This window comes from Lepidochelys kempii, chromosome 19 (assembly GCF_965140285.1).
Source record: "Lepidochelys kempii isolate rLepKem1 chromosome 19, rLepKem1.hap1, whole genome shotgun sequence".
NCBI lineage: Eukaryota > Metazoa > Chordata > Testudines > Cheloniidae > Lepidochelys > Lepidochelys kempii.
The window spans coordinates 19326547-19389138 of record NC_136398.1 but is presented as its reverse complement, the minus strand read 5'-3'; the positions used below and the strand labels follow the sequence as shown (position 1 = coordinate 19389138).

General features: G+C 46.2%; 2 protein-coding genes across 2 annotated transcripts; both read right to left on the bottom strand.

Annotated features, from left to right (window-relative positions):
• Window positions 1–2556: 2556 nt before the first annotated feature.
• HTR1D (5-hydroxytryptamine receptor 1D) lies at window positions 2557–4619 on the bottom strand. The gene has a single exon (XM_073317648.1). The coding sequence runs from the start codon at window positions 4432–4434 to the stop codon at window positions 3301–3303; it is 1134 nt and encodes a 377-aa protein (XP_073173749.1). The 5' UTR covers window positions 4435–4619; the 3' UTR covers window positions 2557–3300.
• A 10280-nt stretch (window positions 4620–14899) lies between these two features.
• On the bottom strand, window positions 14900–36837 carry LOC144929562 (uncharacterized). Its single transcript, XM_078849459.1, has 3 exons — window positions 36749–36837; window positions 36273–36643; window positions 14900–15929 (listed from the first exon to the last, which is right to left on the bottom strand). The coding sequence occupies exons 1-3, from the start codon at window positions 36835–36837 to the stop codon at window positions 15820–15822; spliced, it is 570 nt and encodes a 189-aa protein (XP_078705585.1). The 3' UTR covers window positions 14900–15819.
• Between the last annotated feature and the right edge of the window lie 25755 nt (window positions 36838–62592).

The following is a 62592-nucleotide window of genomic DNA, read 5'->3' as shown; positions in this document are numbered from 1 at the left end:
TCCAACAGCGCAACTTCCTCCCACAGCTCCTGACATCCACACCCACCTGACTGACTGGAAGGCTTTTAACTAGTTTCAGCCAGCCCCTGATTGGCTTCAGGTGTCCCAATCAACCTAGCCTTCTCCCTGCCTTCTGGAAAGTTCTTAATTGGCCCCAGGTGTCTTAATTGACCTGGAGCAGCTGCCATTTCACTTATCCTGGTACCAGGGATTTGTTTAGCCTGGAGCTAATATAGCTATCTCCCACTGCTTTTCTATAGCCGTCTGGCCTTGTTCCTCACACAATATATCAACTTGTTTTATTTTAACTGTTTGTTCAGCAGCCCAGGTGTTTAGGCAGAGGAGCACTTAAAAATAATGCAGCCATCAGGATGATCTTGTATGAATTTCATTTGTGTGCTTGTTACTGTGACTCACAGATCAATAATGAAAGGTCAGCACTGACCCCCATCCCTGTGCTACTCCACAGACTCGGCTCTTGACCCAAATGGCAATGGAACATCATTTATCTTTGTTTATGATCATTCAGCCAGTGCTTTTGTAACACTGACAGACACTGGTCATTGCTGAGCAGGATCAAACCTGGGGTCTCTAGAGCTTAGCGCATGAGCCTCTACCGCATGAGCTAAAAGCCACATGGCTCTTAGCGAAGGCTGTAGAGTAGACTCATTAATCTCTCTCTCTAAGTGGTCTCGGTGCCACTAGAGGGGACAGAACACCACACCCAGGAGGTGTGTGGGTTACACTTTCCTTTGACAGTTTCATATCTAAATTAATTTTCAAATAAGATTTCCTGAAACATTGCATCAAATGATTTACTAAAATTCAGTACGATTGTAAACCATAATCAGATGCAATATTAAACCATTTCATAGAATCATAGAATCTCAGGGTTGGAAGGGACCCCTGAAGGTCATCTAGTCCAACCCCCTGCTCGAAGCAGGACCAATTCCCAGTTAAATCATCCCAGCCAGGGCTTTGTCAAGCCTGACCTTAAAAACCTCTAAGAAAGGAGATTCTACCACCTCCCTAGGTAACGCATTCCAGTGTTTCACCACCCTCTTAGTGAAAAAGTTTTTCCTAATATCCAATCTAAACCTCCCCCACTGCAACTTGAGACCATTACTCCTCGTTCTGTCATCTGCTACCATTGAGAACAGTCTAGAGCCATCCTCTTTGGAACCCCCTTTCAGGTAGTTGAAAGCAGCTATCAAATCCCCCCTCATTCTTCTCTTCTGCAGACTAAACAATCCCAGTTCCCTCAGCCTCTCCTCATAAGTCATGTGTTCTAGACCCCTAATCATTTTTGTTGCCCTTCGCTGGACTCTCTCCAATTTATCCACATCCTTCTTGTAGTGTGGGGCCCAAAACTGGACACAGTACTCCAGATGAGGCCTCACCAATGTCGAATAGAGGGGAACGATCACGTCCCTCGATCTGCTCGCTACGCCCCTACTTATACATCCCAAAATGCCATTGGCCTTCTTGGCAACAAGGGCACACTGCTGACTCATATCCAGCTTCTCGTCCACTGTCACCCCTAGGTCCTTTTCCGCAGAACTGCTGCCTAGCCATTCGGTCCCTAGTCTGTAGCTGTGCATTGGATTCTTCCATCCTAAGTGCATCCTAGGTCCTTCTGTATCCTATCCCTCCCCTCCAGCGTATCTACCACTCCTCCCAGTTTAGTATCATCCGCAAATTTGCTGAGAGTGCAATCCACACCATCCTCCAGATCATTTATGAAGATATTGAACAAAACTGGCCCCAGGACCGACCCTTGGGGCACTCCACTTGACACCGGCTGCCAACTAGACATGGAGCCATTGATCACTACCCGTTGAGCCCGACAATCTAGCCAGCTTTCTACCCACCTTATAGTGCATTTGTTTCCCTTCTCTCACTAACCTGTAACTTAATCAAGGAATGGGTCTGGTTTGTTTGCTATTGAACTAACTAGTGCATCACAATAGTAAAGAATCACTTTTCTAGGTGAGCATAAAGAACAGCAGCTGGTTGTTAGACTGGCATAATCATCTTCCCCTGTTTTGGTACTTAGGCATTGTATTGAGCTGGCAAAAGGCCTTCTTGGGGTGGCAGGGATTGTTGTTAGCTTCCCAGGGCAGAAGCCACACATTGAAACACACCTAAAAACCTATCAGGCCTATGATTTCCACCAGTGTGAGATGAAATCAAACCCAAAGGCTATCCAAGTTCTTAAATGACCCTATTATCCTGAGTGCCCATCAAAAATATTTACGAGTGTATCCTCACAGCACCCTGTGAGATAGGGAGGCATTGTTAGCCCCACTTTATAAATGGGAAACTAAGGCACAGACTCTAGTAACTTGTCTAAAGTTACATAGGAATTCTGTGGCAGACCTGGGAATTAAACCCAGGGACTCAACCACACCATACCTCACCTCTATATTTTCTTCTTCAACGTGTTTCTTTTTCTGACTTCAGTATGAAGATGAAAAAATAAAGCATATAAATAAGAACGATGTCATTTAAAATACTTTCACATGCTGTTTATTTTTGTAGGATTTCTGCACCTTTGATTCCATCAATGATAAAATGTATAAAAATAATTTTAAATGATGCTTTCTTTTTTTTATATTCATACAATGTGCAGCTCTCAAAGACAGAGATGATGAGAAATGAACACAGGCATCACATAACTCTCATGCTCCTTTTGCCCTTTTCCTGATTCTGATTGTCAGGTTCAGGATCACAACAATATGAACAATATCCAGAAAACAGTTACTGGTTCTATAGATTTCCAATGTGTAGGATACGTAAAGGAGGAAATTTAATTTGGGGATAAAGCCTCTAAAGTTAATGTACCTTCCCCTCAGCAGCAGCCCTCTCTGATTCATTCACAATACAGAATTTCTGCTAATAATATTCACAAGAAATACTGAGTTCCTACCTACACATTTCTGCTCCCACTATGTCACACTGCCGATGCTGAACTGAGCAACCTATGTCACACCATAGCAGGAGAAATGGCTTTTCTATTCATTCCATCTCCCTTGTTACAAATCTTCCTCCATCTGCTGATTTTGTAAGTGCACATGCTCACTGCAGAGACCAGAAACAAGTTCTACTAAAAGATTTATAATCACAGACAGAAAATAAATACAAAATGATTGGCAAGGAGTTCTCAGTTACATGCACAATATCAGACTAGCAACAGAGACAGTAACTATCATTACAAACTACAGGACTAAGAGTACATAAGCCACTAGGTGGGCTGTGGGAATGCACTAGGACAAATGACAAAACAAGAAAGTAGAAGAACTAAGAACATTTTTTGAACTGGATTAGTTTCTGGAAGGCCTGTTTAAACTCTTCATTAAAAGCGGTGTATATGACTGGATTGATAAGCGAATTTAAGTAACCTAGCCATGTGAAAAAGTCCAGTAGGATTGGATGAAACCAGCAGGCATCCTGACAGATTGGCAGAACCAGGGTCACAACAAAGAATGGCAGCCAGCAGAAAATAAAAGCTCCCAGGATAATGCCCAGAGTTTTTGTGGCTTTCCTTTCTCTTGCAGCAGAAATTCTTTTCCTTTCCAGGACACTATCTGCAAGTTTGATTTTCACATGATTGATAAATACCGGGGAGCCCCCTGAATGAGCATTCCCCTCATGAAGGTTAGAGTTAATGGAGCAGAGAGAAGACCCAGTGGAGCCGGTAATCAGGTGGGCTGTGGTAAATCGTTTTCCATATAGTGAAGGTGGCTTAAGAATCCTGGATCGAGCGGCTACATAAATTCTCCCATACAGTATAACAAGGAGCACAGCCGGGATATAAAAAGCTCCGCAGGTTGAATAGATTGTGTAGGAAATCTGATCAGTGTTCACAGTACAGGCTGCCATTTCTTCATGAGCTTTTGCCTGTCTCCAAAAAAGTGGTGGCATAGAAATACAAATAGAGATCACCCAGACAACAGCAATCATGAGGGCTGCTCTGCGAGCCGTCCGATGTTTTGTGTATTCCAAAGCATCTGTGATGGCCCAGTATCTGTCCAGTGCAATAACGCAGAGGTGCAGGATTGAGGCTGTGCAGCCGGTGATGTCTGACAATAACCAGATATCGCACATAACTTGACCAAAGGTCCACGTGTGGCTGACAGTATAAGCAATACTGATTGGCATGACTAAGATAGATACTAAGAGATCAGTCACCGCTAAGGAGCCAATGAGATAATTTGCAGGTGTATGAAGCTTTCTAGTGAGAAAAATGGTGATCATTACAAAGGAATTGGAAAGAATAGTTGCCAGAGTTATCACAGACAGGACGACGGCCACTAAGACCTTCAGCCCCAGCAGTGTGGTCTCATCCCACGCCACTGGCATTTCAGTGGCGTTCAGTGACTCATTTGATGTGCTCTGGAGAGAAAGCTCCTTGGAACGGTTGCACTGGGCCATTCTCTGATTTTCCTTTGCTATTTAGTCCGCCATAAAAAGGTGAGAATGTTGCTGTTTCTGCCGAAATGGAAGGTCTGTGGCCAGAACGCCCAGGCTGGAGGGAACCAACTTCTAGTGAGCAGGAGCCTGGCCAGGAGTTGAAGCATTTTTCTAAACTAGATTCCTGCTGCTTATTTCCACCTCTCTTTTGTGACGCACTTTAATAAGCAGCAGGTTCTAACGCAATTATCAAGACATTATTTCTGCCATATATTAACACGGACTATAGGATAAAGGGTGGAGTGTTTTAATTTCTGTTTGCTCCACGTCTTCTTTTTGAGCTAAGTCTCCAGCAGGCAGCAAGAATCAGCACTGGAGAGTGAAAGGTAGAGAGAGAAACATTCTACATGGCCATGCTGGCCCCATCTTTGGGACAAAACTTTCCTAGAAAAAGTTTGCCCTCAGTTAATAGCTGACCATGATGACTCTTATAACGGGGAACGCGCTCTTCCCAGAGTACATATCGACATAATACAACACTGTTTGACTTGTTTCTGTGGACATAACTTCTGCCAGACACACTTATTAGGCCCTCTTTAGTGATTTGTGCAGGGTTCTATCGGTGTGTGCATCTCCAGACCATCCTTTCTTTCTCTCAAATGCACGTTCAACCCTCAAACATTGGTCTCGATTTCTGAATGATTAACAGAGTTCAATGCTGTGGACCTGGAATTCACAGGATGTTTTAGTTACTGCGTTGTCCATGACTGAGTAGATGGTGAATGATTATAATGAGCTGTGGAGTCATGATTCCCCCAACAGAAGGAGGACGTCATCATCTGACAAGGCTGGTTATCGCTGAATGGATCTAAAGGGAGAAAGTGAGTGTGTTAGCCCAGAACTGTGGAATCATGTGACATGGGAGTTCACAGCCCTCAGTTTCAGACTGGGCCTTGTGGGCATTAATGAAGCCACAGGTCTCTTTTTATGTATTTCTTTAGATGTAGTAGGTGACTATCTGTATAACTAGAGCCTTACTATCTGTCAGCGAGCTCCACACACACAGATAATAAATCCCTACCACCGGTCAAAGTGGAGTCTGAAGATACTGGACTCCTCAGACAGAAAGTTTCAGTTGTTACTCCTCACAGATTTATTTTGAATGGGAGCTTTCTGTTTAGAGAGCGGTGTTGCCTCAGCAATTGGAACTGGTATTGTTTCAGATCTCTCACTAGACTATTTCTGGGTTGGAAATATAGCAAAAAAACAACCCCACAAAAGAACAGCTTTCTGTACATCTGCTAAAAGTCCCATTTTAAAGAACTGAGCTAAGATTCAACCTAAAAGAGCTTTGAACTTACTGATGACTCAGAAATTGCCATTTTCAGAGTTTGGGAAACATACTGAAGCATATTTACCTGGGTGCTGGGATGCTCTTATAGGCCAACTCACAAATAAAACCTACAACAACAAAACAGATTAGAAACATTACTTAAAGACAATAATACTCTACAGTCAGGTTCCAGAGCATTGCAAGACATTTCTCACACTTGAGTTTTCTCTATTTTAGTTTGTTGGCAACAGAAAGGCCAGTAGAGCCCTTTCCCGTTTGTTATAAGGAAGAGCCATTCTTCCAATCTGATTCTAAATCTTTATTGCAGCAATGAATAATAAAATACAGAGCAGAGCTGTCAACCAAGTGCATATCAACAAAGTATTGTCATATTGCTCCCCAGAGCTCTATGCCTTAAATGGGAATCAAAATCCTGATGTGATGCACAAAATTCTTATCCAAACTAACTGTCCCCAAATGAAAACCGCAAATGTCCCAGAGCCAGTGAAAGAATATTACCCAGAAAGAAACTCCTGGTGCAATCCAGAAGTTCCATTCAGGCAAAGCAGCAGGGCCTGACGGATATAGGATTAATTTATATACACAGCTGAGTTTCTTGGTGTAGGCAGTCCATATTGCACTGATTGCCTACACCAAATCAAACTATAAGTGACTTAGGTGCTTAAGTCCCATTTTCAAAAGTGACGTAAGCTCCTAGGGCAGCAGTTCTCAACCTGCAGCCTGTGGGCCGCATGTGGCCCAATTAGCACACAGCTGCAGCCCAGCTGTATGCTAAAAAAAGTTCAAAATTTATCTCTTTGGTCTGGCAGGGGGTGGGGCTGGCTGAAGGGGAGACAGTCTTGCAGCCTGCACCAGCGCTCCTGCCAGCAGGGGGCTGGTGAGTGCCACAGGGGGTGGGAGAGTGGGTCGGGGGGGGGGCACTCTGGGCAATGAGGGGGTGGGGGGCACTGGGAACTAGGGATTTGCCAGGGTGCTACAGCATCCCCAGTTTTTAGATGGGGCTCTGTTCCTGGCCCCCCTTCTCGGGTCCTGGCTGCTGGCCTGTGCTGGGCGCTCCATTTCTAGCCTGGTGCTGAGGGTCCTGGCTGCCCGTCCGTGCACCGCAGCACTTGGGTCCTGGCTGCATGTCCCCATGTGGGGTGTATGTATGTTTGGCTGCTGCCCGGCCCTGCCTGGTGGGGTCCCAGGGTCCAGCCCCCCGCAGCGGTGTCTGGGGTCTGGCAGCCCGGCCCACTCCCAGGGCTCTGCTCTGGGCGAGCGCACTGAGCATAGGGGACTGTGAGCGGGTTGCGGGGGGGGCGCTGTAGTTCTCAACCTGCGGCTCACAATGATAAACAGATTAAGAACCACTGTCCTAGGGGTGATGTTTTCCAAAGTGTCTAAGGGCCGATTTTCAAAGATATTCAGACACCTAGAGGTGGAGACAGGTGCTTAGTGGGTCTTTCAAAATTGCCTAGGTGCCCAACTCCGCTTCTGAAAACCCCACTTGGGGCTGGATTCACAAATGGACTTACGCATCTAACTGCTGGTGTAGGCACCTAAGTCCCAGAATCAGGCCCCACTGGGCTTCACAAAGCCCCCACTCAGCTGCCCCTGAACCTGGTAAGTTCCTAAACTCACTCAGCCCCTAAATGTTTGCAGTGAAGTTTCCCTAGGTGTCTATGTTTCTGCCTCAGCATGCACCCTGCGGCTGCACACCATGCCCCTCTATGCCTAAACCCCTGCGTAATGCATGAACGGAGGGATAATAGGCCTCCCTCCACCTAACCTGCTGGTGGGGGGCCCTACCTGGTCAGTGTGCTCAAAGCTCACCTGCTGCATTGAGCTTCATCTGTGAACTAGCACAAAAGAGGGAAGGGTGGGGGAAGCTCTCCTGCATAACTTTTAGCTCAGGGGTTAGCATACTCACCTGGCATGTGGGAAGCCCCCCCAGTTCAAGTTCCCCTCCACCTGAGGGGAAGAAGGGCTTTGAAAAGGCTCTGCCACCTCTCAGCTGAAGGCTCTAGCCATTGGGCTAGGGGATATTCTGATGGGAGGGCTGGGGCTCCCTCAGTCTCTCCTTTCGAAGTTGTCCCACTGTGAATAAATAATTGAAAAACTCACTGGGCCACAGAGAGAAAAAGTGAGAGAGAAACCATGAGAACAACTCACTAGTCTGGTGGCTAGAACACTCACCCACCCTGTTCCAATGACTTTTTAAATTCTTTACCCACAGTTCAATAGCTTCAACAGGAGAGTCTGAGGCTCTGACCACGGGAGCGTATCATAACCCAGTGGTCAGAGCCCTCACCTGAGAGACAGTACAGCTCTGTTCAAACCCCTTCTCCACCCCAGGCAGATGGGTGCTTGAACTGGGGGTCTCCCCCGGCCCAGGTAAGTACCCTAATTACTTGGCTAAATATTAGGAGGGAGGCCCACCTCCTCCTCACAAAAACAGAGTAGATGCCTAATGCCAAGAGTGGGTTTGCAGCTAAGAACCCCAAGCAGAGGGAGGCACCTCCTTCGGCCTGGGTTTAGGTGCCAAAGTCCCTGAGAGTGGCAAGGCTTAGGAAATACCGGTTGCCTTGGCGTCTCTCATTGGCCAGCTTGGGCGGCTCCCCACCTAGTTGCTGTTTTTCATGAATCCCATTCTGGGACATGTACCTCTCCTCATTCATTGTATACAGAGTGCTCAGGCTTCATGATTCCCCTGATTCCAGTCCCCAACAGCATTGCCACACCTAAGGGTATGTCTATACTGCAATTCAACACACTTTGATAAATTAAACAGTAATATGTCACCAGGACTACATGGTATCACCCAAGAGTTCTGAAGGAACTCAAATATGAAACTGCAGAACTACGAACTGGTATCTGAAGAAGTGGGGGGGTTTACCCACAAAACCTTATGCCCAAATAAATCTGTTAGTCTTTAAGGTGCTACCAGACTCCTTGTTGTTTAACTGGTATGTAGCTGATCATTTAAATCAACTTCTGTACCAGATGACTGGAGGATAGCTGATGTAACACCAATTTTTAAAAAAGGCTCCAGAGGTGATCCTGGCAATTCCAGGTCGTAACCTAACTTCAGTACCAGGCAAATCGTTGAAACTATAGAAAAGAACGGAATGATCAGACACATTGATGAACATGATTTAAAGACCCTGTCTTTTAAATCAGCTACTGTACCCAATGACTGGAAGACAGCTAATGTAACGCCAATATTTAAAAAGAGCTCTAGAGGTGATCCTGACAATTAAAGATCGGTAAGTCTAACATCAGTACCGGGCAAATTAGTTGAAACAATAGTAAAGAATAAAATTGTCAGACACATAGATGAACATAAATTGTTGTGCAAAAGTCAACATGGTTTCTGTAAAGGGAGACCATGTCTTACTAATCTATTAGAGTTCTTTGAGGAGGTCAACAAACACGTGGACAAGGGGGATCCAGTGGACATAGTGTACTTAGATTTCCAGAAAGCCTTTGACAAGGTCCCTCACCAAAGGCTCTTACGTATATTAAGTTGTCATGGGATAGGAAGGAAGATCCTTTCATGGATTGAGAACTGGTTAAAAGACAGGGAACAAAGGGTATAATTGGTATATTTTCAGAATGGAGAGGGATAACTAGTAGTGTTCCCCAAGGGTCAGTCCTAGGACCAATCCTATTCAACTTATTCATAAATGATCTGGAGAAAGGGGTAAACAGTGAGGTGCCAAAGTTTGCAGATAATACTAAACTGCTCAAGATAGTTAAGACCAAAGTAGATTGTGAAGAGCTTCAAAAAGATCTCACAAAACTAAGTGATTGGGCAACAAAATGGAAAATGACATTTAATGTGGACAAATGTAAAGTAATGCACATTGGAAAAAATAACCCCAACTATACATACAATATGATGGGGGCTCATTTAGCTACAACTAATCAGGAGAAAGGTCTTGGAGTCATCATGGATGGTTCTCTGAAGACGTCCACGCAGTTTGCAGCGGCAGTCAAAAAAGCAAACGGGATGTTAGGAATCATTAAAAAGGGATAGAGAATAAGACGGAGAATATCTTATTGTCCTTATATAAATCCATGGTATGCCCACATCTTGAACACTGCGTACAGATGTGGTCCCCTCATCTCAAAAAAGATATAGTGGCATTAGAAAAGGTTCAGAAAAGGGCAACCAAAATGATTAGGGGTTTGGAACTGGACTCATATGAGGAGAGATTAAAGAGGCTAGGACTTTTCAGCTTGGAAAAGAGGAGACTAAGGTAGGATATGATGGAGGTATATAAAATCATGCGTGGTGTGGAGAAAGTGAATAAGGGAAAGTTATTTACTTGTTCCCATAAGAACAAGAGGCCACCAAATGAAATTAATGGGCAGCAGGTTTAAAACAAATAAAAGGAAGTTCTTCTTCACTCAGTGCACAGTCAACCTGTGGAACTCCTTGCCTGAGGAGGTTGTGAAGGCTAGGACTATAACAGGGTTTAAAAGAGAACTGGATAAATTCATGGAGGTTAAGTCCATTAATGGCTATTAGCCAGGATGGGTAAGGAATGGTGTCCCTAGCCTCTGTTTGTCAGAGGGTGGAGACGGATGACAGGAGAGAGATCACTTGATCATTACCTGTTAGTTTCACTCCCTCTGGGGCACCTGGCATTGGCCACTGTCAGCAGACAGGATACTGGGCTGGATGGACCTTTGGTCTGACCCAGTATGGCCATTCTTATGTTCTTATTTGTTGGAGAAGAGTCAACATGACTTTTGTAAAGGGAAATCATGCTTCACCAATCTATTATAATTCCTTGAGGGGATCAACAAGCACGTGGACAAAGGTGAGCCAGTGGATATTGTGTGCTTAGACTTTCGGGAAGCCTTTAACAAGGTCCCTCACCAAAGGCTCTTAAGTAAAATAAGTAGGTCTGGGATAAGAGGGAAGGTCCTCTCATGAATCAGTAACAGGTTTAAAAGGCAGGAAACAAAGGGTAGGAATAAATGGTCAGTTTTTACAATAGAGAGGCAAATAGTGGCAAAGTTCCCGAAGGATCTGTAGTGAAATCTATGCTGTTCAACATATTCATAAACAATCTGGAAAAATGGGTGAACAGTGAGGTGGCAAAGTTTGCTGACGATGCAAAATTGCTCAAGATAGTTAAGTCCAAAGAGGATTGTGAAGAGTTATAAAGGGATCTCACAAAACTGCATGATTGGGAAACAAAATGGCAGATGAAATTCGAGGTTGATAAATGCAAAGTTATGCACATTGCAAAACATAATCCCTACTATACATTCAGAATGATGGGGGTCTAACCTAGCTGTTAGCACTCAAAAGAGATCTTGGAGTCACTGTGGATAGTTCTCTGGAAACATCATTGAATGTGAAGCCGCAGTCAAAAAAGCAAACAGAATGTTAGGAACCATTAGGAAAGGGATAGATAATAAGACAGAAAATATCATAATGCCAATATACAAATCCATGGTATGCCTACATTTTGAATACTGTGTGCAGATCTGGTTGCCCCACCTCAAGAAAGATATATTAGTATTGGAAAAGGTACAGAGAAGGGTAACAAAAATGATGAGGGGTATGGAACAGCTTTCGTATGAGGAGAGATTAATAAGACTGGGACTTTTCAGCTCGGAAAAGAGATGGCTAAGGGGGGATATGATAGAGGTCTATAAAATTTTGACTGTTGTGGAGAAAATGGATAAGGAAATGTTATTTACTCCTTCACATAACACAAGACCCAGGACTCAGCCAATGAAATTAATAGGCACCAGGTTTCAAACAAACAAAAGGAAGTATTTCTTCACACAACACACAGTCAATCTGTGGAACTCATCATCAGGGGATGTTGTGAAGACCAAAGCTACAACATGGTTCAGAAAAAGACTAGATAAGTTCATGGAGGATAGGTCCATCAGTGGCTATTAGCCAGAATGGGCAGGGATGGTGTCCCTAGCCTCTGTTTGCCAGAAGCTGGGGGATGACTTGATGATTACCTGTTCTGTTCATTCCCTCTGAAGCACCTGGTGTTGGCCACTGTCGGAAGACAGGATACAGGGCTGGATGGATCATTGGTCTGACCCACTATGGCTGTTCTTATGTTCTTAATACCCGTGGCCGACCCATGTCAGCTGAGTAGAGCTCATTGGGCTTGGGCTATGGGGCTGTTTAATTGTGGTGTCAACATTCGAGCTTGGGCTGAAGCCTGGACTCTAGGACCATCCCTCCCATGTGGGGTCCCAAAGCCCGGTTCCAGCCTGAGCCTGAATGTCTACACCACAGTTAAACAGCCTGTAGTGAGTTAATGGGGGTCCCTCCGCCTCACTACGTCACTGGGCATCACCCACAGTCAGGGAATTAGCAGAGCACTACACAGACTGCATGGCTCTGGCCTGCAGTCCAGGCAGATCTGCAAATGAGTCTCTGGGCCCTGGACCCTCAAGCAGGGCGGGACAACAAACAGTCTATGTGACTGGCCTGCAATCAGGGCACAGCGACAACCAGTTGGAGTCTCTAGTCTGCAATCAGGGCAAAGTAGCAAACAGTTATTAGCCCAGGTCCTCCGTCAGGATAGGGCAGCAAGGAGTCTATGACTCTGGCCTGTACTCAGGGAAGAACAGTAAGAGGGTAGGGTGTCCTAGCTCTGGCGGATGACCAACAAACGCAGGTCTCTTGGCCTAATGAAGGGAGTCTGCTTCCCCAGCGTGGGGCGGCAGAGGGTTTGGGGCCCGGGCCCACCTGACTCTACCATGCCCCGACCCAGTGGCGGAGTATTCTGCCACTGGGTCAGCGGGGAATCCACCCAGAACATGCTGACCGGATTTCTGGCAGCTGTGCAACCAGATTGGGGTCAGCTGCCCAGGGCCACTTCCCACCCTCCCCTTGGGGTGTACCTGGATCCACGGAGGGTCCTCCGGTTCAAAGGCCAGTGACAGTCCCAGCAACTCCTCAGTGCCTTGGTGAGCTGGCCGCTCCAGTAGCTCTGCAGAGGTCTGCTGCAGTCTCCCAGTTTAGGAGTGGGTAGTAGGCATCTGTCTCCTTCAGCTGCTGCCCGCCAACTGAGCTCCAGGACCCACCCTTTATACTTCCTTTTCTGCCACTGACTTCCGGTGGGAGGGGCAAGCACAGCCTGGCTCTGCCCACCTGGATTCAGAAAGTGGTCCCTCCCACTCTGGCTCAGTGAGGGGCCACTCCGCCTCACTACACAGCCCCTTAATCCAAGCCCCGTGAACCCGAGACAGCTGGCATGGGCCAGTCATGGGTGTTTAATTGCAGTGTAGATGTACCCTCTGTTTCTTTGTGAATCTAGCCCTACGCACCTATCTGCTTCTATAGGTATCAAAATACCTTTACAAATCTGGCCCTATGTGCCTGCATCCCATTGTTTTTCAAAGGGAGTTAGGCTCCTCACTCACTAAAGCATTTTTGAAAATTTTACTCATCGTCCAAGTGTTACCCAAATTTTATCTACATTTTCCCTACGGAAATAAAGCTGGGAACCCTGGGCTGCTTAATGGGCATCACTTTGGAATGTGGGCAGACTCCTTCTGGGTACGTAACGTTTTAGCCAAGATCCATGCAAACAGGCTAGCAACCCTAACCCGTCCCCTGCCAGCCGCGTCTGCCAGGGAGCTGCCAGTTGTCACGCAAGGACGTTTATGTAACTCATTACTTCAGAGGCGCCTAATTCTTAGGCTCGAGTCCCAGGCGATCTGTTTTTATTCCCTACTTCAGAAGACTTCACATCCGGCCACCATTGGACGGTGTGGATAAACCTGTGCTGCTCACCATCCAGGGCTTAATGATCGCTAACAGTTTATAATACCCCAGCTGATTGAAGTGGAACAATGAAGCATGGATAACCCATTTTTTATAAGCTGAAAAAGGAGGCCATATCCCTTCTTTCACAACTATATGTGTCAAAAATCCAGACTGAAATTCACTCTAGCTCCTTCACAAAGTATTGGGCTCAAAGCAGGAATTACTGGATGAAGGGGGGTTGGACTAGATGACCTCCTGAGGTCCCTTCCAACCCTGATATTCTATGATTCTATGAAGGTTGCTGGGAGACTAGATGGTCATAGCCCTTTCTGCCTTGAAATGTATGGCCCCAGTTCTGCAGAGATTTATGCACGTGTTCAATGTTCTGCATTTTGAATAATCCCATTGATCTGTAGTATTACAGCCTTTGAATCTGTAAAAACATTTCACTGTTTGCTAATGGTTTAGCGGAGCCTTTCCCCTAGCATCCCTATTTTAAAGGACATGCCATTCAATCTATACAAATCAGTAGTCACTCCCACGGATATTTTGCAGAAAAATAACCAGCAGAATCCCACTTTAAAATAGGTACATCAGGTTCTAAGGGCCTTTAATATTCATGTAGTTAAAATCAATATTCTTCTGTGAATTTTTCATCTCTAACAAGTTTTACCATATTTTTAGCCCAGTTAGGAAAAAACCCTAGACAAAGCCAAATCAATATGGGAGGGGGGGGGAATAAAAAATCAGTTTTCTTAAACTACAGTTATCAAAGAAAATAAAACATGCAGTTTGAAAAAAAACAAATACAAGGTCATACATGCATGCATACAATACTAGGAAAAAAGAATGCAGGACATATTTACAGGATGGGGGGATGTATCCTGGAAAGGAGTGACTGAAAAGGATTTAGGGGTCTTTGTACATAACCAAATGCACATGAGCTCCCAATGCAATGGTGTAGCTAAAGGGCTAATGAGATCTTTGGGAATATAAATAGGTGGATGTTGAATCAGAGTAAGGAAGTGTGTGTGAGCATTATTTGAGTACTGTGTCCTGCTCTTGTGTCCACACTTGTAAAGGATGTTGAAACATTGGAGAAGGCTGAGAGGAGTTGCAACAATGATCCAAGAGTGTGAAAACCTGCTTTTCAGGGGGATTCTTAAGGAGATCAATCTTGTTAGCTTATTAAAAGGAGAAGACTTGATGGGGAGGTTTCTAATAGGACGGTAGAGGATCCTTCATTTAGCAGACTAAGGTAGAACACAATGCAATGGCTGGAAGATGAAGTTAGACAAATCAAAACTGGAAACAAGAGACACATTTTTAATAGTGAGGGTAATTAACCAATGGAACAGCTGTCCGAGAGACACAGCAAATTCATGAGCACAACGGAGTCTTTACACTGAGATGATGCATCTCTTTCGAAAAGATGCTCTAGTTCAAACACCAGTTATTGGGCTCTGTAGTGTCACTTACCTAGTGGGGAAGAATAATGCCCTATGCTGCAGAAATCCCTGTGCGAGGCTCGCTGGTGTGTTTACAGTGGAAGTCAGACTCGATTATCAGAGAGGTTGTGGAACAGTGCCATCTTGTGGATTCTATAGGTATTTAACAGAAAGCAGGCTGGAGCGAGAGACATGGAGACATTTTAGGGGTTCTCTGAGTAAGATGCTGAATCTGGTTTCTTCCATTATTTGTTGATGTAACTGTAAAATAACACATTCAATCCTTACACCTTGAATACAACTACATTTTATGCAGAACAAGATGAAAGTTTACAGAGCACACTCACTACACAGCTGACAATTCAAACAGAATATGCATAAAACATGTATTTTACCAAGATAAATGATAATAGCATCTGCTACTGAAGTAGACACACTCACATAAACCGGGCGGGAGTAGTGAATGCTAAATGTGAGTGCACCCCGATCCTAGAGTTAGAAGAAAGGCAGAAAAACTGAAAAAACTGGGTGCAAATTCTGACCAAAGCAGCTCGAAAAGGGAAGCTGGATAGATAGCATGACAATAACCCTGAGTCACAGTTAGAGGGGTTTGTTTACTTCATGAACTCAGAATTGAGGGGCTGTGTTTGTTAATGAACAAAAGCTGGAAATGGTCATTGATCCCAAGGGGGAAAGAAAACTATTAATGTTGCCTTTTTGAATGAATAAATAACCAGAGTTAATATCCAGTAAGAGAGAGTATTTTGCTCAGACAGCACCAGCCCACTGAACTGTAGTTATGGTTGCGGTGTTTTGCGGAGCGACTCAAAGCAAGATTTTTACAAGTGTTTAGGAATATGTTTTCAAAAGTTCCAAGTTTGCTCTGAGCTGCAGAAAATGGGTCTCTCCTCAGCCTTCCTGGGATCGCTGCATGCCTCGTTGCCCACAATCAGATCTGGCAGAACAGTCATGTCTGCAGAAAAGAAAAGAAGAAACAAGAAAGGCCTTGATCCACAGCTGTGCCAGGAATTGTGCAAATGCTTGGGTTGGGGATACGATACACGGTGTCTCACAATGAACAATGGGTAAGGAATCCCACCATAGCAGCGCTCTCAGCACAAACAGACAAACACATGGGAAGTGTGTGAGACTTGCCAGAGCTGAGCTCTCCTCACAGGCAGATACAATGTGGGTCAGGTACTTAGGGAAAAATTCAAGAACTCTATACATCAGGAACCATTTCTGCCTTCAAGAGCTAGAGCTGGCCAACTGTCCTGAGAAATACATTGCCAATATTGGTCTGAAATAAAAACGGAATTGACTTTCCCCTCTGAGCATTGGGGTGTTCATTTCCCATGAATAGCCAGTGCATAGAGTAAATTTAAAGCAAAGATAGAAAATATTGGTGGAAACCCCATTTTAAACTGAGAAATGTGAGTGATCACCATGGAAACCTAGTTTTCAGAGCTATGTCCATTGGCTCAGGGAACAGAACAAACCATTTGATCTACAAGGCCAGTAAAACTAACCAACATGGTTTGAATTCTGAATATGCACAATGACGTGCTCATGAACAAGCTCCAGTACAAGAATCAGTCACTGAATGATTCAACATTTTGGAATAATGAATACATGCAGGAAAGCTAGGACAATTCACCTCTGGGCAGAGAGGTTATCACTGAGCTCTACAAGGCTCTTACACAACCAGCTTCTACATCTGTGTAATGGAGCAGGGGCTACTTGCTCACTGACATCTCTGCATTTCAGTGTTTCCAGTGCTGAGGCGGAGAAGCAGTCTGGCTGTGCTGGGCACTTGCTCACTCCTCTCAGACTTCTCCTCACCTTTCTTGAGAGGGATGTTCCCACCTGCTCTGTCTCCCCGCTGTCACTTGTCTCCATCTCTTTGGCTCCTATGTAGACCAGTGCTCTGCAGACAGTTCTCTCTCTCTCTTGTAGCCCTCGGTGATGAGATAAGATTTGGTGACGCATATTCTGTCTGTTACATCGTGTGTGTGTGTGTGTGTGTGTGTGTGTGTGTGTGTGTGTGTGTGTGTGAATTATTCTTGTTATTGAGCTCTGGATGTTGCCCTCAAGCATGTCTTCCTTTAGGAGTGGCTTGGACAGAAAATGGAAGCCCCTTTCTGCCATGTGAAGTGGTGCTTGGTTTCTCTCAGAGGGCTCCAGGGCCCACCTCCTGTGATTCCTCTGCTCAACAGAAATTATTTAGGTCCTTCTCATGAAGGAAATCACTATCTTTATAAAGAGAGAACAGACATGCTGTGTATAAACCTCCCTGCTTCTCCCACATCTCCATACCCTGCTTCCTGTTCACCAATCACTCACTAACTCTGCTGCCCCTACACACCCCATTGCTCAGTCACTGCATCACCCCACACTCTTCCCACCCCTTCACTGAGACACTGCCTCCCTCCCGCACTCACTGGAATGGTGCAGATTGCGGCTTACATCTCATTGGGTGAGGGTTGAATATTTTTATTGTAAGGAAATACTGGGACATCCTGAACAGGGGAATTGTTACATGTTGCAGTATAGAATTGTTACATCAGAAGAGAATAGTCTCCACAGCATATTACGGTAATCATGCCTCAGAAGGAGAAGAAATAGGGTTTAACTCTAGCCTTGAGCTTCCCCTCTCAGACTTACACCCTCTCAAAGCCAATTGGTTCCACTCCAGGTCTCCAGTAAATCCATTCTTCCCCATATTTCATCTCCTATTTCTATAGAAAACGACTGTCGATTTTGAATGCCTCAAATACAATCAAACAAAAATTATTGGGCTCAGTACAGGGGTAACTGAGTGACGTACAGGAGGTCACACGAGATGGTCTAATGGTCCCTTAAGAACAGAAGAGCGGCCAGACTGGGTCAGACCAATGGTCCATCTCACCCGGTATCCTGTCTCTGACAATGGCCAGTGCCAGACGCTTCAGAGGGAATGCCCCGAACAGGGCAATTCTGAGCGATCCATCCCCTGTCATCCAGTCCCAGCATCTGGCAGTTGGAGGGTTAGTGATACCCAGAGCATGGGATTGTGTCTCTGACCATTGATGGACCTATTCTCCATGAACTTACCTATTTTTTTAACCCAGTTATATATTTGGCCTTCACAACATCCCATTCAATGAGTTCCCACAGCTTAACTGTGCTTTGTGTGAAGAAGTACTTCCTTTAGTTTGTTTTAAACCTGCTGCCTGTTCATTTCATTGGGTGACCCCTAGTTCTTGTGTTATGTCAAGAGGTAAATAAATAACACTTCCAGATTCACTTTCTTCATGATCTCATAGATTTCTACCATATCCTGCTGTAGTCATCTGCTTCCTAAGTTAAACAGTCCCCATCTTTTTAATCTCTCCTCATATGGAAGCTGCTCCAGATCCCTATAATTTTTGTTGCCCTTTTCTGAACCTTTTCAAAGATAGAGTGAATAGAACAGCATGCAGTACATAAAGTGTGGGTGTACCAGGGATGTATACAGTGGCATTATGATATTTTCTGTCTTATTATCTATCCCTTTTCTAATGGTGCCTGACATTGTTAGCTTTTTTTACTGCTGCTGCACAGACGTTTTCAGAGAACTATCTACAATGACTCCAAGATCTCTTTCTTGAGTGGTAACATCTAATTTAGACCCCTTCATTTTGTATGTATAATTGGGATTATGTTTTGCAACGTGAATTACTTTGCATTTATCAACCTTGAATTTCATCTGCCATTTTGTTGCCCAGTTACCCAGTTTTCTGAGATCTCTTTGCAGTCTGCTTTGGACTTAACTACCTTGAGCAATTTTGTATCGTCAGCAAACTTTGGCACCTCACTGTTCACCTGCTTTTCCAGATTGTTTATGAATACCTTGAGAATCATAGATCTCACTACAGATCTTTGTGGAACCCTGCTGCTATTTGCCTCTCTCTAGTGTAAAAACTGACCATTTATTCCTACCCTTTGTTTCTTGTCTTTTAAACCTGTTATTGATTCATGAGAGGACCTTCCCTCTTATCCCATGTCTGCTTACTTTGCTTAAGAGCCTTTGGTGAGGGATCTTGTCAAAGGCTTTCTGAAAGTCCAAGCAGACTGTATTGACTGGAATACCCTTGTCCACATCCTGGTTGACCCCCTCAAAGAATGCTAATAGGTTGGTGAGGCAGGATTTCCCTTTACAAAAGCCACGTTACCTCTCCCCAGCATATTGTGTTCATCTAGATGTTTGTTAACTCTGTTCTTTACTATAGTTTCAAAAACATTTGCTTGGTAGTGAAGTTAGGTTTAGTGGGGCTAGAATTGCCAGGATCGTCTCTGGAGCCTTTTTTTTTAATGGCATTACTTTAGCCATCCTCCCGTCATCTGGCACAGAGGCTGATTTAAGCGATAGATTACGTACCACAGTTAGTAGTTTTGCAATTTCATATGTTTGTTCCTGCGGGTCCTGGTAACTTCTTATTTTTAATTGATCATTTGTTCCAAAAGCTCCTCTACAGACACCCCAGTCTGCGACAGTTCCTCAGATTTGTCACCTAAAAAGAATGGCTCAGGTCTGGGGATCTCCCCCATGTCCTCTGCAGTGAAGACCGATGCAAAGAATTCATTTAGCTTCTCTGCAACAACCTTCTGTTCCTTGAGTGCTCCTTTAGCACCTCGATCATTCAGTGACCCCACTGACTGTTTGGCAGGCTTCCTGCTTTTGGTGTACTTAAAACCCTCTGGCATTCTGGCCACTGACTCTCTGACTTTTTGAGACCAGAGTCTGATTTTCAGAGGTGCTGGTCATCTGTAACTCCAACCTAAGTCAGTGGGATATATGGGTGCTCAGCACTTCTGAAACCAGGTCTGTAGGGGTCTCAAGCTGGGCACCTAGAATTAGGGGGTCACTTTTGAAATATTTGGTCCAGGATTCTACCCTAGCCAGGAGCACTATGCTTGTCTCTCCTGCTGTAATGCCCAGGTGTCAGGCAGGTTGAAATGCAGTCCAGATCAGTGGTCAGAGTTCATGCAAGAGGTTCAATAGCCAGGAGGTCCAATCCAAGGGGAAGATACAGCAAGGCAATTGGTGGGGTTGGGCAAGGCAGCAAAACAGGATGCGTGTGGGCAGCAAGGTCAAGCAAGGACAAACAGCAACTGGAGGGCAATGACTTGTTGCTCAGACAAGGCTAGAAAGGAAGCAGGAAGTTTATATATGGTCACCAGGCAATCAGAGTAATGGGTAGTGATTTTGCACAGTGATTTTATTTAAGGCATGGTAGTCCACATAGAGGATGGGCGCCCAGCTGGGGAAACGGACTGTTGAATAAAATCCTTTTTCAGTTTCTCATGGATATAGTTCTTAAGACCTACCATTTCAGGCTCAGACATGGAGTATATTTGCTTAAATAGTATCTTGGCATTGGGATGCAAATCAATTAGGCAGTTCAACAAAGTTGGATTTCCCAAATGTTTCAGTGCATCACCCAGTCATGGATTGCTTCTACCTTGTGGGACTGCATGTGGACCTCTTTGAGAGACAGTGTGCACCCAAAAAATTCTATGGTAGGTTGTCTGAAGATATATTTTTCCAAGTTTGCATAGATGTGGTGGAGCATTCCCAATACATTGCACACATGCTGGTCTTGCATGGGTTTATACTTGGAATCAATTAAAATGTTCTCTAGATAGGCAATCACATGGTGGTCCAAAATGTCCCACTAGACATCACTGATGAGGTGCTGTAAAGTGGCAGTTGCTTTGGTAAGGCCAAAAGGCATAACCTGGTATTAAAAGTGGCCATATTGTGTTCAAAACACTGTCTTCCATTTGTTCCCTAACCAGATCCTAACTAGATTATAGGCCCCTGAGATCCTGCTTGGTTAATATTTGGGCAATTCTTACCCAGTCTAGGAGCTCCGGACTCACAGGTAGTGGATATCAATTTCACATGATGATTGTATGCCACACACAGCCTCAAAAGATCCACCTTTTTTTTTTTTTTTTACTAACAAGATGGGAACCCAGCTAGGGAGACAGACTATTGGATAAAATCCTTTTTCAGATTCTCATGGATATAGGCTTTAAGAGCTACCATTTCAGGCTCAGACATAGAGTATATTTGCCCAAATAATATCTTGGCATTGGGATGCAAATCTATTGGGCAGTCACAGTGGTGGGGCAAGGTATCTGTGTTCCATTTTTTGAACACGTCTATGAATTCTTGGTATCTCATGGGGAGAGAAATGGCTGACCCTACAAGTAAGGAGGCTTATTCAGCTGCTCAAGCCCGTGTACCCCTCAACATACCTGAAACCCAAATGAGTCTGGCTGGGGATTATGGAACCCTGGGGCCAAAAGGCAGTTGGTTTAGCGGTACTATGAGTTAAACGTCGCAATGTGCTGCCACCAGGAGATACATGGAATCCCCTGGCTGCCAAGTATCACAGGAAAGTGTGGTGACTGCATTAGGCTGAACTGAAGGAGTTCAAGGTGTTTGTGACGGCTTTTCCCCCTTCAAGATGCCACCTGATGTGCTGAGATACTACTGAACTCGCCTGTTCTGCCAGCCTGGACACCCTTTTTACCTTTCTTGCTGAGCCAGGCTATTAAGCCCCCTCCAACACACACACAGGCAGGGCCACACCCAACTTCAGAACGACACAGACACTGAGACCAGCTCTGGGAAGACTCATTTTAAGGGACTTGCCCCAGCGCTCAGGTGTCCACCTCCCTTGGAGTGCAGTTCCAAAGGTATTTTATGAAACCCGCCTCCTCCCTCAATGTGGAGGCACAAATGGGATTATATTATAAACAAGAAATAAAGTTTATTAACTACAAAAGGTGAATCTTAAGTGGTTAAAGAGATAGCTAATAGAACAAATCAGATTACTAAGCAAATAAAGCAAAACACGCCAACTAAGCTTGTTTCATTAAAGAAATTGGTTACAAATAGTAATTTCTCACTCTAGATATTGTTGCAGGCAGATTACAGAAAGTCTGGAAAGGCAGCTGCACTGGTCTTCAGCTTGAGACCTCAGGTATTACTACTCACAAGCTAGATGCCCTTCCAGCTTGGGCTCAACCCTTCTTCCCCAAGTTCAGTTCTTGCTTCCAGGTGTTTTTCAGTGTCTCTTTGGGTGGGGAGGCAGAGAAGAATCACAATGATGTCACTCCCCTGTCTTATATCACTCTTGTATAAGGCAGGAACCTTTTGTCTTCCAGTAGAAAAACACTGGCAATCCAAAAGGTGAGGAGGGGTATACAGTACCAGGTGATTTGGACCTATGTCTCTGCATGGCTGTAGCAGCCATTGCTCGTAGGCTGTCTTGAGCAGCCACAGGAAGACTACGCTCTTTTAGAGTCCATTGTCTTTGCTAATGGGCCATTAGCACTGTCTGGCTTTCTCATTGTTGTACATGAAGGGCTAGTTGGGGGTGACACCCAAAGTAACCCATTTGAAATACAGATACATAGGCAAATATTCCTAACTTCAGGTAGAGAAATGATACAAGCATATAACATGGATACTCACATTCAGTAAATCATAACCTTTCCAATGATATCTTACATGAGCCCTCTTGCATAAAGAACATCTCAATTCTGTCAGACCCATATCATAAGCATATTTTCATAAAGAATATGGAGTCTAATGTCACAGTAAGAAAAGGAGTACTTGTGGCACCTTAGAGACTAACCAATTTATTAGAGCATAAGCTTTCGTGAGCTACAGCTCACTTCCTCAGATGCATATCGTGGAAACTGCAGCAGGCTTTATATATACACAGAGAATATGAAACAATACCTCCTCCCACCCCACTGTCCTGCTGGTAATAGCTTATCTAAAGTGATCATCAGGTGGGCCATTTCCAGCACAAATCCAGGTTTTCTCACCCTCCACCCCCCCACACAAACTCACTCTCCTGCTGGTAATAGCTCATCCAAACTGACCACTCTTCAAGTTTAAATCCAAGTTAAACCAGAACATCTGGGGGCGGGGTAGGAAAAACAAGAGGAAACAGGCTACCTTGCATAATGACTTAGCCACTCCCAGTCTCTATTTAAGCCTAAATTAATAGTATCCAATTTGCAAATGAATTCCAATTCAGCAGTTTCTCGCTGGAGTCTGGATTTGAAGTTTTTTTGTTTTAAGATAGCGACCTTCATGTCTGTGATTGCGTGACCAGAGAGATTGAAGTGTTCTCCGACTGGTTTATGAATGTTATAATTCTTGACATCTGATTTGGACACTAAACTTTCTAAACTACTACATGCTACAAGGGGCCACAGCAATGGTTCCCTCAACCCACCTAGCAATATTGTTAACCTATCCAACTATACTCTCAGCCCAGCAGAAGCAGCTGTTCTATCTCGGGGCCTCTCCTTCTGCCCCTCCACCCCCACGAACATGATACAGTTCTGTGGTGACCTAGAATCCTATTTTCGACGTCTCTGACTCAAGGAATATTTCCAAAATACCTCTGAACAGCATACTAATCCACAGAGTTCTCCCTACCAACACTACAGAAAGAGGGATTCTAGGTGGACTCCTCCTGAAGGTCGAAACAGCAGACTGGACTTCTACATAGAGTGCTTCCGCCGACGTGCACGGGCTGAAATTGTGGAAAAGCAGCATCACTTGCCCCATAACCTCAGCCATGCGGAACGCAATGCCATCCACAGCCTCAGAAACAACTCTGACATCATAATCAAAAAGGCTGATAAAGGAGGTGCTGTTGTCATCATTAATAGGTCGGAATATGAACAAGAGGCTGCTCGGCAGCTCTCCAACACGAGTTTCTACAAGCCATTACTCTATGATCCCACTGAGAGTTACCAAAAGCAACTACAGCATTTGCTCAAGAAACTTCCTGAAAAAGCACAAGATCAAATCCGCACAGACACACCCCTGGAACCCCGACCTGGGATATTCTATCTACTACCCAAGATCCATAAACCTGGAAATCCTGGGCGCCCCATCATCTCAGGCATTGGCACCCTGACAGCAGGATTGTCTGGCTATGTAGACTCCCTCCTCAGGCCCTACGCTACCAGCACTCCCAGCTACCTTCGAGACACCACTGACTTCCTGAGGAAACTTCAATCCATCAGTGATCTTCCTGATAACACCATCCTGGCCACTATGGATGTAGAAGCCCTCTACACCAACATTCCACACAAAGATGGACTACAAGCCGTCAAGAACACTATCCCCGATAATGTCACGGCTAACCTGGTAGCTGAACTTTGTGACTTTGTCCTTACCCATAACTACTTCACATTTGGGGACAATGTATACCTTCAAATCAGCGGCACTGCTATGGGTACCCGCATGGCCCCACAGTATGCCAACATTTTTATGGCTGATTTAGAACAACGCTTCCTCAGCTCTCGTCCCCTAAAGCCCCTACTCTACTTGTGCTATATTGATGACATCTTCATCATCTGGACCCATGGAAAAGAAGCCCTTGAGGAATTCCACCATGATTTCAACAATTTCCATCCCACCACCAACCTCAGCCTGGTCCAGTCCACACAAGAGATCCACTTCCTGGACACTACAGTGCTAATAAACAATGGTCACATAAACAGCACCCTATACCGGAAACCTACTGACCGCTATTCCTACCTGCATGCCTCCAGCTTTCACCCTGACCACACCACACGATCCATCGTCTACAGCCAAGCTCTGCGATACAACCGCATTTGCTCCAACCCCTCAGACACCTACAAGATCTCTGTCAAGCTTTCTTACAACTACAATACCCACCTGCAGAAGTAAAGAAACAGATTGATAGAGCCAGAAGAGTTCCCAGAAGTTACCTACTACAGGACAGGCCTAACAAAGAAAATAACAGAACGCCACTAGCCGTCACCTTCAGCCCCCAACTAAAACCCCTCCAACGCATTATTAAGGATCTACAACCTATCCTAAAGGATGACCCAACACTCTCACAAATCTTGGGAGACAGGCCAGTCCTTGCCTACAGACAGCCCCGCAACCTGAAGCAAATACTCACCAACAACCACATACCACACAACAGAACCACTAACCCAGGAACTTATCCTTGCAACAAAGCCCGCTGCCAATTGTGCCCACATATCTATTCAGGGGACACCATCACAGGGCCTAATAACATCAGCCACACTATCAGAGGCTCGTTCACCTGCACATCCACCAATGTGATATATGCCATCATGTGCCAGCAATGCCCCTCTGCCATATACATTGGTCAAACTGGACAGTCTCTACGTAAAAGAATAAATGGACTCAAATCAGATGTCAAGAATTATAACATTCATAAACCAGTCGGAGAACACTTCAATCTCTCTGGTCACGCAATCACAGACATGAAGGTCGCTATCTTAAAACAAAAAAACTTCAAATCCAGACTCCAGCGAGAAACTGCTGAATTGGAATTCATTTGCAAATTGGATACTATTAATTTAGGCTTAAATAGAGACTGGGAGTGGCTAAGTCATTATGCAAGGTAGCCTGTTTCCTCTTGTTTTTTCCTACCCCCCCTCCCCCAGATGTTCTGGTTTAACTTGGATTTAAACTTGAAGAGTGGTCAGTTTGGATGAGCTATTACCAGCAAGAGAGTGAGTTTGTGTGTGTATGGGGGTGGGGGGGATGTGAGAAAACCTGGATTTGTGCAGGAAATAGCCCAACTTGATTGTCATGCACATTGTGTAAAGAGTTGTCACTTTGGATGGGCTATCACCAGCAGGAGAGTGAATTTGTGTGGGGGGGTGGAGGGTGAGAAAACCTGGATTTGTGCTGGAAATGGCCCACCTGATGATCACTTTAGATAAGCTATTACCAGCAGGACAGTGGGGTGGGAGGAGGTATTGTTTCATATTCTCTGTGTATATATAAAGCCTGCTGCAGTTTCCACGATATGCATCTGAGGAAGTGAGCTGTAGCTCACGAAAGCTTATGCTCTAATAAATTGGTTAGTCTCTAAGGTGCCACAAGTACTCCTTTTCTTTTTGCGAATACAGACTAACACGGCTGTTACTCTGAAATAATGTCACAGTGTTCCCCATGTACAGTTTCCAGAACAATGGCTTCCTGACTGACAGGATCAGAGGCAATCAGTGAGTCATCAGCTCTCTCAGCCAGCTCAGGGGTGGTCTTGGACTGTACAAGGAGACCAAGTGCTTGGGCTACAGTGGCATCCATGAAATGAGCCCTTGCCCAGGTCAGTCAAAGCCCACTGGAGGGGAAAAGCTTGTCTGGAGCCCTGAAATTGGAATTGTGGGAGCTGTAAATGAGGGGATGATTTTGAGGAGGCGGGGCAGATGTCTGGAAGGGCTTGGTGAGTGGGGTCTCCTATATTACCTAGGCTCCACCCTCTGACCAAGGGTAGGCAGGGGCATTTTTCTGAAGCCATGTGATTTGGGGCTTTGGCTGAACAGACAAATGCCACATGGCCCATGGTGCCACAGTAAAGGGCAACTAAAACGATTAGGGGTTTGGAACGGTCCCATATGAGGAGAGATTAAAGAGGCTAGGACTTTTCAGCTTGGAAAAGAGGAGACTAAGGTAGGATATGATAGAGGTATATGAAATCATGAGTGGTGTGGAGAAAGTGAATAAGGAAAAGTTATTTACTTGTTCACATAATATAAGAACAAGGGGCCACCAAATGAAATTAATGGGCAGCAGGTTTAAAACAAATAAAAGGAAGTTCTTCTTCACTCAGTGCACAGTCAACCTGTGGAACTCCTTGCCTGAGGAGGTTGTGAAGGCTGGGGCTATAACAGGGTTTAAAAGAGAACTGGGTAAATTCATGGAGGGTAAGTCCATTAATGGCTATTAGCTAGGATGAACAAGGAATGGTGTCCCTAGCCTCTGTTTGTCAGAAGGTGGAGATGGATAGCAGGAGAGAGATCAGTAGTCATTATCTATTCGGTTCACTCCCTCTGGGGCACCTGGCATTAGCCACTGTCGGTAGACAGGATACTGGGCTGGATGGACCTTTTGGTCTGACCCAGTATGGCCATTCTTATGTTCTCAATTTTATTTTATTCTGGCATTGGATAACCTATAAGTAGAGCTCTTACACACAGAGGCTGAGTGATGGACACTCTCAGGACAATAGTATCAGTAAATATGAATATTGCTTGTTTGGATGGGAGTGTTACGAGTCTGAGAGGGGTAGAGGGGTGTGTGTGTGTGTGTAGCTAGCCTCTGCTGTTCACTAGTTTATTTCTATTGCTCCATATGTTCAGACAGGGTAAAATGTTCAAAAACCCCTAAGTGAGTCATTTGCAAAAGTGACGTGGGCTTGTCTACATGGGAAGGTTTTGCAGCATCTTTGTTTTGTTTATTAACTAATCTGAAGTAGTTGCATCTACACAGCTGGCTTCATACTACTTATCTGTGAGTCGGTGCATCCAAGCAGCATGGAGTTTTTTTCAAGTAAGCACTCAGCATTCTAGATCGGTATCCCTTGGGGCACTGTCCCACTACTGGGCTCTGTGCACTGTGGGATTTTTCTTGTGATGTACTGTGGGATGCCTGTCGGAAGCCACCAGCATTCTGGCACCTGGGGTCACAGTAGCAAATTCCCATGATTCCTATGCTCGTATCCCATGATTCACTTGTCTTTTGTGAGCCAGGGCCATTTTCAAGCTGCTGTCAGTTGTCATGGAGGAAATACAGCTTCATGCTGAGACCCTGATAATCACTAATATTCAGGGGCTGCTGCACAAGCACGTGCAGTTGCACAGCCAGGTGGCTTGGGCTTTGGATCCCAGCCACCGCCCAGCTGAGCTGATCAGGGTAGGGGAGGAAGAGGAGAATGAAACTGAGCAGCTACTTGTGGATGAATTTTTCCGGAAGCAGCTTCATCGAGGGGAGTGCTATTTCTGGGCTCAGGACACCACCACTTACCAGAGGGAAAGGACAATGCTCATGACCTGGGGTGACCAGCCCTGCAGCAGAATTTGACAAGAGGCCACTTTCCTAGAGATCTATGCAGAGCTCACCAAGGAGCTGCAGCAAGAGAACCCCTACATGAGAACTCCCCTCAGCTTGGACAAGCATGTGTCTTTCACCTTTGGGACGCTCGCCATCCCTGGTTGCTACCTGTCAGTAACTAGCCAGTTTGGTAGATCACCTGTCAGGGTGCTGTGATGGAGCGCTGTGCTGCTACAAAGAGGGTGTAGATGCTCCAGGTGATAAAGCTGGGCAATACACTGGAGATTACTAATGGGCACATCTCCATGGTGCTCCAAAGGCTGGTTGATCACTGTGGCAGGTTCACCAATATTAAGTGGGGTGGTCTGGAAAGGTCCATGATGCCACGATCTTTCAAAACTCAGACGTGCTTTATTTAATGAAAAGTGGAAATTTTGCTTCCACGATTGCTATGAACATTAATGGTGTTGTGATTCCTCATCATTGTGGGAGAACAGCAAGACAAGGACACTGGACTACAGAAAGGCAGATTTCAAGCGACTCAGAGAAATAGTAGGCCAGGTCCCATGGAAAGATCAATTAGGAAGAAGAGGAGTCAAAGGGAGCTGGCCATTCCGAAAAGATGTAATACTCAAGGCTCAGCATCAGGCTATTCATGTGCAGAGGAAAAATAAGAAGAGCCACAGGAGGCCAATGTGGCTGCACGGGGAGCTTTTTAGCTGTCTAACAAGCAAGCGGTTTCCATCCAGGGAAGTATACATGGGAATAGAACGAGCGTGGAGGGACAAAATCAGGAAAGCCAAGGCAAAGAATTAGTTACAACTGGCAAGAAATGTTAGAGACAACAGGAAGGGGTCCTACAAATATGTCAGACAAAAAAGAAAGATCGTGGACAGTGTGTGTCCACCACTCAGTGGACAAGTTGAGCTGGTAACGGAAGATGATAGGAAGGCAGAGCTGCTCACTGCCAACTTTGCTTCAGTCTTCTCCCAAAAAATAACATGTGACCAGACGACTAGCGAAGTTACCATAGACAATAAAGGGGAAGGGATGCAGATCGGGGTAAGTAAAGAACATGTCAAATATCTTCCGATCAATTTGAATGAACTCTAATCAGCGGGGCTGGATGCTATTTACCCCAGGGTACTGAAGGAATTAGCTGAAGAAATCTCAGAGCCACTAGCAATAATATTTACAAACTCATGGATGACAGGAGAGGTCCTGGAAGCCTGGTGAAGGGCTAACGTAGTGCCCATCACCTTTAAAAAGGGGGAAAAGGAGGAGCCAGGGAACTACAGGCCAGTCAGACTGACCTCAGGACCTGGGAAGTTACTAAAGCAATGTAGAAAACACTCAGTTTGCAAATATCTGGAGGATGAAGGGCTGATCACTAGCAGCCAGCCTGGATTTACCACGAACAAATTATGCCAAACCAGCTTGATTTCCTTCTTTGACAGGGAGACTGATTTGGTGGATGGGGGAATGCAGTGGATATAACATACTGGACTTCCCACATGCTATTCTGATAAGTAAGCTGGAGAAATGCGGGCTTGGCGGAACTACCATTAAGTGGATACATAACGGGTTAAACTACTGCCAACAAAGAGTCTCTATTAATGGAATGATGTCAGACTGGAGAGAGGTATTATGTGGGGTTCCACGGGGATCTGTTCTGGGTCTGGAATTAATACAGAGCACACTGATCAAATCTGCAAATGACACAAAACTAAGGGGGGTGGCCAATACTTTGGAGGACAGAGCTAAAATTCAGAAGGATTTTGATACATTGGAGAACTGGTCTATAGACGACAAAAATGAAATTCAACAAAGACCAGTGTAAAGTGCTCCACTTAGGGAAGAAAAACCCAAATGCACGACAGAATGGAGGAAGGATCTGGGAGATACGATGGATCACAACCTCAACGTAAGTCAGCAATGCCGTGCTATTGCAAAAAGAGCAAATGTAAGTTTAGGCTGCATTAGCAGATGCACATCATGCAAGTCACAGGAGGTGATGGTACCGCTTTGCTCAGCGCAGTTAGGTCTCAGCTGGAGTACGGTGTCCAGTTTTGGTCACCAATGTATAGACAGGATGCAGAGAAACTGGAAACGATCCAAAGGCAAGTGATAAAGATGATCAAAGGGATGGAATCCAAGTCATATGAGCAAAGGCTGAAGTGACTGGGTATATTTAGTTTGGAAGAGGAGATTAAGGAGGGATATGGTTGCCGTCTTCAGATATTTGAAAGGTTCCCATAAAAAAAGATGGAGAAAAGTTGTTCTCTTTTGCCATATATGGCAGGACAGGAGGCAATGGGTTCAAACTACAGCATAGCAGATTTAGATGAAATCTCAGGATAAACTTCCTAACTGAAAGAACAGTAGGACAATGGAACAGATGCCTAGGGAGGTGATGGAAGCTCCTCCACTGGAGGTTTGCAAATGGAGGCTGGATAGCCTCCTGGCATGGATGGTTCAGGCAGGGGGTTAGATGAAATGACCCTTGTGGTCTCTTCTAACCCTATGGTTCTATGAGACCCAGCTTACTCTCAGCTTTCCTGTCTTATGAAGCTTTTACTACGTACGTGGACAGGAGAAAGGAGCTGTTCAACTGTACCCTGAGTAGCTGCAGAATGACAGTGGAGTGGGCATTTGGAAGGCTGAAAGGGAGATGGCATTGTCTCATGATGAGACGGAAGGCTTTTGTGCAGAATCTGCATCATGTGATCACTGTGTGCTGTGTTTTGCACAACAACTGCGAGACCAGGGACAGCGCCTCCCCAATGGGTGGGAGCAGAGGTGCAGAGACTTTCAGAATGCTATGAACATGTTCAGAGAAGTGGAACATATACAAGGCAAACTTAAAACCAGTGGAACATAAACCACAACATGAAACAGTGCAAGCTTTACGGAACACATCAGTGCAGATGAGGCAGGCTTGCCTAAGGTACAGAGTGCACGTTTGTGCTCCTCTGGTCACAGATGTATAGGTGCAGGACTTTTTCATGTTGCCCCTTGTCTTGGGGTATAGAATGGCCAGGGCAGAACTAATCAGCTATAGCTGCAGGAGTGAAGCTGGGCTGAATGAGTGAAGGTGTTCTCTGTGCTTATGGTCTTGGTGTGTGGAGTGAGAAGGGATGTGCCTGTGGCTGCAACTTGGGGAAGTGTACTGCTGCTCCCCATATATGTTGCTCCCCATGGGCTACAGAAGATGGCTGGGTTGAGGAGCTGGGCAGGAACATTAAACCAGAATATTTTCCAACAGGACTGTCTGCTTCTGCATCAACTCCAACATCTGTTTCTGCATGTCTCTGTCTTTCTCAGTGCTGCCCTATGTCAACTTTCTGTCTCTATCTCTGCAAGGAGACCTTCCCTTCACTCCTCTGTCTTCTTATCCCTTTTCTGGGATGCAGACACAAGGTCCCCAAACATCTCATTTTGTGTCTTCCTTTTCTTGACCTGCAGATTAGCCAGGCATTGCGGGGTTGATAATGCTCCTGCCAGGGGGTGGGAGTGCACAGCATGTCATGTGTAGGAGCTGGGAGAGCGGAGATGCAGAACAAAGTCATTGTATTGGTCCAGGTCTCCATGGCAATAATGATAACATATTGCTTCTTCCTCAATTTTGGAACACCATTAGTCGCTTTCCAGTTTGGGATGAGCTGGGAGATGGTAAGGAAGTGGAAGTTTTCTACCTTACTACTCCTCTGCACAGGAACACTGTACCAATCCAGGATTGGTGGTGGGCTTAGGGTTGGGGTGTGGGTGGGAGTGGGGGGGGGCGCAGGGGGCGGGGTAATAATTGCATGTGCACCTCTGCAGGCTGTCCTTTTTTTGGAGGCTAAGAGGCAGAGAAGGGGCATATTCAAAAAAGATGCTGGGCAGACCAGAAAGCTAGGCAGTGATGTCGCCCACCAGTCCTGCACCAGCTCTGGAAGGACCATTCTGGAGAGTTACATCACCTATCCAGGCAGCCCTGCTTTGCCTTGCCATGTCTGTGCCAAGATAGAGCACTACTTCGCCTTAATTCCTCCTTTATAACATCTGCAGATCAGCACAAATAACAGGTTTCAGAGTAACAGCCGTGTGCAGTTATTGTTCTGAACCCAAGGGGTTAACAATGCAAAGAGTCTGCTTAAAAGACACTGAGTGCCTTCTAATCTCTATGCATTTTGAAATATCTCACTTTGGGAAACGTTTAGCTAAGGAAGCTGAAATCTCAGACCATTCTCAAATGGGAAGAAGCAAAGTACTTTTGATACTGTATTTTCTCTTTCTCTATCTGCCTTTTCCATACACATGTGTGCATCACCCTGGGATTGATTTTTAACCCCTGTGGCGTTGCCAGCTTGAGTATGTGTATGTGTGGGGGGGGGGTAGGGTGACCAGATAACAAGAGTAAAAAATCAAGACGGGGGTGGGGGGTAATAGGAGCCTATATAAGAAAAAGCCCCCAAAATTGGGACTCTCCCTATAAAATTGGGACAACTGGTCACCCTAGCGGGGGGAGTGGTGGATTATTGGGAGGGAGAAGGAATGTTTTGATACTTCAGAGAAATAAACGCTGTACAGCTTAAATCCTACCGTCACAGTCGAGCACGTGGGGTGGCAGCGGTTGTCCGGGAGTGGGAGGGAAAGGGGAATGGGGTGTCAGTGTGGCCAGTGGATGTGGGATTTGATATTTCAGAAAAATAAGTGTTGTAGAGCTTAAAGTCTCTGGCACAGATGCCATTTTGAGCATGTGTGTGTCAGGATGGGTGTGGGGGAGACAAAAGCCAGTATGGCTCTTTGCCCACATCTGCCCCAAATGACAGTGGCCATTGGGCTCCCAGAGGCATAGGTGCTGGAACCAGGTGTACTGGGGTTGCTGCTGCACCCCCGGCTTGAAGTGGTTTCCATTACATACAGGGTTTACAGTTTGGTTCATTGGCTCTTAGCACCCCCACGATACAAATTGTTCCAGGGCCTCTGCCCAGAGGAGAGGTTATTTAACACCCTGTATGGTCCTGGTCCTGGTCCTGCTTTGAGCAGGGGGTTGGACTAGATGACCTCCTGAGGTCCCTTCCAACCCTGATATTCTATGATTCTATGATTCTATGGTTGTATTATAACACAGAACATACTACTTCCAGGCTATGCTCCCCGCCCCAGCACTGTCAGGCTGGCCATCGGCCTGGGTCTGGGCATTCATCTCTAACACGGCATTTTCCTTGGGGTCTGCCTGGGCCACTTGTGTGGGGAAGAGATCCTGGCTTTCCAGGGAAACCTCCTCCTTATCGGGGTCCTGGATGGGGTCCAGGTCTCTTGGGAGCCTTCGGTGCTGTCCACAAAATACTGGGGTTTGGTGGTCACCTCCTTGGCAAAACTCTAGTCTGGGTCTTGCTCTGTGACAGTGGGGCAGGTGCTGGGAGTGTGGCTGGAGGGTCTAGTGCTGTCCTTGTTTCTATAATTCTTCCACAACTCCTTTCCTTTTTTGTGACACTGGAGCTTGTCTCCAGAATGCCCCCTCTCCCTTCGCTAGATGCTCATATGGCTTGGCACTGTGGTGGCTGCTGTTAAAGCAGGACTGATCTGTCTCCTATCACAGGTTTCAGGGGAATCCATGGTCTCTGCACAGCTCCACATGGAAGCATGAGGCCTGACTGCTGTAATAGTGAGAAGGGCATTCGACTCCAGAGTGTGTAACTGCAAATGGGGCATACCTGGCTGTGTACCAGTATCTAAATGGGGAGGTGATATCCAGTCAACTTGACCCCAGCATAGTGGCACACAGGTAAACAGACAGATCCATCCAGGTGTGCAGCAATGCAGCGTGGGAGAGCAATGGGAGGACTAAATTAATCCAAAATGCAGGCGCATCCACGTGAACCTTTTTCTACACAAACTCATCCCGAGAGAGACTTAATCTATGTTCAAAGTGGGTTAGGCAAGTCTCTAAAAGTTGCCAGATAATGTGAAAAAAGATTTGTATTGTATGGCTAAGGGGCATTTTAAACCAAACCACCAGACAAGTGGATGTGACAAAACATCCCCCTGCAGAGCATCTCTTAAGCACTTAGTGTCTAATTCTCATTGAAAGTCAAAGGGGCTATTGAGCCTAAATCACTTACGGGCTTTTGAAAACATTACCCATTAGCTCCTGCCAAGGAGGATGTGATTGTCATAAGCAATGGCTCCCGTATTCTCATCTCCCAAACAATCCTTCCTCCTCTGTGGTCAGTGAATGCCCCATAGTGCCCCCTGTCCAAAAGAAAAGGAGGACTTGTGGCACCTTAGAGACTAACATATTTATTAGAGCATAAGCTTTCGTGAGCTGCATCCGATGAAGTGAGCTGTAGCTCACAAAAACTTACCTTCAGATAAATTTGTTAGTCTCTAAGTCTGCTACTCTGAAACCTGTCCAAAAGAGGGTGAGAAGAGGCAGGCACTAGCTGCTTGGCCTATGTTAGCCACTAGGGGGTAGCGCAGGTTTAGATTTACAACAACAAAAGCATTTTGGAATGGTTTAAAATAAAATAAAAAATCGTCAGGAAAGCAGAGCTGAGACGTGTGAAGTGAAGCTGTTCTTGCTCCCTGAATAGAGGAGAAACCTCAATGCCCTGAAATCTGCATCAGTGTCAGATGGGTCCCATCTGGTGCCAGGAACAAACAATATCGGTGAAACTTGCAGGATGGGAGTGGGGATTGTTGCCTGCAAAGCAGGACTCAGAAAGGGACTGAGCGGCCATGGTGGAGAGCAGCTCCCAGTGCCACGCGGGGGCTAAGTATATTAACCAGGGGAGGTCACTGAGAAGTAAGGAAGCCGGATCCTCCGGATCCGGCATTGCTGCAACCATTACAGTGTAGTGTGTCCGGCTCTGGGGAGCATCTATCTGTTTAGTTTACTTAAGAGGTGATTTATATTGTAGGGCTCTTTAACTTAGCAGACAAAGGCAAAACAAGATCCAGTAGATGAAAGTTGAAGACAGCAAAGTTCAGACTGCAAATACCAGACACATTTTTAACAGTGAGGGAAATTAACAGGGCTGGCTGGAAAACAAAACTATTCCATTTCACAAACAATTTAACCAAGACCTTTGGGAAATCTTTTTTTCGGGGAGGTGTGGCGGGGAGGGGGTGGAGAAAGAGAGAGAGAGAAACTGACCCACATTCAGTAGGCCGGTGGCACAGGTTGGCTGTGGAGACCCATTTGAAGTCCTTACTCTGCCTGCTGCCATGCACATCCCAAGGACTGTCCTAATCAGCAGGCTGCAGAGTCAGTCTCTCTCTCTCTGCCCCAAAGAATATTTAATTATTTATACAAAGTGGATCAGCTCCAGCTCCCACATAAGAGATTGAAAGACTGACTATAGCCCGCTGAGCCCTAACCTCTTAGACTCAGAGACTTTAACGTCAGAAGGAACCATTGCGATCATCTCGTCTGACCTGCACCTGGCAAACCACAGAACCTGGCCTACCCGCTCCTGTAACAGACCCAGAACCTCTGGCTGAGTTACTGACGTCCTCAAATCATTGTCGAAAGACTTCAAGTTACAGAGACTCCACCATTTACACTAGTTTAAACCAGTGAGTGACCCATGCCCCATGCTGCAGAGGAAGAGGAAATAATCCCAGGGTCTCTGCCAATTTGACGTGGGGGAAATTCCTTCCTGGCCCCAGATATGGCGATCAGTTAGACCCTGAGCATGTGGACAAGACTCACCAGCCAGACAGGTGGAAAAAATTCTCTGTAGTCACTCAGAGCCCACCCCATCTAATGTCCCGTCACCAGTCATTGGTGATATTTGTTGCTAGACCTGCCAGAGAGACTGACTGCAGCCTGCTGATGAGGACACTCATGTCAATTAGGCAGTCCCTCCCTCTTGGCTATTCTGGTGTGGGTCCCATCTCTCTCTGACCAAAATTTTTATACCAGACCTTAGAAACCTTCCTGACAACATTTCCAACCAACATTTCCAATCTGCTTCCATGAAACATTCTGGTTTTGAAAAAAACGCATTTTTTGATGGAAAAAGTTTTGTTGACAAGTTTTTGACCAGCGTTATCGATTAACAATTGGAAACGATTACCAAGGGATGGGGTAAAATGTTTATCCCTGGGTGGCTTTAAATCCAGGTCAATGTCTTCTAAAAGATCTGCTCGTGCTTCATCAGACGTTCCGGCTGGATGCAGGAATCCTTGGGTGGGGTCCCCTGTGCCTTAATCTCCCCAGGGACTTTTCCTGAGAGGGGAAAGCTAGGCCACTAAATTCTCCTTACACATTCACATCCCTGCGTGGGCCCTCTGAGCACAGACCGGCTGGCAGCCCTGTGCCCTCCCCGCTCTCCCAGGGGAGTCCCCGCAGTCAGACCCCGGTCCAGGGCGCTCCGGGGCCACCCCATCCCCGGGACCGCACCGCGTGCAGGCACTTACCCGCTGGTTCTCCGGGCCCCCTGCTCTCTCCCGCCGCAGTTGCCCGCGGAGCGCCGGGGCCGCCAGCCGAGGAGCGGGAGCTCTGCTGCTCCCGGAGCCGCTCGGCCCGGCGGCCCCGGCTCCAGCGTGCGGGACGCTCCTCCGGCCCCGCGCAGCCCGCCGGCGCCCAGCGGCAGCCCAGCGCCAGTCCCTGCAAAGGCCGGCGAGGGGGTCTCGGGGATGCCGCCTGGGTCCGCCCCTGGGCCCGCCCAGCCCAGCTCCTTTGCCCGGAGGCGTCCCCAGCTGCGGGGTCTTGGCAGCTCCTGCCCTTGCCCGGGACGCAAGGGAGCGGCGCGCTGCGCGGGGAGCTGCCTCCGCTCCTCCGGGTCTCCCTGGGGTTCGGGCCACGAGGCGAAAGCTGCAGCCGGGCGCCCTGCCCCAGCCTCTCCCCTTGCGCCCAGCTCCAGCGCCCGAGGCGGCCCGGCCCGTGTCAGCACCGCTCCCGGCACCCGCAGCGAGCTGCAGCCGGTCCCTCCGGGCCCCCGCCCTGCGACTTGCGCTGCCTGCAGTCCGGCCCGCCGGGCATCCGCGTTGGGGGCCGGATACAGCAGGGGATGGCAGGGGCCAGGCTCGGTCTCTAGTTTATGGTACAATTTCTGGGCTCGTGGTGAGCAGCCTTAGGTGGGATCCGGATGCTGGAGCCGAGTGTTCGCAGCACAGTTGCGCCTCGGGCTCTGGGGTCCTATCGGTGCCCCGGGCAGAGCCAGCCGGTGGCTGTCGGTGCTGCTTGGAGAAAGGCAGGGTCAGCGCTGCGGCAACTCACTGTCTTCGTGCCACTCTGTCCCTGAGGTAGAAGAACACGGTGAGGGGAGAGCCCAGCTGCGAAACTGAGCCTTGGTTTATTGTGTAACTGTAAAAGTGTGCCTGTGTTCTAAGACTTGAAGAGTGTGAGTAGCAGCTAATAAAGGACATGCCTGATGAGGTGCCAGAGATATCTACTGAATCCCCATCTACACACCAAGATAAAAGAAATACTGTTACTTTCTAAGACAGCCCCGGAACCGAAATGGGTTACAAAGGCAACAAAAATATGCAGAAAGAAGGGGAGTCCTTGCGGCACCTTAGAGACTAACCAGTTTATCTGAGCGTGGTATTCAAAAAATACGGTATTCAAAAGTTTAACAAATGGGCGGGGGGACGGAAGATGCTCCTTGCCTGGGGCGCCATGTGGTCTGGGGCCAGCCCTGCTCCTAGGGATGCAAAAAGTTCTGACCTTCCTGTGATTTTGAGAAGCAGTGAGCCCCACCCAAGATGGTTACCCTGTAAACAAGGAGAGGGTGTGCTGACCTGAAAGGTGACAGTTCTCATCCTAGCTCTTCCCTGCTTGCTGTTAACATTTCACAACCTTTGTCTATGTTGAGAAGGTTTTATGGGTGGGGCAGTAACTATCATTCAGACATTAGATAAGGGAGAATCTACACTGAGCCCCGGTCTACACTACGGACCGGCGGTATATAGCTCTCACTCCTCGGGGAGGTGCAGTAACTTCACCCCCAGCTCTCTCCCGTCGGCTTAGAGCCTCTTCGTTAAAGCGCTATAGCGGCCGGGCTGCAGGAGGCAGCGTTTTGAGTGCAGACTTGCCCAGAGACACGTGAGGCAGAGCTGAGGACAGAGCCCCGTCTCCGGGGGCTTGTCTACACTCGACAGGCTACAGTGGTACAACTGCTCTTGCCAGGGTAGGTAATCCACCGCCACAAGGGCAGGGCTACACTTCAAAAAGCTGCAGCGGGACGTTACTATGCCCAGGGGAGAGCGATCCACCTCCTAAGAGGCAGTCGCTATGGCAACGGGAGGAGGCCTCCCATCAACAGCACCGTCTCCCCAGGGGTTAGGTCAGTATCACTACGTCACTCGTGGGGGTGGAGTTTTCAGCATTCCTGGAGCAGCCCTGCCTTAGGGGAGGTAGCTAGGTTGCTGGAATAATTCTTCCATCGACCTAGTGCTGTCTACTCTGAGGTTAGGTCAGTATAGTTATGCTGCTGAGGTGTGTGGATTTTTCACACCCCTGAGAGACGTAGCTCTAGCGATGTAAATTCCTAGTGCAGACCAGGCCTGACATAAAAGAGTCAAGTCTTATCCACTTTGCCATCCACTTTCAAAAGAAACAAGGGAGGGGGAGATCTCTAGTTAGAAGCACCAGGCACACCGTGGCTCTGGGTTGCCCTCTAGCAGCTGGAGCACATACCGAGGCTTTTGACTCTGCGATAACTTTTAGACTAAGAGTCCTGCCCCTTTGTCTCAAGTAGTTCTGCTTCAGATTCCTCTATCAAGAGGCTCCAGGTTCAGTCCCCACCCAAAGATGCTGCTGCACTTGGATGTGTTGTCTATAACCACCAGCCACAATCTCCTCTCAAAGCCAGGAAGGAAAGCCAAGAATCCTGGAGTACATTTTGGATTTAGCAAATATTTGGTGCTTTTCTTACATCCCCCGCTTCTGGAATCATGAGGTTACATGAGAATCTCAGTTTTCATTTTCAGACATTGTTTTAGTCATTATTTTTAAATCAATCTGATTTTTGCACACTTGGGGCTGGTGACACTGAGTCAGTCCCTGCTCCAAACAACTAACTTCTTAAACAGACAAGATAGACAAAGGGTAGTGGTGGGGAATCACAGGTGAGATGGTGTAGGACCTCAGCGCAGATGAACAGGAGGGCCAGGAATGGAACCCACACCTCCTCTCTCCTAGCCCTATCCATTGGCCTGGCAATACTGTTACTCACAGTGGGCGGGGTGAGACATTGCTCTCCCTATAGGCAGTGGAATTTGCGAACTTGGAGTAAAATACTGCCAGGATCTAGCTTTTACCCAGACCCCTGCCCCTTGTCACTGCTCTGGGGCAACTCAGGGGCAGCAGCGCCTCCCCAAAAGTGAGGGGGCCAGGAGACCTTGAGGCCCCACACCTCTTGTCCCACCACTCCTCTTCCCCCCGATGCCCCGCCCCTTCCCACTGAGGCTCTTCCCCCAATGCCTCGCTCCCTCTGCCCCCAGAGGTGCCATCCTTGGCAAAGCCAGAAAGCAGCCCCCTACCCATCCTTACCCCCTTGGTTTCCCACCCAGGCTCCCCACAGGAGCCCACATGTATTTTACCCCAACCTGGTAAGAGCCACGTCGACAGCTATGGGAAGCTTACAAAAAAGAAGCTTACAAGAAGTGGAAGATTGGACAAATGACCAGGGAGGAGTATAAAAATATTGCTCAGGCATGCAGGAGTGAAATCAGGAAGGCCAAATTACACTTGGGAGTTGCAGCTAGCGAGAGATGTCAAGAGTAACAAGAAGGGTTTCTACAGGTATGTTGGCAACAAGAAGGTCAGGGAAAGTGTGGGCCCCTTACTGAAATGGGGAGGCAACCTAGTGACAGAGGATGTGGAAAAAGCTAATGTACTCAATGCTTTTTTTGCCTCTGTCTTCACGAACAAGGTCAGCTCCCAGACTGCTGCACTGGGCAGCACAGCATGGGGAGGAGGTGACCAGCCCCCGTGGAGAAAAAAGTGGTTTGGGACTATTTAGAAAAGCTGGGCAAGCACAAGTCCATGGGGCCGGATGCACTGCATCCGAGAGTGCTAAAGCAGTTGGCGGATGTGATTGCAGAGCCATTGGCCATTATCTTTGAAAACTCATGGTGTTCGGAGGACGTCCCAGATGACTGGAGAAAGGCTAACGTAGTGCCTTTCTTCATATATTCGCACCCTGTCTGTGGCCCCATGAAGTTGCGAGACCTCCTTGTCAGCCTCCTCCTGGCGCTGGCCAAAGTGGCCATCCACAATACCAGGAGGAGGATGCTGGATGAGGGGGTGCTCTGAGACTGTGGAGCCTATTTCTGTTCCTCCCTTGTGTCACGCATCTGGGCAGAGTTCCTCTGGGCAGCGTCCACTGGCTCCCTAGACAGCTTCAAGGAGCAGTGGGCGCTGGCTGGGGTTCTCTGCTTGGTGTCCCCCTCTGGATCCCTAATTCTGAACCTATGGCCCTCACTCCCATTGCTGTTATTCCTTAGTTGTCCCCCAAATTCAGTTGGGTCCCAAATCTAGTCATTCCTCCTGCATGGCTGTGGGAGGCACCTCCCAGAATTTCCAGTAAGGAGGACCCTCGACCTCCACCTACTCTGGGCAGGGAACCCAGGGGGCAGAGACATGGGGGGGTAGAGGAGGGGAAGGGGACAGGGTCCACCGTGGTGAAAAGTGGACAGGGCCAGGCTCCCTGCCCCCGCCCCCTCCCCGCCCCGTGTTCCAGCACCACTGTCTTAACTTGGATGCAGATTTCCAACATGACGTGTCTGATTCTGCGCAGGACCCTGTGAGGGCCAAGTTGGAGCTGCTGGTGAGGAGTCTGCCTCCTTGAACCCAACTGCTTTTGTCCTTTCATGTCACAGAGTGCCTTTGTGGGGAATGAGGGTCTGAAACTGAAACTGAGCAGTCACAGAACTGGGATCCCCACTGGGGAGCCCCGAGCAGGTGGCGGTGAAAAGGGAAACCGGTGGGTTTTCACAGCGGGGCAACAATGCCATGCAAAAAATGTTCCCTGAGCCATCTCTCCTGCAGACAGGGGAAGACTCATGGTGAATCATTTCCAATTCCGAGAGCATCTTAACTCCTTAGAGACAGCAAGAGGGAGATACTGTATCAGCCAATAGCTTTGCTTTGAAACCTTAGGAACATTTGCATCTTGGCTTATTTTCTTTCCAAACAAAGTGGGTGTGACTCCGTGGGCGAAAATGCATTTGGTATAATTTAAAGAGAGTGAAGCTTTTAAGTCTCCTACTTAAAGCCATCCCTTAGGAACTGGGTGTCTCAGGGGACTGGTTACAGAGCAGTTCAGACTTAGCATAGGTCTATAGCAGCTCAAAGTTAGCCTCACGTTCTCAGTCAGCAATGTGACAGGAGCTGGGGAGCTGATCTGTAGTGGCTAGTTGCCCCTCTTCCTCTATACAGGAGCAATAGGCATGAAGTCTGAGCTCCCCTCCCCTGAGGCAGAGAGAGGCAGTTGGCAGGAGCCAGAAAGCTTGCACGGAGGCTGTATCAGGTCTGCTATGGACTCAGAGCTCCTGAGCTGCCCCTCTGGTGCTTCTCACAAGCAAGAAGCTCACACAAAATTGTTTTAAGAAGAAAGGCAGCTTTTCCCTTTCACTGGCTCTAAATGCCCAGATGTGCTCCTACCTGCCACCAGCCGCATTCAGCTAATCTCTGTTCCACAAGTCACAATCAGCTTTTGTATTTAATGTTCTGTTCCCAAAGAGTCTTTTTCAGAAACATGGTGCAACGCTGTCTCTTTGAGGGGAGCGTGGACAGGGGCCATGTGTACACATGTGCCCATAGACAGCAACTCTAGGATTGTGTGGCAGTAATACAAAAAGATTTACAGACAAAAAGGGCAGGTGAAATGAGCTTGTTCACAAAAGCCAGAACTTCATAGCCAGGTGGGAGAGGTGGCATGGGAGAGGAGCTGGCCATTCCTCATCACCAGGGGCACAAGCAAGTCTCCTCCTGGCCTCCATTTGTTCACATTGCGCAGCTCCCTGATCCTCTTTCTCTGTTCAAGTGGAGCTCAGCGACAAGGATGGCGGGGCAGGTCAGAGACAAAGTGCCTGGACCATCCATCCTCAGGGCTGCAGTAGCAGGGACTGCAGCTCAGGAGCCAGATGTATCAACTATACCTATGTCTACACTGCAATAAAAACAATCAGTGGCACCGAGTTGCAGGGCTTGAGATTGCAGTGTAGACATTTGGGCTTGGGCTGGAGCCTGGGATTTGAGACTCACCCCCTCACCGGGTTTCAAAGCCGAGGTCCAGCCCGAGCCTGAATGTCTTCACTGCAATTATTAGCCTGATAGCCCAAGCCCTGCGAGCCTGTCAGCTGACACAGGCCAGCCGCAGCTATGCTATAACTCTTTTATTGCAGTGTGGACATACCCTATGTGGCCTAGTGCACAGGAGTGTGAATCTGAAAGTCCTCAGTTCTATTCCCAGATGTGTTACTGGTCTATACTGCAACCATGAGCAAATGAGTTAACTCTGCAGGGTCCCAGCTTCCACATCTGTAATTAATGGCAGCATAGGTACTTGTGAGCATGACTTGATCACATTTCTAATGCACAAACAAAATAAAGTCCCTACCAAAGATATATATACTTAGTGCTTTAAAAGCTGGAAAAAATTATGAGCCAAAACAACTGGGAGGAAGAATTTAATCAGAAAAAAAGTGAATGATAACTGGGAATTATTTAAAAAACACTTAACTTTATGCCCAGAAAGCCACAATCTCACAATCAAGGACGAAGACTGTGCTGGTTAAAAAGAATGACCTGGTTTAGAGTGGAAGTGAAGGCAGATATAAAAAATAAAAAAATATGTATAACAAATGGAAAAAAGAGAAAGTTGATAGTAATGACTATAAATCAGCAGGTAGAAATTGTAGAAAATGGTTAAGGGAAGCAAAGGCACTCACAGAGAATGCTATGGCCAGCAGAGTTAAGGATACTAGGAAGGATTTTTTTTAAAGCATATTAGGAAAAAAAGAATCCTGACAATGGTATTGGCCCATTACTAGATGGAAATGGTGGAATTATCAATAATAATGCAGAAAAGGTAGAAGTGTTCAATAAATATTTCTGTTCTGTTCTGGGAAAAAGCAAATGTCTTCTCATCATATAAAGAAAAGGAGTACTTGTGTTAGTCTCTAAGGTGCCACAAGTCCTCCTTTTCTTTTTGTGAATACAGACTAACACGGCTGCTACTCTGAAACTTCTAATCATATGATGATGATGAAGATGATGACAACAATATTTCTACTCCACTAGTATCTCAGGAAGCTGTTAAACAGCAGTTAATCAAATTTAGACATTTTATAGTCAGCAGGTCCAGTTTATTTACATCCAAAAATTTTAAAACTGTCAGAAAATCTCGCTGAACCATTAACGTTGATTTTTAGTACGTCTTGGAACACTGGCGAAGTGGAAGTTAACATTGTGCCAATATTTGAACAGGGTAAACCGGATGATTTTTATAGTTAATTATAGGCCTGTCAGTCTGACATTGATCCTGCACAAAATAATAGAGCAGTTTATACGGGACTGGATTAGTAAAGCATTAAAAGAGAGTAATATAACTAATGACAATTAACGTGGATTTATGGAAAACAGATCCCGTCAAACTAATTTGCTCTCTTTTGTTTTATGACATTACAAGTTTGGTTGATAAAGGTAATAGTATTGATGTAATATACTTAGACTTCTGTAAGGTGTTTGATTTAGTACAGCATGACATTTTGATTAAAAAAAATAGAACAATATAAAATTAACATGGCACACATTAAATGGATTAAAAATTGGCTAACCAAAAAGTCTCAAAATATAACTGTAAATGGGAAATAGTCATTGAGCAAGTCTGTTTCCAATAGGGTCCTGCAAGGAGTCTGTTCTTGGCCCTACACTGTTTAACAGTTTTATCAATGACTTGGAATAAAACACAAAATCATCACTGATAAAGTCTGCAGATGACGCAAAAATTGGTGGAGTGTTAAATAATGAAGAGGGCAGCTCACTGATACAGAGTGATCTGGATTGCTTGGTAAACTGGGTCAAAGCAAATTATATGTGTTTTAATCTGGCTATATGTAAATGTATAATCTAGGAAGAAAGAATATTGGCCGTACTTACAGGATGTGGGACTATATCCTGGTTAGCAGTGATTCTGAAAAAGACTTGGGGGTCTGTGGTGGATAATCAGCTGAACATGAGCTACCAGTGTGATGCTGGTACCAAAAGGACTAAAGCAATTTTTGGATGCATAAACAGGGGAATCTAGAGTAGGAGGAGAGAGGTTATTGTACCTCTGTATTTGGCGCTGGTGTGACTACTGCTGGAATACTGTGTCCAGTTCTTGTGTTCACAATACAAGAAGGATATTGAAATATTGTATAGGGTTCAGAGAAGAGCCATGAAAATGATTAAAGGATTAGAAAACCTGCCTTATAATGCTAGACCCAAGGAACTCAATCTACAGTATTTAGCTTAACAAAGAGAAGGTTAAGGGATGACTTGATTATATTCTATACCTGGGGAACAAATATTTAATAATTGGCTTTTCAATGTGGCAGAGAAAGGTAGCTCCAATGGCTGCAAGTTGAAGTTAGACAAATTCAGATTGGAAATAAGATGTACATTTTTTAACAAAAAGAAAAGGAGGACTTGAGGCACCTTAGAGACTAACAAATTTATTTGAGCATAAGCTTTCGTGAGCTACCGATGAAGTGAGCTATAGCTCACGAAAGCTTATGCTCAAATAAATTGGTTAGTCTTTAAGGTGCCACAAGTACTCCTTTTCTTTTTGCGAATACAGACTAACATGGCTGATACTCTGAAACCTATCTGGAGTATATGGCACAAATCTAGCCCTTGATTTATCTAGGAGTGAGGACTTAGTGAGTCTGAAATCTGCCCCAGTATTCTAGGAACTTTCTCCAGTACAGCTAATTGAATAAACTGGCAACTGAAACAGATCAGGAGACCTGAATATTAGCTAGATTGACTGAGAGTCCCTAGCAAGGGATGTGAAGGGTAACAAGAATGGGAGAGGCAACATAGTGACAGATGACGTGGAAAAATCTGAAGTACTCAATGATTTTTTTGCCTCGGTCTTCACAGACAAGGGCAGCTCCCAGACTGCTGCAGTGGGCAACACAGCATGGTGAGTAGGTGAGCAGCCCTCAGTGGTGAAAGAACAGGTTAAGGACTATTTAGAAAAGCTGGACATGCACAATTCCATTGGTCCAGATCTAATGCATCCAAGGGTGCTGAGGGAGTTGGCTGATGTGATTACAGAGCCATTGGCCATTATCTTTGAAAATTCATGATGATCGGGGAGGTCCCGGATGATTGGAAAAAGGGAAATATAGTGCACATATTTTAAAAAGGGAAGAAAGAGAACCCGGGGAACTACACACCGGTCAGCCTCACTTCAGTCTCCGGCAAAATCATGGAGCAGGTCCTCAAGGAATCCGTTTTGAAGCACTTGGAGGAGAGGAAGGTGATCAGGAACAGTCAACATGGATTCACCAAGGGCAAGTTATGCCTGACTAACCTGATTACCTTCTATGATGAGATAACTGGCTCTGTGGATATGGGGAAAGCGGTGGATGTGATATATCTTGACTTTAGCAAAGCTTTTGATATGATCTCCCACAGTATTATTTGCCAACAAGTTAAAAAAAAGTATGGATTGGATGAATGGACTATAAGGTGGATAGAAAGCTGGCTAGATTGTCGGGCTCAATGGGTAGTGATCAATGGCTCGATGTCTAGTTGGCAGCCATTATCAAGTGGAGTGCCTTAGGAGTCAGTCCTGGGGCTGGTTTTGTTCAACATCTTTATCAATGACCTGGATGATGGGATTAATTGCGCCCTCAGCAAGTTTGCAGATGACACTAAGCTGGGGGGAGAGGTAGATAGTTGGAGGATAGGGATAGGGTCCAGAGTGACCTAGACAAATTGGAGGATTGGACTAAAAGAAATCTCATGAGGTTCAACAAGGACAAATGCAGAGTCCTGCTCTTAGGAAGGAAGAATCCCATGCACTGCTACAGGCTGGGGACTGACTGGCTAAGCAGCAGTTCTGCAGAAAAGGACCTGGGGATTACAGTGGATGAGAAGCTGGATATAAGTCAACAGGGTGCCCTTGTTGCCAAGAAGGCCAATGGCATATTGGGCTGTATTAGTAGGAGCATTGCCAGCAGATTGAGGGAAGTGATTATTCCCCTCTATTCGGCACTGGTGAGGCCACACCTGGAGTACTGCGTCCAGTTTTGATCCCCCCACTACAGAAGGGATGTGGACAAATTGGAGGGAATCCAGCGGAGGGCAACGAAAATGATGAGGGGGCTGGAACACATGACTTATGAAGAGAGGCTGAGGGAACTGGGCTTATTTAGTCTGAAGAAGAGAAGGGTGAGGGGGGATTTGATAGCAGCCTTCAACTACGTGAAGGGGATTTCCAAAGAGGATGGCTCTAGACTGTTCTCAGTGGTAGCAGATGACAGAATGAGGAGCAATGGTCTCAAGTTGCAGTGGGGGAGGTTTAGGTTGGATATTAGGAAACACTATTTCACTAGGAGGGTGGTGAAGCACTGGAATGGGTTACCTAGGGAGGTGGTGGAATCTCCATCCTTAGAGGTTTTTAAGGCCCAGCTTGACAAAGCCCTGGCTGGGATGATTTAGTTGGGGATTGGTCCTGCTTTGAGGAGGGGGTTGGACTAGATGACCTCGTGAGGTCCCGTCCAACCCTGATATTCTATGATTCTATGGTCAGTTTTGGGATGAAACTTCTCGCAGTCTTCGCCCTCCTTTCCTATGTGAAGCAGCAGGAGATCTCTGCAGCCCCAGGCCACCGCGGGCAGCCCCCGCAGCCCCCAGGCTCCAGAGGTAGCAGGGGGATCCCCACTGCCCCTGGTCCCCACTGGTGGCAGGCGGACCCCAGCAGCTCCCCACCGCTGTGGACGGCATGGGAATGCCCACAGCCCCTGGCTTGGCAGGCCGAGTAACAACGGGCTTTATCAAAGAACAGGCAACAGTGAGGCAGCAGCTCCTACAGAAACTGGTGAGTTCTGCGGGGGGAGATGGCACCCAGCCCCCTAGGCCTCAGCCTCTGTAAGATGGCCCTGGTAGATGACCCCAATGCCTTTCTGGGTACCTTTGAGCGGGTGGCCCTGGGCGTGGGATGGAACAGGACAACCTGGGCCCTGCAGCTCACTCCATATCTTGCTGGGGAGGTGCAAGCGGCATATATGGCCCTGACGGATGCCCAGGTTAGAGACTATGACCCAGTGAAGGCAGCCATCTTGGACCGCCTGGGGCTTTCATTGGCAGCCTGGTGGGTGTGGGGTGTTGATGGATTGGGTGATGCGGTGGTTGAGGCCTAACGCCCAAACTGCGGGGCAGATCATGAATCGGGTGATCCTCGAACAATTTGTGCAGTGCCTCCCAGATAGCATGCAGGGCTTGGTGCGGCAACATCAGCCTGGAACCGTTGAAGCTGCCGTCAAAAGGACCGAGGAATATGCAGAGGCAGACTTCCCCCTGAGGGAGCATCGGACCCTGCGAGACAAGAAACCCTGTGAGCATCCCACTGGGAAGCCAGTAGACAAGCGACGGCAGGAGCACAAGGGAACTCCTAGCCTCCTGGGACAGTTTGTAAGCTGGCGCTGCGGACAGTCGGGGCATAAAAGCCGAGAGTGCCCAGTACTGGACTGTGGGGCCGCTGAATTCTGTGGTTGAACCAATCAGGGGAAACAGATTGGGGCTGATGGAAAAGGCCTGATGTCGGCCTGAGGATTGTCAACACCTGCTACCCTGACAAGCCAAGAGCTATAAAGGCTAGGAGGGAGCCAGAAGGCAGGGGGTGCCAGGGAGAAGTCAGTCAGGGAGGGAACTGGAGGCCTCCTAGCTAAAGGCTGACTCTGCCTGTAAAGGAGGTGACTAATTCTGTAAAGCTTGTTGTCATAAATATAAAGGGAAGGGTAAACCCCTTTGAAATCCCTCCTGGCCAGGGGAAAGCTCCTCTCACCTGTAAAGGGTTAAGAAGCTAAAGGTAACCTCGCTGGCACCTGACCAAAATGACCAATGAGGAGACAAGATACTTTCAAAAGCTGGGAGGAGGGAGAGAAACAAAGGGTCTGTGTCTGTCTGTATGCTGGTTTCTGCCAGGGATAGACCAGGAATGGAGCCTTAGAACTTTTAGTAAGTAATCTAGCTAGGTATGTGTTAGATTATGATTTCTTTAAATGGCTGAGAAAAGAATTGTGCTGAATAGAATAACTATTTCTGTCTGTGTATCTTTTTTGTAACTTAAGGTTTTGCCTAGAGGGGTTCTCTATGTTTTTGAATCTAATTACCCTGTAAGATATCTACCATCCTGATTTTACAGGGGGGATTTCTTTATTTCTATTTACTTCTATTTTTTATTAAAAGTCTTCTTGTAAAAAACTGGATGCTTTTTCATTGTTCTCAGATCCAAGGGTTTGGGTCTGTGGTCACCTATGCAAATTGGTGAGGCTTTTTATCCAACATTTCCCAGGAAAGGGGGGGTGCAAGTGTTGGGAGGATTGTTCATTGTTCTTAAGATCCAAGGGTCTGGGTCTGTAGTCACCTAGGCAAATTGGTGAGGCTTTTTACCAAACCTTGTCCAGGAAGTGGGGTGCAAGGTTTTGGGAAGTATTTTGGGGGGAAGGATGCGTCCAAACAGCTCTTCCCCAGTAACCAGTATTAGTTTGGTGGTGGTAGCGGCCAGTCTAAGGACAACGGGGGGAATATTTTGTACCTTGGGGAAGTTTTGACCTAAGCTGGTAAAGATAAGCTTAGGAGGTTTTTCATGCAGGTCCCCACATCTGTACCCTAGAGTTCAGAGTGGGGGAGGAACCTTGACATGGTGGCACAGTGGTGGGATTAACCTGAAATCATTTTGAGATCCAGTTGAGATTTTTTGAACTAGAAATACAGATTTTAAAAAGGAAATTTTTTTTTCTTTGGAAAGAAAGTCCAGAAAGCAGTTGAAACTGAAAGCAGATTGTTTTTTCTCTGCTTTGTGGCCAAGCAGAGACAAAAGGGGATTATCTTTGTGAATTGCAGGTTTTCTTTGCCTGGAGGCAGGGTACTTAACTCCTGCAGGGAAATTCACAGTCTTCCAACCCAGAGTTTTTTTTTTCTTTTCTTCCTAAAAGTAAATAGGGGGTGTGTGCTCTACCCATTTGCCTGGAGACAAAAGTGGCAGGGTTTTTTTTTTTTAGGATTTTGATTTTTTTTTGTTTTACAAGGAACACAGGTTTGAAAAGGAATTTTTTTTTCTTTGGGCTGGGTAAGCAGGTTTCCAAGTAGTTGGAGGTTTTTTACTTTAATTTGGGCCCAGAGCAGAGACAAAGGAATTGTCTTTTTCTGTAGGCTGACAATCACTATCAGAGAATAGGTATTCTATTCCAGCACAGCAAAATTTTACAGCCAAGTTTTGTTTGTTTATTTCTAAACCTCGGGTGTAAAGTTAGTAAAAACAGAGAGGTTAGAATGGCAAAATCCGCGGCTCGACTACAGCTCGAATTAGCCAAATTTCAGGCTGAGGAAAGACAAGGGGAACATGAAAGACAGATAGAACTCATGCAGCTGAAGAAGGAACAAGAAAGGGAGGCAGAACAACACCAAGCGGCTGCTCACAGGAGAGCTATGGAAGCGAGGGACAAAGAACTGGAGGAGAAGGAAAAAGAGAGGAAGTATGTGGAGGAGATGGAGAAGATAAAGGCTCAGCAGAATATCCCAACAAACCCTAGTAATCCTTCTCCAAGTACCACTTCCCATCCCAGAAAGTTCCCCACCTACAAGGCAGGCGATGATACTGAGGCCTTCCTAGAAAACTTCGAAAGGGCCTGCCTTGGGTACAACATCTCTACTGACCAATACATGGTAGAGCTGAGGCCGCAGCTCAGTGGACCCTTAGCTGAGGTGGCAGCTGAAATGCCTAAAGAACACATGAACAAGTATGAACTGTTTAAATCCAAGGCGAGAGTCAGAATGGGGATAACACCCGAGCAGTCTCGTCGGAGGTTCAGAGCCCTAAGGTGGAAACCAGACATGTCATTTACCCGACATGCCTACCACATTGTGAAACATTGGGATGCCCGGATATCAGGAGCAAGTGTTGAATCTCCAGTAAATTTGCCCTTCCTAATGCAAATGGAACAATTCTTAGAGGGTGTTCCTGAGGAAATAGAAAGATACATCCTAGATGGGAAACCCAAAACTGTAATTGAGGCAGGAGAGATTGGAGCCAGATGGGTGGAGGTGGCAGAGAAGAAGAAAACTGGTCGCAGTTGGAGCGGAGACCAGAAGGGACCACCCCAGACCACACCCTATTACCGGGGGCCGCCCAAAGCCCCACCTACCTCCCAAAGAACCCTCCAGACCCCTTATCGTCCCACCACCCCGTTCTCCAGCAACCCTCCTCGCCCCAGTGACCCGTCAGCTGGACGATGTTTTAAGTGTAACGAGCTGGGGCATGTAAAGGCCAACTGCCCCAAGAACCCCAACAGATTACAGTTCATTGCACCGGAATCACACCAGAGGTCCACAGGCCCAGATACCTCCCAGATACCCTTGGAGCAGAGAGAAACTGTGAGTGTGGGCGGGAAGAAGGTCACCGCGTGGAGGGACACCGGAGCACAAGTGTCAGCTATCCATGCTTCCTTAGTGGACCCCAATTTAATCAACCCAGAGATCCAAGTGACGATTCAACCCTTCAAGTCCAACTCTTTCAATTTGCCTACAGCCAAGTTGCCTGTCCAGTACAAGGGCTGGTCAGGAATGTGGACTTTTGCAGTCTATGATGATTATCCCATCCCCATGCTGTTGGGGGAAGATTTGGCCAATCATGTGAAGCAGGCCAAGAGGGTGGGAACGGTCACCCGCAGCCAGGCTAAACAAGCCGTGAGGCCTAGCTCTGTTCTGGAAACTTCTATCAGGACCCAGTCAGAGGTGATGGACCTGGACCCCAGGCCAATGTCTGCAACAGCAGTAGTGGATCCAGTCCCAGAGACTCAGACGGAACCAGTCCCAGAACCGGAACCAGCCAAACAACCAACACCAGACCCCGTGCCAGCACTGAATCCAGGACTTGCAACCTCAACACCAGAGGGCCCCACTGAACCTGAACTGGCAGCAGCCGATAACCCTACACAAGAGGATCAGCCGGAGCCTGAATCCCAACATAGTGCACCAGCGGAGAGCAGTTCACAGTCAACAGAAACAGCTCCATCCCCTATATCGCTTCCAGAGGGACCAAGCCTAGGTCCACAATCCAATGAGGGACTGATGTCTCCAGCATCAAGGGAACAGTTCCAGACCGAACAGGAAGCAGATGAAAGCCTCCAGAGAGCTTGGACGGTGGCACGGAGCAACCCACTGCCTCTCAGCTCTTCTAATCGATCCAGGTTTGTTGTAGAAAGAGGACTTTTATACAAGGAAACTCTTTCTGGTGGACACCAGGAAGACTGGCATCCTCAGAGACAGTTGGTAGTTCCAACTAAATACCGGGCCAAGCTCTTGAGCTTAGCCCATGATCACCCTAGTGGCCATGCTGGGGTGAACAGGACCAAAGACCGTTTGGGGGGGGGTCATTCCACTGGGAGGGAATGGGCAAGGATGTTTCTACCTATGTCCAGTCTTGTGAGGTGTGCCAAAGAGTGGGAAAACTCCAAGACCAGGTCAAAGCCCCTCTCCAGCCACTCCCCATCATTGAAGTTCCATTTCAGCGAGTAGCTGTGGATATTCTGGGTCCTTTTCCGAAAAAGACACCCAGAGGAAAGCAGTACATACTGACTTTCAAGGATTTTGCCACGCGATGGCCGGAAGCAGTAGCTCTAAGCAACACCAGGGCTAAAAGTGTGTGCCAGGCACTAGCAGACATTTTTGCCAGGGTAGGTTGGCCCTCCGACATCCTCACAGATGCAGGGACTAATTTCCTGGCAGGAACTATGAAAAACCTTTGGGAAGCTCATGGGGTAAATCACTTGGTTGCCACTCCTTACCATCATCAAACAAATGGCATGGTGGAGAAGTTTAATGGAACTTTGGGGGCCATGATACATAAATTCGTAAATGAGCACTCCAATGATTGGGACCTAGTATTGCAGCAGTTGCTCTTTGCCTACAGAGCTGTACCACATCCCAGTTTAGGATTTTCCCCATTTGAACTTGTATATGGCCGTGAGGTTAAGGGGCCATTGCAGTTGGTGAAGCAGCAATGGGAGGGATTTACACCTTCTCCAGGAACTAACATTCTGGACTTTGTAACCAACCTACAAAACACCCTCCGAACCTCTTTAGCCCTTGCTAGAGAAAACTTACAGGATGCTCAAAAAGAGCAAAAAGCCTGGTATGATAAACATGCCAGAGAGCGTTCCTTCAAAGTAGGAGACCAGGTCATGGTCTTAAAGGCGCTCCAGGCCCATAAAATGGAAGCATCGTGGGAAGGGCCATCGTGGGAAGCATCATGGTCCAGGAGCGCCTGGGAGCTGTTAATTATCTCATAGCATTCCCCACCTCCAACCGAAAGCCTAAGGTGTACCATATTAATTCTCTAAAGCCCTTTTATTCCAGAGAATTAAAGGTTTGTCAGTTTACGGCCCAGGGAGGAGACGACGCTGAGTGGCCTGAAGGTGTCTACTACGAAGGGAAATGTGCTGGTGGTGTGGAAGAGGTGAACCTCTCCATGACCCTTGGGCGTATGCAGCGACAGCAGATCCAGGAGCTGTGCACTAGCTACGCGCCAACGTTCTCAGCCACCCCAGGACTGACTGAACGGGCATACCACTCCATTGACACAGGTAATGCTCACCCAATTAGGGTCCAACCTTACCGGGTGTCTCCTCAAGCTAAAACTGCTATAGAACGGGAGATCCAGGATATGTTACAGATGGGTGTAATCCGCCCCTCTGAAAGTGCATGGGCATCTCCAGTGGTTCTAGTTCCCAAACCAGATGGGGAAATACGTTTTTGCGTGGACTACCGTAAGCTAAATGCTGTAACTCGCCCAGACAACTATCCAATGCCACGCACAGATGAACTATTAGAGAAACTGGGACGGGCCCAGTTCATCTCTACCTTGGACTTAACCAAGGGGTACTGGCAGGTACCGCTAGATGAATCTGCCAAGGAAAGGTCAGCCTTCATCACACATCTCGGGCTGTATGAATTTAATGTACTCCCTTTCGGGCTGCGAAATGCACCCGCCACTTTCCAAAGACTTGTAGATGGTCTCCTAGCGGGATTAGGAGAATATGCAGTCGCCTACCTTGACGACGTGGCCATATTTTCGGATTCCTGGGCAGACCACCTAGAACATCTACAAAAAGTCCTTGAGCGCATAAGGGAGGCAGGACTAACTGTTAAGGCTAAGAAGTGTCAAATAGGCCTAAACAGAGTGACTTACCTTGGACACCAGGTGGGTCAAGGAACTATCAGCCCCCTACAGGCCAAAGTGGATGCTATCCAAAAGTGGCCTGTCCCAAAGTCAAAGAAACAGGTTCAATCCTTCTTAGGCTTGGCCGGTTATTACAGACGATTTGTACCGCACTACAGCCAAATCGCTGCCCCACTGACAGACCTAACCAAAAAGAAACAGCCAAATGCTTTTCAGTGGACTGGAAAGTGTCAGAAGGCCTTTAACAAGCTTAAAGCGACATTCATGTCTGACCCTGTACTAAGGGCCCCAGACTTTGACAAACCGTTCCTAGTAACCACAGATGCATCCGAGCGTGGTGTGGGAGCAGTTTTAATGCAGAAAGGACCTGATCAAGAATTCCACCCTGTAGTGTTTCTCAGCAAAAAACTGTCTGAGAGGGAAAGCAACTGGTCAGTCACTGAAAAAGAATGTTATGCCATTGTCTACGCTCTGGAAAAGCTACGCCCATATGTTTGGGGACGGCGTTTCCACCTGCGAACCGACCATGCTGCACTAAAGTGGCTTCACACCGTCAAAGAAACTAACAAAAAACTTCTTCGGTGGAGTTTAGCTCTCCAAGATTTTGATTTCGACATCCAACACATCTCAGGAGCTTCTAACAAAGTGGCTGATGCACTCTCCCGTGAAAGTTTCCCAGAATCAACTGGTTAAAATCGTCCTTGAGATGTGGAAATAATTGTTAGTCTTTATGTACTTGGTAGTATATTTAGAGATGCATGTGTCTTATTAACTCTGTTTTTCCTAGAGCTCCAGGAAGAAATCCCAGCCAGTGTTTCACCCTAGCTGAGATTTGGGGGGCATGTCATAAATATAAAGGGAAGGGTAAACCCCTTTGAAATCCCTCCTGGCCAGGGGAAAGCTCCTCTCACCTGTAAAGGGTTAAGAAGCTAAAGGTAACCTCGCTGGCACCTGACCAAAATGACCAATGAGGAGACAAGATACTTTCAAAAGCTGGGAGGAGGGAGAGAAACAAAGGGTCTGTGTCTGTCTGTATGCTGGTTTCTGCCAGGGATAGACCAGGAATGGAGCCTTAGAACTTTTAGTAAGTAATCTAGCTAGGTATGTGTTAGATTATGATTTCTTTAAATGGCTGAGAAAAGAATTGTGCTGAATAGAATAACTATTTCTGTCTGTGTATCTTTTTTGTAACTTAAGGTTTTGCCTAGAGGGGTTCTCTATGTTTTTGAATCTAATTACCCTGTAAGATATCTACCATCCTGATTTTACAGGGGGGATTTCTTTATTTCTATTTACTTCTATTTTTTATTAAAAGTCTTCTTGTAAAACACTGGATGCTTTTTCATTGTTCTCAGATCCAAGGGTTTGGGTCTGTGGTCACCTATGCAAATTGGTGAGGCTTTTTATCCAACATTTCCCAGGAAAGGGGGGGTGCAAGTGTTGGGAGGATTGTTCATTGTTCTTAAGATCCAAGGGTCTGGGTCTGTAGTCACCTAGGCAAATTGGTGAGGCTTTTTACCAAACCTTGTCCAGGAAGTGGGGTGCAAGGTTTTGGGAAGTATTTTGGGGGGAAGGATGCGTCCAAACAGCTCTTCCTCAGTAACCAGTATTAGTTTGGTGGTGGTAGCGGCCAGTCCAAGGACAACGGGGGGAATATTTTGTACCTTGGGGAAGTTTTGACCTAAGCTGGTAAAGATAAGCTTAGGAGGTTTTTCATGCAGGTCCCCACATCTGTACCCTAGAGTTCAGAGTTGGGGAGGAACCGTGACACTTGTATATAGCTAGACACTGGTGGTGGGATAACCTTAAGTAAATAAAGACACGGGTGTGGCACAACCCTGAAGCCTCTCTGAGCCTTAGTGGGGGCAGCAAGCGGGCCCCAGGAAAAGGGGTGGGTTGGGAACCCTGTTAAAATCATCTAATCACAGAACATCAAACAAGTTAACAGGGAATGCTTGCTTCATTTTTTAATGCTCTCTCGGTACTTGTCTGCTTTGACCAGTTAACATTGTGTATTCATGCAGAACCAATATGGCCAGCTCAAGGATGGTGGAAATGAAGTGAGCTGCAGCTCATGAAAGCTTATGCTCAAATAAATTGGTTAGTCTCTAAGGTGCCACAAGTACTCCTTTTCTTTTTTCTCTTACTGTGACAGTCTGAGGCCCTGTTCTTAGGGCTAAGCAACAGAGGCAGCCATAAACTGGGAAGCGAACAGTCACATCCTCACATTCCAAACTAGTCACATTGAAATAAGGTGCTATGGGGCTGTTAGGAATACAATCCTGTCCAGATAATGCCTATCGCCTCCAGAGAAAGGGAAGTGCCTAGAAGATGTAAAAGGAAACTTTTAGTTTGATAACATCCTGTCTGGCAAGAACTCACTTATCAATAGCTGAGATGTGAAATCCTCACTTCTGTATTGTTTTGTCATTATAGTTCCCACTCTGCTGTTTGTTTGTTTGTATTGTTTGTCTGTATAATCTCGATCTGGTTCTGTGATTGTTTCTGTCTGCTGTATAATTAATTTTGCTAGGTGTAAACTAATTAAGGTGGTGAGATATAATTGGTTACATAATCATGTTACAATATGTTAGGATTGGTTAGTTAAATTTCAGGAAAATGATTGGTTAAGGTATAGCTAAGCAGAACTCAAGTTTTACTATATAGACTGCAGTCAATCAGGAAGTGAGTGGGTGTGTGTGTGTGGGGAGATGGGAACAGAGAATGGGGGTGGGGAAATTGGAATCATGTTTGGCTAAGGGCAGGAATGGGAACAGGGACACAGGTGTAAGGCTCTGTGGTGTCAGAGCTGGGAAGGGGGACACTAAGGAAGGAAACTGGAATCATGCTTGCTGGAAGTTCACCCCAATAAACATCGAATTGTTTGCACCTTTGGACTTCATTGTTTGCTCCCTGTTCATGCGAGAAGGACCAGGGAAGTAAGTGGGTGAAGGAATAAGCCCCCTAACACCAGGTTTGTGCCACACCTGTCAGCCTCTAATGGGGCATGTGCATCATGACTCAGGTTTTGGGGACCTTGCCTCTTGTTCTGGTGGCACTCCTCTATTGCAAAACAAGGGGGTGTTTTAAGAGAATACACTCCCCTTTTGGCAGTGGGGCTCTGTCTGATGGGGTTGATTCAGTGATGTGGCTTTGCAGCATTATTCCATTTGTATGGTGGGTGGTGCCATGGCTGGATAGGGTTTCTTCTCCAGAATCAATATTGTCCCAAACTAGAACTTTGGGAACTTTCTTTGCAAAGTCCACTGGAACCTCATCAGACCCTTGAACACACAGTAGCTGAGCAAGGCTCATGTCATGGCTAATCACTGTATTCCAATGCACAGTGTCCCAGTTTGTTTAGCATGGAGACAACTTGAGAGGATTCTGTCAAGTGTCTAATTGTCAGTCCAAGGCAAAAGGATTTAGGACTCTGTTTTCAACCCTTGGATGCAAGATAAACAATGTCTTGGCAAAGTGATATGCGGGAGGTTCACATCAACTGAAAGATCACATAAACAGCCCGTGATGGTGCCTCTGATACTCCAGTAATCCAGGCCATCAAATTCTAAAGTTCAATCAGCACATCAGACTTTGCAGCATCAACAGTTAAATAGACTGATGTTGGTGGCCAGGGACAACTCATTCCCAGACTATCATTCAATGTGCTCTTGTTGCTCCGTGTGGCTTTGTACAGAGTCCTAGTTGACTGCTCATCAGGAGCTGGTATACTTACTGCTGATGACCTATGAGATGGTAGATCAGCTTGTGGTGGAGAATGAATTTTCTCCTCCCCACTCTGAGCTGTGTCTGTATCTGTTCTTGCCTCTGACTGATAAGGAAGTCTATAAGTGCCCTTGTTGACAGTGTGTCAGCATACACCATCTCACTAACACCCCTGCAGCGTGGTATGTGAAAGGCGAGCTGAGGGAAGTCACATTTCAGATGATATGTCAGTCTATCAGCTCTGTAATACAACAACATGCATGATTTCTAAAACAGGTTCCTCACAGGGACACTGAGTATAGTTGTAAGGCATGAGTCTTACTACTACTGTATTTGAGATTTACCACAAACTGAAAGGTTAGAAAAGTGTTGTGATCTTGTAATTTCCATTTGTCTCTACCATGACAGGCCCAAATAAATATGAAAATGTCTATCATGTATCACTTATCTGTAATTTGAAGCATCAAAATTTTCATGCTCTTGAAAATCTGGGTAAGTCTTGTCATTCGCAACACCTCCTGGTCTACAATGAGCGTATGGTTGATGATAGTGGTCCATAAAATCTTGTAAGCTTTGCTGTACATCTGCTCAGCACAAGTAGGACTATCCTTACCCGCTGACTTTGTCAAAAATCTTGTGTAGTCTCTGTAACATGTTTTATGGTACCAAACTTTAGCTGTTACACAGTCTTGTCCTTGTATGTGAATGACAATGCTCACATCCTCGTTCAGCTCTTTTAGCTTTCCTGCATCTACAGTTTCTTCCTGGACTAGCTGATCCTTCTTGCATTTATGGGCCACAATGGACCCAGAACAGAGCCCTGAGGAAACCCACTTGAGACCTCCCTCCAATCTGACATCATTCCATTAATACTTACTCTTTGCTTGCTTTTGTTTATCAAATTATGTATCTACTTAATGGTAGTTTGACTAAGCCTGCATTTCTTCAGCTTATCTATCAGAATGTCATGTAGAACTGTGTCAAAAGCCTTGCTGAAGTCCAGGTATATTATGCCCACCGCTTTCTCATTGTCCACCAAACCAGTTACCTATCAAAGAAGGAAATCAAGCTGGTTTGGCATGATTGGTTCTTGGTAAATCCATGCTGCCTGCTAGTGGTTATCCCTTCATCCTCCAAGTATTCGCAAATTGAGTGTTTTATGCATTGCTCTGAATCAGAAAGAAATTGATGTAAATATATATACATGTAAAGAAATTGAAGGACATATTATGCTTTGCTGTAATAGTCTTCCAAAAGATACCAGGGAAGTTAAAATCCCCCATTAATACTAATTCATGTGTGTTAGCTAATCTTGTTACCTGCTTGTAGAATGACTCATCCACTTCTTCTTCCTGATTTGGTGTCTATAATAGACATCCACTATAACATCACTACTATTATTTTCCCTTTTTATCCTCACCCAGAGATTCTCAGTAGATCTGCCACTCACTTCTTCCTGAACCTCAGAACACGTATATCCATTCAATGTACAGCACAATGCCGTACCTTTTTTCCCATACCTATCCATCTGGAACAAGCTGTATCCCTCAGTGCAGGTACTCCAGTCATGAGAGTTGTTCCACCAACTCTTGGTAATGCCAATTAAGTCATAATTTTCTTCATATACCATGACTTGCAGTTCATCCTGCTTGTTCCGCATAGTCCTTGCTTTGGTATACTGGCATCAAAGGTATTTTGCAAACTGCCCTTTTGCTTTTCTTCTTGCCTCTTTAATGCAATTGTGGTTTCTAGTCCCTTCTCCAGAGTTTAGCCCCTTTCCCTTATCATCATTACTTGAGCCTAAATGCCCATTGGCCAGATTCTTTTTCACCATCCCCCATAAGACCTAGTTTAAAGCTCTCCTTATCAGGTTAGCCAGAGGATTATCACCACGCAAGTCTAACCATGCTTGAGCACAGTCACTTCTTGACTGAAGCTAGATGCATCTGACAATGGAAGCCAGTTATAAAACTGTATTTCTTGTGAATCTTGATGATTGACAAGGGATTTCCTGGTCTTATTCACCATCCTTGAGCTGGCCATATTGGTTCTGCATGAATACACAATGTTAACTAGTCAAATCTAAGGCCTCCAAACTGTACTACTATATTTCTTTATGTGATGGAAGTGCCTAGCTTAATACGGGGTTAACTTTCCAATACTTGACGGATGCTGAAAAGTAAATAAACAAGGTCAAGGAGAGAACAATGACGTCACTTCCTGAAAATCTACGTGGTTGACAATGTTCATTGCTGTCTGGAATATCCCATAAATATTAATTGTTGTTGCTAGGAAAATGTGGTGGTGCTAGGTAAAAGCACGTTTTATTGTGTTACTATCCTGTCTTTTTATTTGAAATTAAATGTATCACTGTTTGAGACATCAAAACCTCCCTGTAAGATGTACAGACTTTATTTGCCATTTTTCTGCAACACTGCCGCTAAAGAAAATATGTTGTTTGCCAAGAAAACAAATGAAACTATGAATATTTAGGAAGAAATTAGTTTAAAATATCATGCATTTATCATTCAAATACTTTTCCTGGAGTTAAAATGGAATACATGAATAGCTATACTGAACCAGAAGTATTGCTGATGATAGATAAATTAGGGGCTGGGGTAATGTTTTGCCTCAGTAATTTAACCAAAATAGAGAGATGCTGATTATTGCACATTATCTGTTTGCATGATCAAAGAGGAAAGTTTTGGTGTTTAATATGCACCAGATGGATCAGACTGCTAGGCTTTATAAAGAATTTCAACCGTATTTCAAAGACAAAATATAAGGGGTTTTGAGCATTTTAAACACGTTTAAATCCATGTCTCATGTATAAGATGTATGATGCTTTCTCTAATCATTTCAATACATTTTTAATATATTTCTGTCATTTTGAAGCATCGTGAGCCCACATTGGACAAATATTGTGGACATTATAGCTAAAAATTCTTTAATAGATATGGTGTCAAAATTGGTTGACAGCCAGGTAACTGTGGATGTGCTGTGACAGAAAACTGCAGTTCCCTGCAGAGAACTTTTAACACAAGCTCCCTCAGGTTATTGCCGACATACAATTGCACAGAATATGTAGTGCCCCTTTTGCTGGAACGGAATGACACAATAGTGGCCTCCGTATACGGCCTACAAGATTTTCCATGACAGGCAATTTTTAAATCAAAATTGGATTTTTTTAAAAAGATATGCTCTGGTTCAACCAAGAATTATTTTGGGGCCGGTCTCTGGCCTGTGCTATGCAGGAGCTCAGATTAGACAATCACAATGGGCCCTTCTGGATGTGGAGCATATACATCTATGGACATAACCGTGACTGACATTCAGGGACACAGTAAGGGCAGAATGTTCCCCTCCTAGAGTCATGGAGGCCATCAAGCAGCCCCAACCTGGGTAATCAGGTCCCCTGAACCTTTCCAGGCCCCTTCACCCATCACCATCAGTTTTGGAGAGTTCTGACTGCCCCCCTCCATCAGCAGGTCCTTCCCTGAACTACTCCTGAGACAGCCTAGCATGCAGTGATTTGGTCTGCTACTGGAGGTCAGACTAAACAATCTAACAGTTCCTTTTGGCCTTACCATCTATTAATCTAATAATCTATGAATTGGTGAGCTCAGGTGATGGCTCAGCATTAGAGACCAGGCTTTGACAGCAGCCCCTGGGGGAAGCATGTGTATAATGCTACTCTTCTCGTCGTGCGGCTCTGAAGAGAAAAGGAGATCTTGGCTGATCAGAGACCAAACCCTCAAAAATGCTGTAGAAGCCTTTGCTACACAACAACCTTGGTAAATCACTTTATGTATTTAAACTATTCTAAGGACAAACTCTCAGCTAGTTGTGATGCATCAGCTGCTCCTGAGCGGGCATCAGAGCAAGTATTTATAAGTGCAGAGAGGTAATGTCACAGGAAGCACTTTAGAAGCAGATATAGAAGGTTTTTTTGAACTCATCTGACAGCAGCTTCAGCTCAGAGAAGCTCTGGTTTCCTACCTCAGCTCCTTGCCTTTTACTGTTGTTATGAAGACAATGATTTGGCTGAGGCACTGGTTATTTTCCACTCAATAAAACCTGCTTCATTGGAGACCTGTGAGAAAACGGCACTCAATAAAGTTATATCTATTCGACACTGATGAGGCCTCATCTGGAGTACTGTGTCCAGTTTTGGGCCCCACACTACAAGAAGGATGTGGAAAAATTGGAAAGAGTCCAGCGGAGGGCAACAAAAATGATTAGGGGACTGGAACACATGACTTATGAGGAGAGGCTGAGGGAACTGGCGATGTTTAGTCTACGGAAGAGAAGAATGAGGGGGGATTTGATAGCTGCTTTCAACTACCTGAAAGGGGGTTCCAAAGAGGATGGCTCTAGACTGTTCTCAGTGGTAGCAAATGACAGAACAAGGAGTAATGGTCTCAAGTTCCAGTGGGGGAGATTTAGGTTGGATATTAAGAAATTTTTCACTAGGAGGATGGTGAAACACTGGAATGCGTTACCTAGGGAGGTGGTGGAATCTCCTTCCTTAGATATTTTTAAGGTCAGGCTTGACAAAGTCCTGGCTGGGATGATTTAGTTGGGGATTGGTCCTACTTTGAGCAGGGGGTTGGACTAGATGACCTCCTGAGGTCCCTTCAACCCTGATATTCTATGATTCTATGATTCTATGACATCTGATTTCATGTAAAGGAAGGGTAAAGGAAGGGACCTGCCTCTTCCTCCAACAGGAAATGAAAAAGATTGATCTTGGGCAGGGAAATTGAAGTCTGAACAAGTGAGATTGAAGGCGAGATGCAACTGTACCTGTCTGTATACGCTGGCAGCACAGGCTCCCTGCTGCAGAGCAACGGGACGCATTCACGAAGAGGCTTCAGCCCGTTTCAGTCTCTCTGTCAGCTGCTACCATTCACAGTGAGGAACATGACCTCACCGTGGTGTGCTGTGTCTTCAGAGAACTCACCCCACTATCAGCAGGAGTTTCACTGGGAGCCGGTCAGAAAGGGAGCGAGGAAAGGAAGGTGTCCAGTGAGACCTGAAATGGGGACAGTGGCTCAACAGCTCAGAGAGAGAGAGTTTTGGTAGCACAAAGGAAAAAGTGACCACTATCTATAGAGAATCCCGGGTGGGTGGAGGGGCCTGCTCGGATGTCCTGCTCAGGTCACTCAGAACTGTGAGCCACTCTGTCACCGCTTTGCCTCAGCAAGAGTGAGCTCTGCGGCTGTTCAGCTGGGTGTCATCAGCATGACACACCAGCTTGTCTGCCTGCCAGCAAATGCCTCAGGCACACTCTGTAAGCCCCAACTCCCCCAAAGACGTCTGTCTGCAGCGTCCAGTCCCTCTCACTAAGCACAGAAGTTATTTAGTTCACTGCCTCCAAAGAGCCAGAACACACACCAGCCTGTCTGGATAGCTGAAGACTCAAACTTTATTTCAATGTAACAGCACTGACATGGTCTGTAATAAAACTAAGGATGTTTATTAACAAAGAACATAGATTTAAGTGATTTCAAGCAAGACTGAAAGGAATACGAAAGTGTAGGCTGCATGGCTGTCCCTCCCTGTCACTCCCTGAGGGAGGCCACACCTCCTCACTGTCACAT

Coding starts and splice junctions, on each gene's coding strand:
- HTR1D (XM_073317648.1), bottom strand. CDS start 4,434: ATGGCCCAGTGCAACCGTTCCAAGGAGCTTTCTCTCCAGAGCACATCA.
- LOC144929562 (XM_078849459.1), bottom strand. CDS start 36,837: ATGCCCGGCGGGCCGGACTGCAGGCAGCGCAAGTCGCAGGGCGGGGGC. Junction 36,644..36,748: donor CGCTGCGGGTGCCGGGAGCG/GTGCTGACACGG, acceptor CCCGAACCCCAG/GGAGACCCGGAGGAGCGGAG. Junction 15,930..36,272: donor GGGGCCCGGAGAACCAGCGG/GTAAGTGCCTGC, acceptor TCTTTTCTGCAG/ACATGACTGTTCTGCCAGAT.